The sequence below is a fragment of the Nuphar pumila genome, chromosome 10, assembly GCF_984573655.1.
Source record: "Nuphar pumila chromosome 10, dmNupPumi1.hap1.1, whole genome shotgun sequence".
Taxonomy (NCBI): domain Eukaryota; kingdom Viridiplantae; phylum Streptophyta; class Magnoliopsida; order Nymphaeales; family Nymphaeaceae; genus Nuphar; species Nuphar pumila.
In genome coordinates, this window is record NC_143258.1 from 85,708,278 (window position 1) to 85,780,366 (window position 72,089).

The following is a 72,089-nucleotide window of genomic DNA, read 5'->3' on the forward strand; positions in this document are numbered from 1 at the left end:
AATGGGCAGATAATGTGTACAGGTTTAACTCGGTCATAATTTATGAAGCAAAAACCATACAAGGCCCAATATGGGAACTGCCATGCAAACCAAGACCATACAAGGCCCAATATGGTTGACCCTGAGGTCCCATTAAATTGGATCCAAAATATCTGCTAATTTTTGGGTCGTGAAAGCTTCTTCTAAGAAAATTATTTTTTGTTCATATCTAAGTAAGGATTGAAACTTCTGTCCGTTGGGTCGCTGGTCCGACAAACGCATCGCCTTTCCTGAATGGCGATGGCCCTGCATAAAGACAAAAAACACAGAACACTACTCTGTTAAACACAACAAAAATACAAGGGCGGACTACGTACCTGAGGCAGCCATTGACGGGCAGCTGCGCTTGCCAAAAAACAAAGGTCAGCTGAAACAGAGGAAGATATGGCAGTTGAAGACGAACGGGGTTCTCTGCTCAGTCGGGCTACAGTCACCACAAGCACAGGCTTTCTTAGGCAGCCGGTGAATAGACCTATTCCCTTTGCTGAATCCAGGATGCTTATTTTATCTTACTCTTTTTCACCATATTGGGGTTGCTCATGAAACCCTCTTTTATAGGCACAAAATGAGAACAGTTGTGTAACTTTGCTTCTTGATTTTATGCTGGTTTAACAGAAGGAATACCTCTCATTGGGAAAGCGTTATCCACATCGTGGGTAACCACCACCAACGTAGTGGTTTATCCCAACATTCTCCCACTTGTCTCGACGATAAACCCTTTAACCAGAAAACCTTATGAGAATAACTTGATGAATAGTTGGACTTTATAATCTATTTTATAGGTTCTTAGTTGAATCTCTAATCCTTATGAGATTAACAATAACCATAATGAGAATCAAGAACTAAAAGTGATCGCTTTATTTATATGCATATATCAAAGAGAGTTTAACAATCTCATCCTCATTACATGTTCAAAATATAATCTCAGTGCTAGCCCTTTAGTAAGAGGATCAACGATCATCTCTTTAGTACCAACATTAACAATATGCACTAAATGATTCTTTGTCCTTTCTTTAACAACAAAATACTTCAATTTCATATGCTTACATGACGTAGTACTTTTATTGTTATTTGAAAAGGACACTACAACTTCATTATCACAGTAGACTCTCAGTGGCTTCTTAATAGAATCGACCACCTTTAACTGTGATATGAAGTTCTTTAACCATATAGCCTGCGAAGTAGTCTCGTATAATACTATGAATTCTGTCAAGTACCTCTATTGCAAAAGAAATATCTGGTCGAGAACATGTTTGCACGTACTGCAAGCAGCCAACAACTTATGCATATGGATAAGCACTCATCTATGTTTTGTCAATATCATCCTGTGGACAATCCTTTAGGCTCAGCTTGTCACCTTTTGAAATGGGTGTTGAACTAGAAAAATAATTCTCCATCCCATATCGCTTTAATACCTTATCTATATAGGATTTCTGAGAGAGGCCTAGAAAACCTTTTGCTTTGTCTCGACGGATCTTAATGCCAAAAATATAAGTAGCCTCACTCATATCTTTCTTATCAAAAAGTGATGCAAGAAAATATTTTGTCTCTGAAAGTAACTTTATATTGTTGGTTGCAAGTAAAATGTCATCCACATACAACATCAATATAATGAACTTACTCCCACTTTCTTTAAGGTATATACATTGATCAACAATGTTTTCTGTAAACCCGAAAGTCACAATGACTTAGAAAATTTAATATATTACTGTCGAGAGGCCTATTTAAGTCCATATATTGATTTGTTGAGCTTGCAAACTAAATGATCATTTTCAGAGAAACCAAGAGGTTGGTCCATGTATACCTCTTCATTCAGATCCCCGTTGAGGAACGTTGTTTTCACATCCATCTGATGTAGCTCTAAGTCATAATGAGCTACTAATTAAAAACAAAATTATCATCATTGACTCTTTAGTTAAGACAGGAGAAAACATTTCATTATAGTTAATGCCCTCCATCTAGGTGAATCCTTTAGCAACCAATCATGCTTTATGTCTCTCTATGTTACCTTTGGAGTCCTTCTTAGTCTTAAAGACTCATTTATACCCTACGGACTTTACTCTCTTAAGTAACTTGATAAGATCTCACATTTGATTTTTAGCCATAGAGTCTAATTCTTCTTTCATGGCTTTTATCCAGTATGTAGATTGTTTGCTTTCCACAACTTTTATAAAAGTCAACGGGTCATCATCCATATCTATGAAATCACCAGGCTCCTGAAGGTACACCACATAATCAGGATGTATGGCAAATCTCCCAATCCTTATGGATCTCCAAACATGTCGTTCTTCAGGCTTAGATTGAACTTGATCATTCTATTCGTGCTCTTCCGCATTATCCACAATAGGTTCATTTTGAATTTATGCATTAACAACTGAATGATCAACCACATCATCATTAGAAATAATAATGTGATATCTTTCGGTGTTTTCCTTAACAGGTGACAAAACTGGATCCTGTACTTCCTTAAAACCAAGGTTTTGAAGTGCACTTAATCATATTGAATCATCTTCTAGGAATTTTTTCTTATCCATTTCAACAATCTGTGGGGAGTGAGATAGGCAATAAAATTGGTACCCTTTTGATCTTTCTGGATAACCAATGAAATATCCACTGGTTGTTCTTGGATCAAAGCCTTTAATATGGGGGTTATACAGCTTAGTCTTAGTAGGACATCCCTATATGTGTATATAAGACAGTGATGGTTTCCTACATATCCACAACTCATAAGGAGTTTTAGGCACAAATTTTGTAGGAACCTTATTCAAAATATGCACATCAGTCCTTAAGGCTTCACCCCACAACTTTATGGAAAGTGTTGAATAATTCAGCATGGCCCTGACCATTTCTTTAAGCGTATGATTTCTCCTTTCAGCTACACCATTCTGATAGACACTATCAGGCATGGTATATTAAGGCCCAGTGCCTTCCTCTTTGAGAAATTGTGCTAATGGTCCTTCCCTTTGCCCCATCTCAATAAACCTACCATAATATTCGCCACTTATATCATACTTGACTATTTTAATAACTTTATTGGTTTGTTTCTCTACTTCTTTCTTAAATTTCTTAAACATCTAAAAAACATCAAATTTTTCAAAAATCAAGTAGAGATACATATACCGTGAATAGTCCTCAATAAAGGTGACAATATTTCTCGCTTGTGTAACAGGGGGTAAACGGTTCATATACATCCGTATGAACTATCTTCAATATCTCATTACTGCGTTTGATACCCTCTTTATATGTGTTTGTATGCTTAACCTTTATGCAATCAACACATGAGTCATTGTTGGTAAAATCTGGATATTTCAATATCCTTTCATTTACAAGTCTCTTTATTCTCTTTTCAGAGATATGACCTAACCTTCGATGCCAAAGCATGTAAGATTTATCATTTATCAAGCTACATTTATTTTCAACCAATGTGTATTCAGAAGTCAATGACTCCTGAGTTTGAATCTTTACATTCAATCTATACAAACCATCATAAACAGATGCAGAACCAATTTCAATTAAATTTTTATAAATAAACAATTTGGAATTTTCAAACTTAAAACAATATCTAAATTTATACAATTTCGAAATAAAAATTATGTTTTTACTATATGATGGAATATAAAAGACATCATGAAGATCCAAAACTATGCCTGTATCTAAAGTAATCATGCAGGTTCCAACACCCTTCACATATGAACGCATATTGTTTTTCAAATAGATGCTCTTTTCATGCATTGTTGGTTCCCTTCTACTCAGGAACAACTATAAACAGTTGAAAATATGAATAGTAACACCAGAATCAATCCACCAGCTATTTTCAAGAATTTATAATAAATTACATTCATAAGAAACAAATGACAAATTACCTCTCTTTTTCAACCACTTCTTGTACTTTATGCAATCTGCCTTCATGTGTCCCTTCTTCTTGTAAAAGAAGCACTTTATGGTAGTAAAGACGGATTGTTTGCCTTGGGATGACTTATCTCTAGTTGGTTTCTTCCGAGCATTTATCTTAAATGCATTCTTTCTTGGTCCTACCTTGGATGCATGAGAAGCCATATGTGCACTCTGCACCTTCTCCCTTATCAACGTCTCTTCTTTTTCAACATACTTGGACATAAGTTCATTAAATGTCCATTCATCATTATGTGTATTGTACGAGATTTTGAAAGGTCTGTATTCTAAGGGTAAGGACGCTAGAACTAAATATACTAGGAAAAAATCAGAGATGGTAAGTTTCATGTCCTTCAGCTAAGACACTATGTTCCACATCTCCAAATGTGTTGTCGAATGTTTCTCCCTCCAGAATATTTCATAGTTATAAGCTTTAACATTGAGGTACTGGCTCTGACCTTGTTTGAATTCACAAATTGTGCCTCAATGGCATTCAGGAATTCTCTAACTGTTCTACATTTTGGGATAGTACTACGAATATTCTTAGCTACTTTAGATTATAAAAGCAACAAGCTAAACCTATTTGAACGCTCCCACTTCTCAAAAGCAATCTTTTGATCAGTAGTGCTTTGATCGGTGAGGGCAATGGGTTCATCTATCCGTATGGTCAGATTTAAATTCATATACCCTAATGTAAAAAGAATAATTTCTTTTCAATCACTAAAGTTAGATTCATCAAGAAAAGGTATAGAGGTAGAGTCATCTAAAATCACAGAACTAGAAACTGCATGACAAAAGACATGTATCAAGAAGCATTTGTACGAGACTAAAACTTTAATAGAAAAAACAAAAGAATAAAGACCCTTAATATGCTTATTTCTAGGCGAGTGAAGGGGTCATGAGACTCCTACTTTGGTAAGAGCTCCGACGTACGAAACCACTTCGCCTACCGACCATATTTGGTAAAACTAAGGTTCTTGTGAAGTTGGACCATCGACATAAGGTACCTTTGGATACGCATGTGTGATGTATCTCGACACATTTACCTTATTTTACCATACTTAAATTTCAAACACAATAAAACTACCTTTGGGTTGTTTATCGTTTCATGAATCTAAGTACAAAAATAATATTGGCTAAAATCATATGATAGTATAAAATTTTGGCAACAATCATGAATTCAGTCACTTTAGTGATATGAATTCACTAAGTCATCTAGCTATCCTTGATGCCAATATTTAAACAATCATTTATGCATGCATAATTACAAATAAATGCATGAACAATAACCCAAGCCAAGCTTAAATGGGTAAAACCCTGGGTGTTCAAACAGGAACCAATTTGAAAATACTCTGAACCAGTCTGAAACAACCCTGAACCGGTTATTCAAGGGTCCAAACCGGTTCTAAACCTTATGGACCGGTGTCAAGTATGAACAAAAGTTCATAAAAACCCTATAATTGTATTCCAAATTCCCTGTATTTTCTTATATTTAAGAAAACAGGATCTTAGCATCTCGAAACCGGTGAGAAACTAAAAGGAACCAGTAAAAAATGACTCAGAAGTGGTCTCGAAAGGGGTTGAATCAGTCTCTGATCCGGTTCAGGCCAAATAGTGCCTGAACCCTACTGGATCTGGGTCAGAAGCAGTTCAAACTAGATTCGGGTCGGACCCGGTATGAACTGAATCTGGGCTGGACCTGGTTTGTAACTGGATCCATGTCAGACCCGGTTTGTAACCGGATCTGGGTCAGACCCAATGTGTAATTGGATCTGGGTCAGACTCGGGGTGTAACCAGATCCGGGTCAAACTCGGTACAAACCAGATCTGGGTCAGACTTGGTTTGACTTAATCTGGGTCAGACCCGGTATGAACCGGAATCAGGTTCAAACCGATATTGGACCTGATTCGGTTCCACCTGATTAAAGTCAGAAAAAGAATAGAAAACTCAAGGGTTTTTTGTTTTTTTAAGAAGAAGAGGGTTTACCCTCTTGGCTTGCCGGCAACCAACATCGGGGCCCCACCAATGACGCATCTTCGACAAACCACACTGGAGCCCCGCCGCACACGAAGCTCTGACAGCGACGCACCACTGGCAAAACCTGCTGCCCTGAAATAAAACGGTGGAGTGCCCCGGATGTCATACGTCGTCGGATGGTCCTTGACACCGACGAATCGGGGATCGAAAGTCGTTGTTTCCCGGCGATACATGGGAAAAATGAAAAGGGGGTTTCTTCCACCCTGGATGCCACGTGACATCGGATGGTCGGCGATGGTGAAAGCAGCCGACAAAGGTTGCCTCCTCTCAACGACGCATCCATGGCGTCCTACAGGCGATCGGTGAGAAGAAAACCCCACAGCTCGATGACCACAGGTAAAGGACCCGAGCAGTTTTTTTTTTACTCTATCGCCCTACAACGACAGTCGTTGGCTGTCGGTGACACCATGTCGCTCCACGACGACCTGTTATCGTCAGCCTGTAACGTCACCCCACGGTGACTCCGCTTTGTTGAAAAAGCTCTATCGCCTCATGGTGACAGTCGCCAAAAAACAGTCGCCCAATGACGACATTTGCCAAAAAAATCCATTGAGCCTGCAGCGGAAGCGTGGTGTGGGCCCATAACCAAATGTTGGGTCGTTGGTTCGGCAAATGCATCACCAACTTTGAATGGCGGTGGCCCTGCGTAAAGACAAAAAATACAATGCACCACTCTGTTAAACAAAACAAAAATATTGTAAAACCTACAAAATTTCGATAATTATCAAAATAAATAAAGGGTAAAATTCTTCAAAACAAATACGATGACGTGATGCATTCAAGGCGAGGCCCTTTTCCTGATGTTACGCTCTTGAGGATATTTTGGTAAATATGATATAAAGTTTCTTCAAAAGTATCTCTTTTGCTTAAACTCTGGATTACTAAAATTGTATTACCAAAACATTGTTCTTTTCATTTCAATAAAATATATATTCGAGGGGCAAATCGGTTTGTAAGGAAAAGTTTGCGTTTGTGTTGTAATGCGCCCAAAGTCTAGGGACTTGCTGTTTCAAACATGATTTCTGCTGAACTCCTGTTTCAAACTCTAATAAATAATCGATTTCAAAGCTTTCAACCTTTTTTGTAAAAGGTTTCAAGTCCACGATTTTGGGGCATTACAATTATGGTATCAGAGCAGGACAAGAATCTATGGTTCATGGACCTTCCAGCGACCCTGTAAGAGCTCTGTAAGTATATAGTATTTGAATTATGTTTTTATATCCTGAAAAAATTATTTTATTGTGTGAAAATCGAGAACCTAGATATATTGCTAGGAACATTATTTGATATGTGTTGTGATCAAGATAAGCGGGAGACATATGTTTGTTTGTTGTTCGATTAGATGGCTTGGGAAACTAGGTGTGATGATCTCTTGGATTCACTGAACGACTTATCCAGGGTTGTGTCACGACAAACATTCACAATACCAAGTTAGGATGAATGATGAAGAATTTCCATATAGAAAACTAGAATGAATAAATAATATGAGAATTTTTTCACTTATATTCTTTGAGAATAGAGATAAATGCTTTGGATTTGAATCTCGATTGAATGGTTATAAGTCTTAACATTTAGATTTGACTAATTTAAACTCTCATAATCTTATGCATTGATATCTAAGATTTGTGAAAGGTAGAATTCACTCATAAAAAAAAAGTGATCATGAATTCATCACCAGACTTTAATCAAATCCTATCAGGAATATAGGATTTGACGAATTGAGATTAGATACGTGTTGAACCCTGAATCAAATATGAGTCGTTTGATATCTATAGGTCATATATCACTTTTTATTAAATAAAGACTATGCCACTATGGATTCAGAAAAGGATTTTATATATATCTTAAATAGGACTCTACATACTCTAAAGGAGACACAAGGTTCAAACTTCAAATTGTTTTGAAGTTTTCATTTGGAATAACACACATAGTAAGATACTCCAATCTATTTGTTTGGTCTTTGTAACAAATTTCGAGGACGAAATTCTTTTTAGGGGAAAACTATGTAAAACCTACAAAATTTTGATAATTATCAAAATTAATAGAGGGTAAAATTTTTCAAAATAAATACAATGATGTGATGCGTTCAAGGCAAGGTCCTTTCCCTGACGTTACGCTCCTAAGGACATTTTGGAAAATGTGATATAAAGTTTCTTTGAAAGTATCTCTTCTGATTAAACTCTGGATTACTAAAACTGTATTACCAAAATGTTGTTCTTTTCATTTTAATAAAATATATATTAGAGTTGCAAATCAGTTTGTAAGGAAAAGTTTGAGTTTGCGTTGTAATGCGCCCAAAGTCTAGGGACTTGCTGTTTCAAACATGATTTTCACTGAACTCCTTTTTCAAACTCTGATAAATAATCGATTTCAAAGCTTTCAACCTTTTTTGTAAAAGGTTTCAAGTCCACGATTTTGGGGCATTACAAATAGAGTGGAGGACTGTGTACCTGAGGCAACCATTGATGGGCTATTGCGCTTGCCGGAAAACAGAGGTCGACTGGAGCAGAGGAAGAGATGGCAGTTAAGGACGAAGGGGGTTCTCTGCTCAGCCGAGCTACAGCCACCACAAGCACAGGATTCTTTAGGCAGCCGGTGAGTAGACCTATTCCCTCTGCTGAATCCTGGATGCTTGTTTTATCTCACTCTTTTTCACCTTATTAGGGTTGCTCATGAAACCCCCTTTTATAGGCCCAAAATGAGAACAGTTGTGTAACCGTTCTTTCTGATTTTGTGCGAGTTTAACGGAAGAAATACCTCTTGTTGGGAGAACGTTATCCACATCGTGGGTAACCACCACCAACGTGGTGGTTTATCCCAACACAGTCCTCTTTTGATTTTTAAAGATTTACGAGGAATGATACTTTTTGTTTTGTTTGGTTCAGTTACACCATGGTGACAAATATCACAATATTTATGAAAATCTCACAAAAAAACTGCAACATAAACTATAAAAATTTTAAACGGTTAAATCTTGCACGATTTACAAAATCTCACGAGTTTTTTTTTCTAACAATTTGTCATGATATTATCATGAGATTTACTAAATTTTGTGATAATATAGCAATATGTTTGTCTCACCTTTTTTTCACTATTCTTTCAAAACCCTTGAAACCCTAGGTTCTCATTGGTTTACAAAAAACACAAAAAACCTTTGCTCTACGAGGGGCGACTGCAACCAACCGACAACTGCAATTGGTTCATCTCTCTCTCTCTCTCTCTCTCTCTCTCTCTCTCTATCTCTCTCTTTCTCTCTCTCCCTCCTCAGTCCTCTTTTCTATACTATAGGTGCATTTTTTCTGTCGATGGGTGAAAGGTGCATGTAACAAAGGATTGTTTCTCTGTTCTCTGTTTTAGGCATCACTGTGCATCTTTTTGTTTTTGGGCATCATTGTGCATTTGTTTTTGTTGGTAGCTAAATCAGTACAACATCAAACCAAGAGCCTTTACACATTACGAGTAAACTACAAGAAAGTCTCTCAGGCTCAGTTGCAAAAAAGTTGTCGAACTTCCAAGAGCAGTTCACCTATGGGCAAAATGAGTAGTGACCCAGTATTGAATGCAGAACAGAGCAGGAACACAAAAAAAATTAAATTCTTGGGCCCAAAGATTAATCTATTTTATGCTAATATCTTAATCAAGATTAGGTCTACAACCCTCAGATACTCAAACTAATATAGGTCTAGTTTACCCAGAAAAGTGAGCTTCAAATATCCCATTTAGAAAGGTCTATTGATAGAACTGAAGTTTCACTCATATTCTTTGAATAATATGGATCTATTTCTAAGTGCAGATGAATCTATCTTGATATTAGACTGTTGGATGTCCTTTTTCTTTCTTTCTACTTCAATATTACTCTACCTTTAACTTACAAATAAATACATTCCATTATCACAACATTTACAGTCAGGTTGCAACTACAACCATCATCAGATAACCATGTAGCAACCATCAAAACTATTTTCGCATGTCAGCTTCTACATATGACACAAGACAGCTAAAAGTATGAACTTTAAAAGCTACTTTATATATTATCACAAGCCACCACTGCCACCAATACTTTTAACATAAAATGTAGAAACTAAACAATGCTTTGAGACTTTTTAAGTGTCACAAAAAGCATCATGTGCTTGCTTCACATTAGTATCATGGTAGGCATTGCAGTCTAGGCTCATAGCATGTATTAAGATCATAAGAGCCATTGCATATGGAGAGATAGTCTCCTTTCTTGGGCTGCAAATACAACTCCCAATCAATATCTATGAGAGGTAACTGTAAACGCCCCCCCCCCCCACCAAAAAAAAAAATGGCAGATCTTGATATTTTAAAAGCTGCTACAAGACTAGTCTTACTTGCTCACCCAAGCTCCCCTTGTGCCAAACAACAAATCCATTGTCAATGCAAACCAATTGTGTACAGACCTGGTGCTCTGTAAATAGTTTGCAAAACACTTTATGTTGGATCCTTGTCATTATCACAGCTTATTTCAGATCAATCAAAATTGGTAGAAGCGATATGAAATCAGCTATAGATAGCCCCGTTCCAATATAATTGCTGCCTAATTCTGTTTTGCCAGCACTTATTTCTTGCGACAGAATATATAATGGACATGTACAACACTAGAAAGAAGCTGCCACCAAGCATCCTTTAACAGAGAGTGCTCTAATAATCTTGCTATCCATGTTAGTTTTAATCCGCAAAAATATCCATCATTCTTGTAATATATATTTGGTGCTGCGATAAAAAAAATTTTCGCCAACAAATGAAATTATTTTTTAAGTTAATTATATGCTTATCAAAAATTAGAAAAATAGTTCTTCCCTTGTTTGAGCGTGCAAATGCAAATCACTACTCTTGACATTGTTCATGTGCAGCGATACAACATGATTTTAAATCCTACTATAGACAAGAGATGTCTGCAAATTCCGTCAACTCTTTGTATGCTTCAGGATTATAACTCTATTGTTAGGTAAGAACAATACGCAAATAAAATACTATTACTCATTATCATAGAAGTGAAAATAAGTGTAACCAAATCTTCCATTCAGACTAAAAAAAATATGCAGAGAGAAAGATGTAATATTTAAATAATAGCAAACAGTACTAATCTTAAAATGTCTTTGTAACATAATATAACACTTATATAGGATGACTTGTACAAGTTAGCTTTTCAAAAAAATAATTATCATCCAAAGAGTGGTGATCATAAATTATACAATTTTAAATTTTAACCACCTATCTGGAACATTTGAGAACTTATACGCATCTATGGTAAGTCAAAATATGTTGGTCGTGCATAATGCTCAGATAATGTCAATCAGGAAAGAACATAATCTTAAATGCCTTCTTCCAAAACCAAACAAACCAAAAGAGAAAATATAAAGGGTCAAACATACTTTTTGAGTGAAGCAAATGTTTCTATTTTGCAAAATATAGCAATTAAAATACTTAATCAATCATGCAGTGCATGTGAAATAAATTAGAGTGCATTTGAAAAGGCATATACCAAAAAAAGAAACTGTTTTGAGCCAATAACTCTTACTGATTTAGTTTATGTGCGCATAAACATGCACATGACTTTAGTTGAAAAATAAATAAAAGATTTTTGACCTATCATATATAACGACATTGATTCATTTGCATATCGCTCAATTGAAGAAAGGAATGAAAAAGAAGAAACAGAAGATGAGAAAGAGGAGGATGAAAGCATTGACGGACAAGAAATTGATGAATACACTTTTTATTCTACTTTTTGATTTCTTAATTAATAGCAAGTAAATGCCTTTTTTATAAACTTGAATCATTATGATTTTTGTTTTCTCGTGAACTTGTTGTCATTTTGTTTTTGTTTTTTATACTTGATTATTAATACTTAAACGTAGGATGATTTCATTAGTTGATGCTTGGTACTTATTTGAATGAAAGTACAATTGATGCACATGATTGATAATTATTTTATGTTGGATACTTTTTAGATATGGGTAGTGGGATTGAAAATAGACTTTATATTTTTTTTCATGTAAAATTAAATTAGTTTATTAAAATGTTGGTTTTTTTTATTTTTAAGATTTTTTAAAAATTTATTTAATTTTTTCCTGAGATTTTGCCAAAAAAAAAAACTCGAGAAATATTCAAAAAGTTGAAAATCTCCCAAGAAATCGTTGTTTTAAACTTTTGTCACTATGGCTACACGTAGGGATGTAAACAGTACGGTTTTGGATCAAATATCTGACTGATCCGAATCCGTTTCATCGGGTTTGACTAAAATTTTTGCATCCGAATATAAATCGGGTGGGACTTTGGAACTTGGCGGTCAGCTTAAGTTTCGGGTTCAATTTTATGAACAATCCCGATAAAACCCTTGCAAAGTTAAAAATAACGGACATTCATCCATTGTTAAACCTCTGATTCAGAAAATACCATGTTGGTCAACGTGCGGCTTGCATTAACGTACCCAAAAGTTTTGTAATAAATGCCCTCCCCCCCCCCCCCCCCCCCCCCCCCGAAAAAAAAGGAAGCTTACGTAAAAAATCCAAAGCAAGTGTAAACCCCACGCATTCCCATGTAATAAACGGTCATTCAAGTCTTTAAAATTTAATAACAAAGAGCTCAAGTTTCGATTTGTCGAAATTCAGACATTTGGGTTCGGATTTTAATCTCAATTCGGATACGGATTCGGTTTGAGTTTTTTTTTGCATCCGACTCCAAATCCGAATCCGATTAGTCGGATTTGGTATAAGCAGCATCAGACCCGAATACGACCCATTCACGTCCCTAGTTACAGAAAGAAACCTAGAGCCTGATAGGAAGTAGATTATAGTTCAACTCCTCGAGGGGGGATGGGGTTGGAAACTCCATAGCTAAAGCCTAAAACCCTTGCCTCAAGGGCTTATGCTGGGCATGGCTGTCAAAAGATCAGGTGCAATAGGATTGCATAAATAGTTGTGCATTAAGCACCTGATCGCCCTCCATCCTGAGGACAGCCCTGTCAGTTGTGGGGGCCCAAGGGCTGATGGAGGGTGATCAAGTGAATAATGCACAAAATTTGCGCCATGTGATTGCACTCGATTGAGACTCGGCGTGGCTTGGGCAAGTGGGTGACAACCAGAGAAATAGAAACTTAACTACCCACATGATACCCAACAAGACCCAACCCCAATCTGCCAACCAGCATTGCCGCAGAAATGGCACGTATTAAATAGAGTTTTTCTAGCTACGATTCAGACTGACGTACGTTATCAATGAAATTGGAGCTTCCCCATAAGACCCATTCCTGGTCCACTGCAAAACAGAGATGCATGCAACTGGTTGGATTTGCCCTCAGATTTGGTTCAGATATACTTATTACTGAATCTGACCTAATCAGATTTGCCTAACTGAATCTGGAATTGGATGTGAAAATGCAATACCAAATCCTGCTCCGACAAACTAATCACCATATTGACAAATATCGTTTAAGTCGTGGTATTTATGTTTTTTTCATAAATCTCACCATATTTTGAGAATCTGGCAAGAAATTACTGTTTTAAACTTTCAGGCAATTTCTCGCAATATTATAGCGAGATTTCAATCATTCTCAGGATATTTATTTAAAATTCAGCATCAAAATGTCATTCCAAACATGGAGATGATTACAAGTGGTAAATTCCATGTGGAGCTATGCCAGTGCTGCTCGCAAACAAGCAGATGAATTTGCCAAAGCCATGACCTATGAGGATTTCATTAATTTTTGCTTTTTTTTTTTTAATATTTATCAAGGAGAATCCCCTGTTCTGGTTCTTGAGCCCAAGAGAGATTAATGCCTTGCCGTATGGCTAACTCTAAGCGGTTAAAACCCTTATGCCACCTCCCTTGCCCCAATAGGGAGACTACTATTTTGGTCATAAAACAAGGAACGTACTTTGGGTTACTGAATTTATGACGTCCTTCAACTTGAATGCCTTAAGCTGACCCACCTAGCAAGATGTCAGAGTTTGCTTTGGCGAGTTAGCGCCTATTGAACTGTTCATGAGCTTACACCATGGTACCACAGGGCTGCCCCCATGTTCAAAAGTCGATCAAAATAGAAATATACAATCCAATAGATATAAAAAAGCACAAAAGAAATAAAGAGTAACAAGAAGAGCAGAAAACCCTGTCCAAAAGAAGTAAAAACATCTTAAAATACCAAGTACAAACAAAATAAGAAGATTCTTTCACGCCCATCTTAAAATAACAAGTGCAGCGTGTCCCATCTAAATATAAGAGTTTATTTCACACAAAGAAGCAACAAGATTTCAGCTGAAACGTAAGTCCATAAGACAAAAATTAAAAGCCTTAAGACGTGGATATGGCCCCCGCGAAACACGATTCTCTCTATACTTTAAAGAAAACAAACCAATCAAAGAAAACAACAGATCTCCAGCTGAAACGTAAGTCCAGATATCACCAATCAATCAATCAAGGAGCAACAAGATTTCAGCTGCAGTATAAAGCCCTTGTTCAGCGAAAATATGCAGAAACTCTGAACCTGATTTTTTCCTGCCGACCACCAAAAATCACTGTTAGAATATGTACAATCACCTTTTCAAAAGCTTCGACATCTAACAGTTGCCTCGTCCTTTTTCTTGACGTTCGATGGAACACGGGCGTTACCTCCCAACCAAAATGCTATCATGTGTTTGGTTGTGGGGCATAAGGGATCACTTAAGAGGTCCCTAGATCCACTCTAAAGAAGGACGTGTCAATTTCAGCATCAGCTATGCGCAGAACCTTCAAACTTGTGAGGTCTTCAATTTTTTTGGGGGATTTCGTTGATTCCAGTTCTCAACAGCTCCAAATCATGCAGGCTTTTCATTTTTTTTTCATTTTTTTCAACGTGGCAAATGGAAGGTCTGTTATTCTTAGTGTCTTCGTTGAGTTTCATCGCAACTGTCGTTTGCCGATTCACTATCACCTGACCATTGTTTCTCTTATTTAGGTGATTCGAACGTATAGAAAGAACGTGAATAAATGTGAAAATGTATGATATCCTATATCATGCTGGAAAATGACGTGTGTGCAGGTTGTGTGCTCTGACTTATATTTTAGCAACCTTACAATACAAGTAAACACTTTAGGTGATTCGAAGATGGATTCAATACTATCTATGCAACAAAAGAGCATGCCACACTTTAGTAACAGAATCTGACTATCTACCTCACAATTTCTAAGTTTTTATTTGAGAGAATGTTTAGAAAGTTCATGCAACATTTCAATATTCCTCCTAATACACATGGCAATATCGACGATACACTCTCTTTCAGATTAACTACCCAAAATCAGCTTATGTAGAAAAGAGAATGCAGACCCTTAGGAAACGAAACCTCATGGTGGCATGTGTTTCTTTTATTTCTTTTTTTTTTTTGTAACAACACACCAGATCACATGTTTACTTGTAACCGCATCAAGCGATCCCTGCAGCCATCAAGTCGAGGCTGTTGGCTGCACTTCCATGGTTTGTCATTCAAGCGAATGGAAGGTTCGGCCCATGCCCAATCATGCCTCATGACGCTAACCACCACCCGTGTCGACGGTGCTGTCCATACTTGACTCGATGGCACTGCAACATATTTGTGTTGCAGAGCATCTAACACGTACATATAAAATAAAATACCCCTTACCACTTGTTGGAGCTTCAAGCAAGTGAGGCAACGTTTCTTCTTCGCGAAGGAGCTCCACGTCGTTGCGAGGAGAAGTAGCTACACCTTCCAACAATGGCAGCTGATCACCAAAGAGAGAGAGAGAGATCCCAATTGTGGCTCACGATTTCTCTCAATCTCCCTATCTTATCTCCCCCACCAAAGTGGGTTTTCAAAACTCAAACTCCAAAGAACCACCCTCAACCCACGATTTTTTTTGGTGGGTGTTCTCATTTCCAAAAACACCCCCATTACCTTTTAACAAAAATCTATCTAACTTCTTATAATTTATTGCTTTAATGGTACCCTTCTCCCTCTTTGGTGGGATTCCCGTATCTTTTTGGAAAAAGAAAAAAAAATAGCCAACTCCCACACATTTTTTGTGGGAGATGGGCTATAAAGTAGGGATTTTAAAAGCTCCACTACTTTACCTTTTTACCAAATTAAAAATCATGGTCTTTTTATGCAAAAAGATATTCTATGCACAGGGGTTTTTGAACTGTGGTCTTCCACCAAAAGGGAAACAAACCCCACCACTTGTGTTATCATTGATTTCATTGCAAAGGGTGTCAACTTAATTATATTTATTCATTTCTATGCCATTCCAGATTCCATGTAAAAAGAAAACGTTTTTCCTTTCTATATAGGCACACCATGGGTTTTGAACTAGGGATATGACTCCACACAACTGTGCACCTTACCACAACACTACATCACCCCTTAATGTTTATTTTTGCATGGAAATTTTCTATATGTCTTTTTGGGACATTTTTCTAGTTGGTGGATTTTTCGCATTTCCATGTGGGTTTTTCTCTCGTCTTCCGCTCTCCGCACTACCCTCTATTTAATGTGCTTCGGATCTCACACTATTATCTGGAATAATCGAATTCCTCCACTTGGCCTTGTGAACCAGGTTAGATCATCGGATCTTGCTAAAGTCCAGATCAAAGTATTCTTTCTAATATTCGTTACCGAGTTCGCTCTACTAGCCCGCAAGCATCAAAATCTTATTGAATATTACATAAACCATATTATTTCACACAAACATACATTTTTATTTCATTGAAAATTTTTTAAAATTCATGGATTTTAATCATACCCTCCTTAAAAAGGATTTCGTTTGTGAAATCACAAACATCAATCGACAAAAAGGTTAGGGTATTTCTCGATTATTGGCACGTCTTTTCTTTCGATGGAGTCTAATCAGCCTAAAGTAAGTTTCTAATAAACTTTTTCGGACAAAACTTAGCGATATGCTCTGGCTGCTCACACTTGAAACACTTGCCAGTATAGAGAGGAAAAACTCCGAAGGGATGATCCTCATTGCACTATCGACAAATGTGTTGTACCTTTGGTTGTTGCGATTTCCTTTATTGTTGAAGGTTCTGGTAGCCTTTCTGTCACTTTTGCTTTTTTGTAAGTGGTGTGAACTCCTTTTCACTAGGATTCTTCTCACTCGTACTCACATGAATCCTGATCGGTGGTCCAGTTTTATTCCTCTAATTTTTCTATTCCTCAACCAAGTCTTCTTCCAACATTATCGCTACCTCGATGGCCTCATCAAGTGATTTTGGACCTCGAGTGAACACCTTGGTTCTCAAAGCTGGCTTCAACCCACGAGCGAACTTCATTGCTCGATCTTTCTCCATGATGTATACATTTGGACAATATCGCTCCAGACAATGAAACTTAGTGATGTAGTCTACCAGGGTTGTTGTCCCCTGTTGTAGGTCTAAAAATTCTTGCATCTTCTTACTTCGTTAATGCTTAGGAAAATATGCAGAGTTAAAAACCTTTATAAACTCATCCCACGTAACATTTCCATTTTGGAACTTAACCGTAGAGATCGTGTCCCACCACTTCTCAGCGTGGTCGTTCAAACGATAGGTACCGAAGTTCACCTTGTGCTCCTCTAAAATATTCAGAACACAAAAAATATGTTTTATCTCGCGTATCCATATCTTCGCAGCTTCAAAGTCCATCTTACCCTTAAAAGCAGAAGGATCCATTTCTATAAAGCGCTTGTAAGTGACTGCACCTATGTCTTTCCTATCTTAGGCCACCTGTTGGAGGTTCACTCCCACTTGTTGCATCGCAACCACGTGTTGTTGCACAACCTCTGCAAGGTTGTTCACAATGTTCATGATATCGTTGCACCTAGCCTCCCAAGCCATCTATCAAGACAAAAACATAATAATAGTTAATCTTTAGGTTACACAATCATGCTTGCTAAGTAATATCCTTAGCAATTTTTCATAGTTCTCAAATGCACGATGCACACTTCAAACAGTGCCTCAATAAAATTTTACGTGTGCAATATCTCAATACATATTTTTCAACTGACCTCAGACACACCACTTAAGGCCACTATCGTCAGAAGATCACCATTCAAGACGACCATCGCTAGAGAATCACCACTCTAACACAACATACGAAGAATCACCACTCTGTAGCGCATGCTGCAATGGCTGAAATAGCCGATAGCGCCGGCATTGCACCAAGGAAGACATACAATTTGTTTGCCCACATAGACGATGGTCGCGATAATGTGCCATTCACACCTTTGGATCTAAGAAACCACTTGAGAAGGAAGAGGACAGATAACATGAAGAATAGAGAAATATGTTCTTTGGTTGATTACTTACAGAAGAAATCGAACAATGACCCTCGTTTCTTTAATGCAATGCAACTAGATGAAGATGGATATGCTGTGAATATGTTTTGGGCCGATTCAAAGTCAAGAGTAGATTATGAATGCTTCAATGATGTTCTTGTATTTGATACTACAATAAAGATTAATACTGAACAGTGGTCATTTGCACAGTTTGTCGGAGTGAACCATCACTCACAGAGTTGTATATTAGGCGGCACGTTTTTATATGACCAGACCAAGGAAAGCTTTGAGTGGTTGTTCAGAGTATTTACACAGGCAATGAAATGGAAGCAACCTGGAGATATACTTATAGATGATGATCACGCAATTGCGGCTGCAGTGCTTCATGTGTGGCCAGATGCACATCATCGGCTATGTTTGTGGCATATCTTTCAAAATGCAACAAAGAACATAGGACACATATTTAATCAGAATACAAGGTTTGATAAAAAGTTTACTAGGTGTGTGCTTGAGAGCGTAGACGAGATCACCTTTATGTCTGATTGGGAGGAAATGATTCAGACATACGACCTTGAAGATTGTCTGTGGTTATAAAATTTATATGCAGAAAAGGAGAAGTGGGCATTGGCATGTGGAAGATAATACTTTTGTGTTGGTATGATAAGCACACAAAGAGCTGAATCTATGCATGCCACTTTGAAGAAAAGCCTGTATTCATGTTTAACAATGTTTCACTTCATGGAACAATATGAATTATTTATAGACGGTCTAAGACAGAATGAGCTTGAACAAGACGTGAAATGCTTTAATACACGACCTTCAACTTTTGGCATGAAAATATTAATACGACCTGCAGATCTGTATACACTAACTGTATTTGAATGGATCAAGAAAGAGGTGTTTAATGTCATGATATGCAATATTGAAGGACTCGTGCAAACCGAGAATATGCACAAATAATGTATTTTATGGGAGGGCGAAAAGCATCACAAAAGGCAAGAAGCACATGTCACGTACAGTGTGAACAATGGAAGAGTTGAATGTTCGTGCAAAATGTATGAATTCAAAGGTATTTTATGTTGTCATGCATTAAAGGCACTTAATCAAGAGAAGATACAAGAAATACCGAAGTCTTATGTAACGCGAAGATGGAAAAGACAAGCAAAGATTGAAATGCTTGATATGAACAATGTGAGTAAATCTGGTGTCGACGAGAAGTGCCACATAGCCTTCCGTTACCAACAACTGTGTAGGTCATTTATGCATGTTGTTGATTTGGCATCAAGAAGTGAAGAAGGCTATGTATGCATGAGAAAAGCGCCAAGGGAGTTAATTGAAAACGTGTAGTTAATTAACTTTCAGTCCGTTGCAGCGAATGAATACCAGTCGAAGATAATGGGATCGAACAACGTAGGTGAAAATCATGCTTCGCTTGACACTCCTGAGAAGTTGCGACGTAGCCTAAACATCATCTTCAACAAGTCGGTAGTGAACGTTGTTGATTATGATGGATATATTCATGAAGCGAAGGGTATCAAAAGAAAACCTTCCTCTGATCGCAGTCATCGGAGGACAAAGGGTGCACTAGAATTGGTTGGCAAGAAAAGGTCTAAGAAACAACCAACCTCTAATCAAAAGCAACAAATCCCTTCTCATGAACAGGTATGTAAGACATTATATTGCTTCCCATTACATGAAGCTTGTCAATATCTAACTCGTGTAATGTCCAACATGCAGCAATACCCTAAAGATGTAATACGCAATGTGCTAACCTTCATTCCTTCCGACCAGATTTTCGGCAACGATAGCTTCAGTTTTACAAGTCTTTTGGTATGTAATCAATGTTGGGATGAGGTTTGCATTTCTTGTGAAACTTAAGGCAGTGTTTTATATTTTGTGTTTCATGACAGGCTCTGATGAATTCGCAAGAGAAAACTTGTACACATGAATCTCGTTTGGGCTATTAATTAGGTTGTCATCCCTTTTTGCATGACCTGATTACCACATTGTCGGATTTGTTAAGAGTTTAGGGTTTCCAGCAGAGCTCGTTTACTGAGAAATTGTTGGGTTTCCCTTATTATTCGGACCGTAGCAGAACTCCTAGGACGTCCACTGATCTTGCCGAGGAAATCTTTCGTAATCGTTGGATTTTGATTTGTCGGTGACAATTTGTGGTCCGTGGTTGGTGGTGCGTGAATCGATTTCGTATTCGCTGTATAGCAATTTACGCAGTCATCCGGCTGCAATTTGTATGAGTAATCTATAACAGTCATTCATATACGCTTAATACATATTTATAATGATTCGTAGTTCAAATCATGTGCATCAATTTTATGAGAAATTTATAGCAAAGTAACAATTTCAACACAGAAATCGATGTACGTACAACATAATACCGTACAAATCGAGACAAAAATTGAACATAAAGCCTCAACATGAAGCCTATAACATAAACCCTATACCCTAAACTGAGTGAACAACATAGAACACATTTGCAATTTATGCGGTCAATACAGGCATGTAATCAACATTCAGAAATGATAAAAGTAAAGATCTATAAGAAATGATTGACGTTCACAAATCACTGTAATTCTCTACCTCCTGTACTGAAAATCACAAAATAAATTTGCGTTGTATGCTGTAAAAAAAATATGATAATGTTCCCCGTTGAATGATAATAGTCAATAGCGATAAGGTACCAAAACCGTTCAGAAATCACAATTTTCCTCGTCGTCATTAAATGTAAATCGTAGGACACATATGCGATTCGTACGGACAACAAAGGATGTATTGAAAATTTTTTCATTGATCGTACATTATTCATTGATCATGGTGGTTGAGCAGTAGATCTTTTGGCTTATAAATAGTCGCACAAGTACTGGACGGTATGATTATCTTCTACTTCATGAACCAGCAACAGTCAAACCGACAGTTCCTTTATAAACCTGGAGTTCCTCACTCAAACATGTAACCAGCTACATAGCAAATTGTGGTCGATGAGGCAAACGAAGATAGCTACACGACCAACAATGGCGAATCATGTGTATATTGTTTACACATTGTCTCTATTTTCATTAAAATCCGTCTCTTTCATGTCGTTTTTGTGAATTGTGTTGTGTACTGTATAATGTAATTTCAATATCGTTCATTGCAAATTCCTTATTCATTTCAGTAGAACAGCCACCGATGAAGTTGGGCGAAAACTTAGTCAATCACTCCTGGAGGACATCAAACGAATGCACGATGAATTCGCACAATACAACATGATCAGTAATTTTGTTCGTATGAAACTAGTAGGAGTTGTCTATATACGTAAGTCATGTGTGTAACGCCCCAACTTTTTATAGTGAAAATTTTAGAGTAAATTTTTTTTTTTTAATAGCGGAAGTGCGAAAAACACAAGTCGGGTGCATTACAAGGTAAAACAGAGAAGTACCAAAAACCATACCATTCATTAATTTAAAGCATTAATGTCATTGAAAATCTGAGATCTCTTGACTTTATCCAAAACGACACCCCGATGCTCCAATTAGTTGCTACCTGAAAAACATTTAAAGCAGAAGGGTCAGACTCCTCTGTCTGCGTAAGAAGTATTATATTTATATGTGGTGCTCAGTGACCTGTGTACAAATATATGCAATAACTGCAGATATAACTAGCATGGAAGTTTATACCATTCTAAGAAGATGATTATGCTTTCTAATTCATGATACAGTGCAAAAGATGACTGAACTAAAGGTATATTTATCCACATTAGTACAAGCTATAGATTTCACAAGTTTTACTAAAGTCAAATCAACAGTATATAATTCTTCAGAGATAAGTTTCCAGTCAACTTAAATTATTTATTGCTCATCTTACTTTTACCCTGTGAGTACGCACAGGCATAGACCTCGTAGCGGACCAAGACCATATGGTGAGATGCCTACCTCTCACGAAAACACGGACGTCCACGAAGTTTGTACCACCTACCCTCTCCACGGTAGACCATGGGTCCAGTAACATACACCATCTTTCAGGTGTACCCAGAGCCCGAAGAATCTGGTAACATATACCGTCTTTCAGGTATACCCAGAGTCTCAAAAGTTTTACATTTCATTTTACATTTTCTTTATAACCAAGTGCGAGCTATCGCACTACAAGGGGTCCGGTAACATACACCTTCTTCTACATGTACCAAGAGCCATAGGAAACCAGTAACATATACCGTTGTCAGGTATACCCAGTATCCCGGGAAACCAGTAACATATACCGTCTTTTAGGTATACCCAGAATCCCATATTTAGATTATGCGTGCATATTTTGTATTTTGTTAAATTCTTAGTGTGATTCATTGCACCATAGGAACTTTCTGAAATCCCAACCCACATTCGGGGTGATCTTAGTATATGCACATTACCCATCGAATGCCTCAAAGGCACCAACCACAATTTCTCATGATTCTGGTTCAACTTTATGTCGAGTACTTAAACATTCGGCATTTCCAGTTTTGTTTATGAGCTCGAGTGTACGTTTCGTACCTCCACTGGTTATGCCGCAACATGGCATTATCCAACTCTCTCATTTCTTAAGTGCTTGTTTGGCACTCCCAACATTTAGCGAAACCACATGTTCATTCTTGAGCTCTTGTATTATCCTGAACAAGACATGATCTTCATTGTGCAAATATATGTATCATGTGTGTTCCATCTATTGGACATAAACCTAAAGTCCATATGTGAGTCACATATTTAGTTTACCATCGTACTATTTCCTTCATAGATATTTCAATTGCATTTCACCTAAAAAGTCATTAGAAAAACTTTTCTAAAAGAACCCTTCATGAAAATCATTTTAGAAAACCCTTTACTTAATTTTTCACGTTTATTAGTCGACCAATAGACTCACCGGTCGACCAACCTTTTTGCTTCAAATCTTCTAAACAGAAACATTACTTTTTTATAAAATTAGTCGACCAAAAGTTTTATCAGTCGACCGGATAGAATGTTTGTTTTCTGAAAAATTTAGCAGCAGTCGACTGAAGGGTTTATCAGTCAACTGATCATAAAATTAGTCGACCGAAAGTTTTATCAGTCGACCGGACAGAATGTCCAATTTCTGGAAAAATTTAGCAGCAGTCGACTGAAGGGTTTATCAGTCAACTGGTCATAAAATAAGTCAACCGAAAGTTTTATCAGTCAACCGGACAAAATGTCAGTTTTTTGAAAAAATTTAGCAGCAGTCGACTGAAGGGTTTATCAGTCGACTGATCATAAAATTAGTCGACCGAAAGTTTTATCAGTCGACCGGACAGAATGTCCATTTTCTGGAAAAATTTAGCAGCAATCGACTGAAGGGTTTATCAGTCGACTGATCAGAATGTCTATTTTCTGAGAATTTTAGCATCAGTCGACTGAAGGTTTTATCAGTCGACTGAACAGAATGTCTGTTTTCTAGAAAATTTAGTAGCAGTCGACTGAAGGTTTTATCAGTCGACTGAACATATTATCTGTCGACTAACTATTATTCCAGTCGACTAATTTTGCCGTTTTTCTGTAACTTTTAAAAGGTTGTATCTTTTTATTTTTCAAACATTTTGATCATTCTAAATACACTGTTTTGCCACCCCTTTCATCCTCAATGCATGGAATCTTTCAACTATAAATATGAGTGCATTTCACACTCAAAAATATTAAATCCAATCGAATTACCTAATAGGAATGATATATCTTTATTTTTCCATGATGTGAAATAGCAATCACGTATACATAACTTCAGACTTGATTAAGACAATTCAATCTACGAAGTATGAAAGGTGTATTGAACAAGAAAATACAACCAAACAATAATTTCATAAATAATAATCCGAGATACTTAAGGTTCCACCAAACAATAATTTCATAAATAATGACCCTCTCAAGAGTCGATTGCCATCATCGGCAACCCAGAAGCCATTTGCTAAGCATATAACATCATTTACGTTCTCATCACCAAGAACAACTGGGGATCTACAACATCCTCCAACGAAGAACTCAAAGGTTCAATGGGCACAGACAAGGCTTTCGCCTTCTGTCCGAAAGATTATTCGGGAAGGTACCCTTCATCAATGATAGGGTCACTAACATCTCCAATGAAGTTGGAAAAGGAAGAACATTAACTTAGAGCCTCATCCGATGACTCTTATCAACATAGTCATCATTTCCAATGCGATTGGGATAATAATTTTGAGACTCGTTACGATTCACCAATCATTTTTGAGAAGGTAAAATACACCAGCAGTCTTTGAGTTTCGGTTCAGAACTTCAACTCTTGCAGGAGTTGCCACGAAATTAGCATTAGGAAGCTACGCCCTCAAGCGCATCCATACTTCCCATCCAGAAAAAAATATATATATACCATACTTTAGGTGGCACTCATCTTCTATGTATCCTCTAATGGGTCACAAGATGTAAACTGTCACCCACCAGCTGCATTGTAGCAGCCTGTCGGCCTACCACTTCGGCCAGGTTATGTAGCATCTTCATAAATCATTGCAATGGTTTACCCAAGCCATTCGTTTGGGAAGTAAAAGGTCATTCTAACCTTAGTTATAACTCCATGAAAATATAATATGCAATTATATGTTTTTATCTCTACATAAAGAAAACCACATTTCTACATACTTACAGAGCCATCGCGGTCGCTGGAAGAGCCAAGATCTCAGATTTTTCAGTCCTGCTTTGATACCAAAGCTGTAACGCCCCAACTTTTTATAGTGAAAATTTTAGAGTAAATTTTTTTTTTTAATAGCGGAAGTGCGAAAAACACAAGTCGGGTGCATTACAGGGTAAAACAGAGAAGTACCAAAAACCATACCATTCATTAATTTAAAGCATTAATGTCATTAATTACATCCCATAACAAAATAAATCTACTAATCAGAGTTCAAACAGAAAACACTGAAAATCTGAGATCTCTTGACTTTATCCAAAACGACACCCCGATGCTCCAATTAGTTGCTACCTGAAAAACATTTAAAGCAGAAGGGTCAGACTCCCCTGTCTGCGTAAGAAGTATTATATTTATATGTGGTGCTCAGTGACCTGTGTACAAATATGTACAATAACTGCAGATATAACTAGCATGGAAGTTTATACAATTCTGAGAAGATGATTATGCTTTCTAATTCATGATACAGTGCAAAAGATGACTGAACTAAAGGTATATTTATCCACATTAGTACAAGTTGTAGATTCCACAAGTTTTACTAAAGTCAAATCAACAGTATATAATTCTTCAGAGATAAGTTTCCAGTCAACTTAAATTATTTAATGCTCATCTTACTTTTACCCTGTGGGTACGCACAGGCATAGACCTCGTAGCAGACCAAGACCACACGGTGAGATGCCTAGCTCTCACGAAAACACGAACGTCCACGAAGTTTGTACCACCTACCCTCTCCACGGTAGACCATGGGTCTAGTAACATACACCATCTTTCAGGTGTACCCAGAGCCCGAAGAATCTGGTAACATATACCGTCTTTCAGGTATACCCAGAGTCTCGAAAGTTTTACATTTCATTTTATATTTTCTTTATAACCAAGTGCGAGCTATCGCACTACAAGGGGTCTGATAACATACACCTTCTTCTACATGTACCCAGAGCCATAGGAAACCAGTAACATATACCGTTGTCAGGTATACCCAGTATCCCGGGAAACTAGTAACATATACCGTGTTTTAGGTATACCCAGAATCCCATATTTAGATTATGCGTGCATATTTTGTATTTTGTTAAATTCTTAGTGCGATTCATTGCACCATAGGAACTTTCTGAAATCCCAACCCACATTCGGGGTGATCTTAGTATATGCACATTACCCATCGAATGCCTCAAAGGCACCAACCACAATTTCTCATGATTCTGATTCAACTTTATGTCGAGTACTTAAACATTCGGCATTTTCAGTTTTGTTTATGAGCTCGAGTGTACGTTTCATACCTCCACTGGTTATGCCGCAACATGGCATTATCCAACTCTCTCATTTCTTAAGTGCTTGTTTGGCACTCCCAACATTTAGCGAAACCACATGTTCATTCTTGAACTCTTGTATTATCCTGAACAAGACATGATCTTCATTGTGCAAATATATGTATCATGTGTGTTCCATCTATTGGACATAATCCTAAAGTCCATATGTGAGTCACATATTTAGTTTACCATCGTACTATTTTCTTCATAGATATTTCAATTGCATTTCACCTAAAAAGTCTTTAGAAAAACTTTTCTAAAAGAACCCTTCATGAAAATCATTTTAGAAAACCCTTTACTTAATTTTTCATGTTTATTAGTCGACCAAGGTCGACCAACCTTTTTGCTTCAAATCTTTTAAACAGAAACATTACTTTTTTATAAAATTAGTCGACCAAAAGTTTTATCAGTCGACTGGACAGAATGTCTGTTTTCTGAAAAATTTAGCAGCAGTCGACTGAAGGGTTTATCAGTCAACTGATCATAAAATTAGTCGACCGAAAGTTTTATCAGTCGATCGGACGGAATGTCCATTTTCTGGAAAAATTTAGCAGCAGTAGACTGAAGGGTTTATCAGTCAGCTGGTCATAAAATTAGTCGACCGAAAGTTTTATCAGTCGACCGGACAGAATGTCAGTTTTCTGAAAAAATTTAGCAGCAGTCGACTGAAGGGTTTATCAGTTGACTGATCATAAAATTAGTCGACCGGACAGAATGTCCATTTTCTGGAAAAATTTAGCAGCAGTCGACTGAAGGGTTTATCAGTCGACTGATCAGAATGTCTATTTTCTGGGAATTTTACCATCAGTCGACTGAAGGTTTTATCAGTCTACTGAATAGAATGTCTATTTTCTAGAAAATTTAGCAGCAGTCGACTGAAGGTTTTATCAGTCGACTGAACATATTATCAGTCGACTAACTATTATTCCAGTCGACTAATTTTGCCGTTTTTTTGTAACTTTTAAACGGGTGTATCTTTTTATTTTTCAAACATTTTGATCATTCTAAATACACTGTTTTGCCACCCCTTTCATCCTCAATGCATGGAATCTTTCAACTATAAATATGAGTGCATTCCACACTCAAAAACATTAAATCCAATCGAATTACCCAATAGGAATGATATATCTTTATTTTTCCATGATGTGAAATAGCAATCACGTATACATAACTTCAGACTTGATTAAGACAATTCAATCTACGAAGTATGAAAGGTGTATTGAACAAGAAAATACAACCAAACAATAATTTCATAAATAATAATCCGAGATACTTAAGGTTCCATGCCATTCGCCTACTTAATATTGTTTAAAGCTTGAATCCGTCATGGCTAACGCCCATACAAAAAATATATGCATTTCCCTACATAGATTTGAACTATAGATTTTGATATGAGTACTACACATCACCAGGCATACACATAGAACATAATGCCTTACTAAGAACACCACAATGCCCCAACGTTGGCCAAGGGTGAGAACCATTGGCTGAACCACTCCATATTGACCTATTGGCTAGTAGGTGTTTTAGCTCGTGTCACCTCGGTCTCGAGGCCTTAAACGCACCCACATATAGGTGGTGTTTGTCGCATAAACTCCATGATATTGCAACATAGATGTGCAACAAGGCATCAACCACTTACATACAAATAACAATGCTCCTTACCTCTTTGGAGTCTCACGATGGCAAGGCTGCAACCCCTTCTCTTCGTTAGAGCGGCACCCCACGTCGATAATGAATGTTCACGCGTTCTGCAAGGGAGGTCCACACAGTCCAACAATGGAGGTCGACCACCACCGAGAAAGAGAGAGAGAGAGATATGTCTAATGTAACTCCTTACCAAAAATCTCTCATTTAACTCCTCTACCTAGGGGGAAGTTACTAATTTTTATAAAGCATTAAATCTTCACCCAAATCTCACGTTTTTGTTGGGTGATGTCTATTTCCAACAATGCCCCCTCCTCTCTTTGGCATGATTTCCTCTAACTTCCCTCACTATTTGTTTTATGGGTACCTCTCTTCCATGTCACATGGGATTCTCCTAAATCCTTGGTAGAGTGAGATGAAAAAGCCAAAAATTTAGGCTTAACTTAATCCCACGTTTTTACCCTTTTCACCAAGGTAGAAATCATCACTTTCTTGTGAAAAAAAATAATTTGTGCACAGGGGGTTTTGAACTTGGGTTTTCAACCTAAGGGGTAATGAGCCCCACCACTTGTGCTATGTTGTTTTTCATTGCAAAGGGTGTGAATTAAATTGTATATAACTCTTTCAATTTCGTTTCGGATTTCATAAAAAAGCAAGGTTTTTCACTTCTACGTGGGCACATCATGAGTTTTGAACTTGGGTTATGGCTCTACACAGCCATGTGTCCTACCACTACCCCACAACACCACTTGATGTTTACTTTTACAGAAAATTCTCTTTATGTCACGCTGAGACGTTTTTCCTTGTTGATGGATTCTTACGTTTTCACATTGATTTTTCACCCGTTTGTTCTAAACTTGCGTTCTCTTGCCTTAAATGTGATTTGGATCTCACGCTATCATCCCGAAACCATCGGGTTTCCTTACTTGGCCTCGTGAACCGGGTCAGATCATCGGATCTCGTCAAGGTCCGGATCCAAGTACCCTTTCCAGTATTCGTTATTGGGTTCGCTCCACTGGCCCGCAAACCTCAAAATCACATTGAATATCTCATAACCCATATTATCTCACGTAAACACACATTTTTATTTCATTGAAAATTCGTTAAAATTTATGGGTTTTACAATGTGTACGTACGTTAACATCATATTTGCTGCAAACAGACTATATCTGATTTCGTCAGTTATATTAAAAGCAACTCAACAAACAAAACTATAAGCATCGTCAACCCGTATTTCATGATATATCGGTTGTATTTTATGTTGTTTTTGGTTATTGATTTAGTCCAGTTGATTCGTATTTTAACATTGTTGTTAACAATGTTTCAGTTTGCAGACTATTTTACGTCGTTCGTCATACTCCAGTGGATTTAAAGATGACCTACCTTACTGGGTTAACGGTAATCATTGCAGAGACCTTTTGTCAAGTAAAAAAGTAAGTACACAAACCTAGAGTGCAAGGTTACAACATAACAGTGCTAACAGCATTTTTATGATCCATTTGCAGATATTGATTCCTACACTCTGGCAATCTGAAAAGCATTGGGTCTTATACGTGATGGATTTACATGAAAAACAACTATGGTGTTACAATTCATTGGAAGTTGACAGTGGTTTACAGCTTGACATTTCCCATCTCGTAAGATTTCATCTATATGAGTATCGTGTCATGTACTGGGGTCATGAATTTACTTCCGGCCGCATTATTCTCAGATCGGTTTTGTTAAAGGCATTTTGGGAGTCGACGTTAGTGAGTGGATCTATCGCACATCATACCATGCTTCTTTACAAAATAATGGTGTTGATTGCAGCGTATTTGTAATGAAGTACATTGAAGCGATATACAATGATGCAGAACCCTGTTTCGACGTTGTATGCCATTTCTTGGCCTCTGTTATTGTGGATGAAATGCATGTCTATTGGTTCCACATTATAAAATTTTTTTGCAGGTTGATATACCTGGATTCCGCGAAGAACTCTGCAAAAAATTGACGACCTTTCTAATTACGGAGGAGAAACTAACAGAGCCGCCATGAGGATCTAAAAGGCAACGAACAACGGTGCCCACCACGCCAGAGTAATTTCATGTTCGTCTATTTCAAGTAGATTTTAGAGACGATACAACCAACTTGTGTGTAATCTATCCTATTTCGACCAAATATTACAAGTTGTTGACAGAATGAATCGCAATCCTATTTCGCGGTTTGCATTTAAAGTGTCTCAACAAAAGAGTGATTTCTGATCAGCAAACAAATCTTACCGCTATTGACCTTTATCATAAGCGCATATCTTACAGCAAACATGATTTATGCATGCTCTAAAAAAATATGTATATGTTCGCCCAAAAATAATAATACTCAACAGCGATAAGAAACAATTGTTGTTCTGAAATCGCAATATTCTTCATCGTCATTGAATGCAAATCGCAAGGAAAACATGGGATTTATACGGTAAGCATGTGCAAGTAATGAAAGCTTGTAATTGATAAAAGATGTGTGCTCAACCCGCATGATTGACAGTCGCAGAATTAGATTGTGATGTATATAATCAACAAAGGCTTCTAATGTTCGAAATGATAATAGTCAACATCGATAGGAAATGCTTGATGTTTACACATCGCTTTATTGTTGACACTCACAGAATGAAAATCGCAAAAGAGATTCGCGATGAATGCGGTCAACAAGAGCCACTAATGTCGCTTTCGTAATTAGAAATAGTACACAGTGATAAGACAGGTTTGATGTTCAGAAATGGTGATCTAACGTCATCTTCACTGCTACTACCATGAAATCTTATGTAATAATTTAAAAAAATTTGGACTGTGGAACGACGTTTCCTTTAATTATGATTTTGCAGACATATGAAATAAGTCTAGATAGATACCTCAATTGCGTCGAAGTCGCCTATACACTCGATTCAAGAACAAGTCGTTTATGCAGGAATTGTCGGTTTGTTGGTTCCTTATTCACGAAGCAAAGTGGAACACATCTTTAACCTGTGTGATGTGTCATTCATATATTAATGAAACGTCCTATTACCCTCTGTCAGTTTTCAAATAAATACGATAGTTTTAATAAACACAGAGCAAATCTCAAATAAAATACACTTTGCATTAATGAAATTAAACAATCTCATTTCATACAGCTGTATACAAAACTAATCAATGCGATTGGACATAGTAGTTCAAATCACGGTAGCACGTATTGTGTGTGTTTGATTTTAGAAATATTTTTTGGTCATATATAAATCCACAACTTCGTCCATCCTCGTCCCAACAAATCGCCTTAGGTGTAGATTATGGACTTACACCTTGACAATGGGTCGGCCTGAGTCACTCTCCCAACTAATTCCTTCACAGAAAATGAGACATTGTTCAGACTGGTTAACCATTTGTGATTTTAATTCAATGACATTGAGCAATAGAACGATTTCTAAGCATCAAGCATCTGTTCTAGCTATGCATTATTTTCGTTCACGATGGGGCATATATATTACGATTTTTATTTTCGTAAGTTTAGCGATACAGCGATTTCTGAGAAACAAACCTTTCTTATCGATAATTACTTCATCATTTGTTAAAGGTGAACATTACGTGCCTTTGTAGACCACAAATTGCGAAAATCTATTTCCGCGATTTTCGTTCACGGAGTGTGAGTTATACTAAGATTTCAGAATAGCAACAAAATATCTTTCGTTGTGCAATATTTTTAATTACTGAAGAGCATCATTATTAGCATTGGTTCACCGCATACAACACAAAACTATTTCTCATTACGATTTAATTCTCGTAGATAAAGCAGTACAACGATTTACAAGCGTGTTTTGTAAACTTCAAATTATATTTCAACGGAGACAAATTTACAAAATTTGTAGTCTTACAAAATTTGCCTACGAAAATTGGTTTAGACAGTCTCCAAAATCTGTTACAAATCTATTTACATCCTTGTAAACTTTTTTGGATCGTGCCGTCCATTTCCTTTGTAAGTAGTCTTGTTGGCTGATTATTTATATCTACCGACTTTTTAAACTCAATCAAATTTCGGTATAGTTCGTCGCGTACTTTCGGTATATCTTTCTGCAATAAAATATGTAATGTGAAACCAATATATAACAGGAATCCCCAATAACAGCTGATATAAAGCTCATACAGCGTCGAAACAAGGTTCTTCTCCATTGTATATTGCTTCAATATGCTTCATTACAAATATGCCACAATCGACCCCCTTACTTTGTAAATGAGCATCGTCAGCACAGAGAAACATCAACTCGGCAATGTCGACACCCATAAGGTCGTTTAGGAATCCCGCCTGTGATAAATGAAGAATATAGTAAAATTTGATCCACCTCAAATAGCTACGATTCACCTATGTACAGAAACTTACCAAATGCATAGCATCACGTTCTACACCACTGTGGCAGTCCAATGAGTTGTAGCACTATAGTTGTTTTTCCCGTAAATTCATCTCGTATAACACCCAATGTTCAGGATTTTGCTAGAGTGTAGGAAGTAAAATCTGCGAATCGATACAATAATTTATAAATCCGTAGACATATCATGATGGAGATGTTAGGACTAAACCTTGGAGAAGAGGTTTGTTCACTTACCTTTTCAAAATTTGAAAAGTCTACGTAGTGATCATCGCTATTCCAACAAGGTAGTGCATCTACGAATTCACTAGTGTATGGCTTTCGTCAGACGTACATCTGTTGCACAAAATAGTAAGGTTTAACCACCAAGAAACGTAAGTCATAAAAGCAAATAAAATAATAGCAAAACAGACATACCATGAAATAAGGGATGATGATATGTACGGTATTGCTCGTTGCGTTGCTTTGAATATAATTGACAAAATCACACATTGTCTGGTTGCAAAAATTTACGAACTTCAAAACATACAAACCGATGACCTAGAAAATGATAGTGGTTATATACGTACAAAATTACTGATAGTGTTCCCGTCTACAAATTCATCTTGCATATGCTTGATGTTATCTTCGAACTCTTTAGGGCGTTGTCGCTCACCCATGTCTGTGGATGTTGCACTGAGTGCACCATGAGCATAGTATTCAGAATTCGACATTGAAATTATTTTTTACAGTAAACAACACAAATCGAATATACGACTTTAAAAGGCAAATGTTGCCTAAACCGGTCAGGGAGTTCAAAAAATATACGCCTTAAGCGCTAGTGCTGATCCTGTGGATGTGGTTGTCTTCTTCTTCGACGCCATGCCTGGTCGTATTGCTCCCATCATCCTCTCCTTCGGCACCATGCCTGGTCGTATTGCTCCCATCGTCCTCTTCTTCGATGCCATGCCTGGACGATGATATCCATGACACCTTTACAACGCAACTATAGAATCGACGTCGTCAATCAAATATAAAAGAAACATCGTTTCACATGCCGCCCTTTTTCAAAAACCGCCCACAAATTAAATGATTGTGTTTTAAATAAATAAAAAAACATTTATTCTAGCCCAGCGACCGATCTTTGAAAAACCACAAATCGCCGGGCCACAATGTGAACGCAATGGGATAATATGTTCCCATGCCCAAGCCTAATAAAAACAATATATTAGTAACACTACAACCTTCAATGAGCTTAGTCTATAATTACTAAGTATGTAATAAACAAATACCTGAACAAATGGCCAAAATCCTCCAACTGTTTTTGTACCCTTACTCGCACGGTAGAGTTGACTGTACAAGTGTGCGAGCATAGCGGCACCCCATGCATAGTTGTCGACTTTGTCTATGTCTTCCAAGTACTGCAACCACATGTAACTTATTCTCGAACCAGAACAATCTGAAAATAAAGTAAGACCAAAAAAATAAAGAAGAAAGCCGCACAACTCTTGGTCAACTATTTCAGATACACAAGTAGCGGAGCGACCTTCCCATTTATTACGAAAAGTTGAGACTTTCATTGATGTAGAATTGATTCCACCAGAAATACATTCACTCCATTCGTCCATCGACATTCCTAGAAGGGCCATGCATTTTTCCCTTGCATTATAGTTTGAATGCCGTAATAGGACAGCACTGCCATCGCACTTAAGGCCAGTGATCCTCGCTACATCTTCTAGAGTCATGGTGATCTCAAAAGAATCAAACTGGAATGTGTTCGTCTTATCATTCCACTTATTTACCAGGTGGGTCATGGTATTTCAGCAAGTTTCAAAATATTGTTGGTCCAAAAGGCCACTGAAGTGCATATTTCGTAATCGGTCATTCTGATATGCACTCAGCTGACCATACCACGATAGAACTACAGACCATTGACACCGACCTCCGAGCTTTTCACTTGGTGCTCTACTTCTCCTATGACCTCCCTGTAACACATAATAACATATTATTCCTATCAATTTTAAATTAGTACCATTTGTACTTATAAATAATATTCTACTAATCACTATAAATAATATTGGTTGCACACACACTATCACAATAATCATTATACATATTAATACCTAACACAATAATCGCTATACCAAAATCGCTAAACATATTATTAAATCTTCACAGACAGGACAAATTTATTTACCTTGGTCGATCTTTTCGCTTGTTCAACCAATCCCTCCAACCTAGGCCTTTTTGGTTGGTCCACTGCCTTTCCCTTTCCTTCTCTTCCGCCTCCACCTTCTCCATCCTTTCTCTCTCCTTCTTTTTCTTGTCCTCATTTTCCTTTCGCTGTCTTTCTTTCTCTTCCTCATGTTGTTTCCTTCTTGATTACAAATCGTCACAATATTTGGGTTCATAAGTACACATCGTTGTAAGATTTATCAAACTTATGTACAAATCGAGGTATCTTAATAAACAACATCACTATTGCTTTGAATATATAAATCGTCGTCGATTCAAACTTACAAATCATTGTATAAGTAGCAACCTTCAGATTGAATAACGAAACCTTACACGAAACTCACCGAAACGATAAGATTTTGGATATTTCAACTGTGGAGTAAGAACGTATACGCAACAGATGGTGACAACGATGCTGCGACTGCGCGTAAGACGAAAATGGATGCTGTGGCAGTAGAAGAGCAAACGAATGGATGCTCCAGCGGCAATAGAAGAAGGCAACGGATGATCCAGCGACAACAGATGAAGGCAAAGTATGCTCCGGTAGAGTTTTCTGCTTAGGGCGAGAATGAATTGTTTTGAACTATTTAAATCCTACAACATACAGCTTGCTACATACGCAAACTTTGCTGAAAATTTTGACGCGATAACGATAAAGGGCAGTTTTGTTCTTTTCACGAACCGTCGACTTAGTTTTCTAGATGGAGGGCATTTATGTCCGTTCCAGAAAGAGGAAGAGAATGGCGGCAAAGGGTACTTAAGTCTTTGTGACAACACCAAATTACGATGCAATGTGATGCGGACACACATGGGGATACATGCCGGTCTGTATCTTATAAGTGGCGTTCTTTGAGAACACCCAAACATGAGATGGAGCTACCGGCCCTGTTCGTGTGTGTGTGTGTGGTGGGGGGGGGGGGGGGGTAAACATATAACCTGCTTTGCACTAAAAGCGTTAAAATTCCAAGGCCTGACCTATTGCCTGCTAGGGAGCCTACTATTTTTGGCCATAAGACAACGACATATACCGTCGAACTTATGACATCCTTCAACTTGAATGCCTTACGCTGACCCACCTAGGCAGATGTTAGAGCCCTTGTGGGTTCATGTTGCTTTGGTGGGTTAGCCTGCTGTGCAGATCATGGTAACTTGAGCTCGAGTAATTCAGTTCAATTGTCTCAAATCATTCATAATTTGTTGTTGAAAGAAAAAACAAAGAACGTTCACAACTAAGTTGCTCATTCATGGTTGGGAGTTGCTGCACCTTTTTATTCCTTCGTAGAGAAATTCTCTACTGTAAATAGCTTCAATCTGTAAAGATAATTTTTCGATTTCACTGGTTGGTTGTGCTTCTTTTTCGTTTTCTTCTCCTTTTTAGATTTATACAGGGATCAGGAAAGCCTGGAAATGGAGTTAATTATTAGGAGTTAATAATTCTAAGCTGCATTTCTTGGGACATCTGTGTTATCAGTTATGCTTAGAGCACTTTAAGGCTCATTGTGAGTTCATTTTAAAACATTCACATGCCCTGCATGAGGAACGTGAACCACATTGTGAAAAAAAAGTGGGGCACATCCACGTCATGGGCATCTCATGCTTACAGTTTGGATGCCGTTTATTTTGAGATCAATGGCATCCAAAGGAGCTCTGACGGTATATCGTCGTAGCACACTCTGACCTGATCCCAGCTCAACTTGCCACCTGTCAGCTTGTATTTTGTGTTTTTTTTCCTGATTAAGAAAGTTATATATTCCCACAGAAACGGAACATAAAAATCATTGAGGTGCCCCTTTATTACAATGATTATTATTTATTACAAATTAAGCTACATATGAACAATCCGACTCTCCAAGCCAATAGCGCAGAAATGGAAGAAGGTTCATTATTAAGCACGCCTTATATGTGGCCACATCATAGAAGGTAGAGCCACAGAGAAGGATAGTGGTTTTATACCGGTGGTGGTGGACTGGGCATATCTGCTGGAAGTAGCGGTGGGGGAGGTTGGTAATTATCGCACATTGGTGGCGGCGGCGGTGGTGGTGGTGGCATTGGAGGAGGTTGGTAATCGCACAATGGTGGCAGCGGTGGTGGTAGTGGTGATGGAGGAGGACTGGTAGGAGGCAGCCATGGCGGAGGATAGCCATGGTGGTTCGGTGGTGGAGGAGTAGGCACACTAACCGCGTAAACTCGGTTTCGCTTAGGCGCGGGTGGTCCGCTGTTTGTACTTCTCATTGAGACTGCACCGTCAATCAGACTAAACTTGATTAGCTAGGCATCAGTATCACCATGCAATTTGACACTATTTAAACAAAAACCGGGAAGAGAATCTCAATAAAAGGTACTACATATACATAGAAAGAAATAGAATGGATTTCTCGGGCTGCAATTTTCATGCTCTACAGTTGCACAACTCGGTTTTCTAAAGTAATCCAAAATCTAGAGCGAGGAAAAACCAACATAAGAAAAACCAGGCATAGGAGACAGCAAAACATCAAAGCGTACCTACGTATGCGGATGCTGCCACTGGGGAACTTATGGAAGAGATAATGATGATAAAAATGACGACGGTGATCGACATGTTCATTTTGGTCAAGACAAAACCTCTCGCTGTGCAGAGCGAGAGGTTTCTCCCTTCTGAATGATTTCAAAATTGGCTCATGCTTGGGTCATATAAAGGAACGAAACCGAACAAGCACGGGTAAAAGGAGTGAGTAACAGTAAGAAAAAAAAGAAAGAAAATGACGATATCCAAACAAGCAAATGACAAGTTGAAGCCTTGAAGGTTATTAATTATTTGAAGCTGTCTTGGTGGCACATCATTAAACTGTAGTTTCAATACAACCAGTCTGGTTCTTGCTTCAAACGATGAATGTACTATTTTAGTTGAAACTCATTTAAGCGCACTCTTTTCGCCATTATGGCCTTGCCTGTCCTCATTAATAGGCATTATTAATACTTTCGTACAATACTACAATTGTCACCAGTTTCGGTAGCAAGCATTGATGCTTACACATATCTCATTTTGACGAAAATCTTGGTGACTGAAAATCTAGTGATATTTCCAAAATCTACTTAGCCCCAGTAAAATCTTTTACTGGCGCTGCGACAGTAAATGTATCGCAGTAGGTCTTGCGATAAACAGTGATGTTAAAGAGAAAAAAAAATGTCATAGATAAAAAAATGCTACGCATAGAAAAAATTTAGGAGAAAAATAAATAGGATCTCACACGTTTCCTCAATTTATTATGTAAAATGGATATTGAGAGAGAGAGAGAGAGAGAGAGGTTCTCATCCATTTCAAAATTATAAACGGTAACTATTTAATTTTTGAAAAAATTACAATGTGCCATGTAACACTTTTTTGTTTTGAAAACCATACACAAATAACCATACAAATTTTTAATTATTTTCCTAAACAACATTACATGATATGTAATGTCGATTAAGAAAAAGTGATAAAGCATCTAAATTTTGACACCTATTGGCCTCACTTTTGCTTTCATAAGATTTAGGATAGATGAGCTAAGGCCATTTTGATACAAAAATGACAACAATACGAAGAAAAACAAAAAAAAAACACATTCAAATTCATCAAAAGGTGCCCCTCGATTCACCTTTTTTAATAAAAAATGAAAAATAGTAATAACAAGCCCATTTCAAGCATGAGGGAAAAGGGGAAAATGACAAGTCGCCATACATGAACACAGGTTTCCTTGTGAGCCTATTTCAAATAAGAAACAATGAAAAGAAAATGACAAAAAATCACATAAGACAACATTTCAAAGAGCGAAGGTTTACAAGAAATTTGTGCAACTGTCAAGAGGTCCGTACAAATATCATGCAAATTTTTTAATTTGATTTTAACATTTCGAAGGCTTACAAGAGATTTGAGTGAATGTCAAAACGTTTGCACAAATTATACGTGAATCAACTTAAATTGGAAGTTCACTAGAAATTTATACAAATATCAGGCGCTTGGTGCAAATTATATATATGTGAATCTCCTTGCATTGCTCTTAATCACTCAAAAAATTTCCGCAAATGTTAGAAAGCTCTCTACAAATATATGTGTATCTCCTTAAATTGATTTTAATCATTTGAAAGTTCACAAAACATTTGAAATGTTGGGAGGCTTGTGCAAATTTTATGAAAAGGGTAAAATAACAACTGAAAGATTATTGATAAGGAGATCAGAGCAGTTACCGGTGTGGAAACTGGTATAGTATTTGGTAAGTACCGTTTCCATGATTTCTTAAAATTGAATTCATCCCAACCACCTGGGCTCGGTTCGAGTTGATTTTGAGCAAAGCTTGGCTCGAACTGAACACATTTATAATTTTCTTTAAAGTTGTTTTTGAAAGAAATGTAAATGGTGAGATTTGAACAGACTAAAGACTCACCCACTACGGTAAAACCATTTTTTGTGTTCAAAGTAAAAAAAATATAATATACATAATATAAACTCTAACCGACTACCTGTTCATGATTGATTTGTTTACGTGTACCAGGAGCAAAGCTCATTTATTTTTAGAACAAGCTCCAAACGAACGATGGGATATATTATTGCTTATATAATGATGGTGGAAAGCGACCTGCACCGGCTGTTTCATTTCATTAGGCTGTACATGATGTTTGATAAGAATCATAAATGAAATCAACAAAATACTTCCTTTTCGGTCGTACCATACATGATGGGTTGGATCCACTCCCATGGTTTCAAATCCATGGCGTCCCATCAACTTGTTAAAAAAATGAGCAGATAATGTGTGCAGGTTTAACTCGGTCATAATTTACAAAGTAAAAAACAAGAAAAAATAAGTTTGCAGAAATATGGGAACTGCCTTGCAAACCAAGTTAGACCATACAAGGCCCAATATGGTTGAACCTGAGGTCACATTAAATTGGATCCAAAATATCTGCTAATTTTTGCGTCGTGAAAGCTTCTTCTAAGAAAATTATTTTGTGTTCATATTTCTGAAAAGAATGGAATTTCAGTGCTCTTTTGATTTTTAAAGATTTAGGAGGAATGACACTTTTTGTTTTGTTTGGTTTAGTTGCACGCATGGTGACAAACACCACAATTTATGAAAATCTCACAAAAAAAATGCAACATAGTCTTTAAAAATTTTAAATCTTGCACGATTGACAAAATCTCACGAGTTTTTTTTTTCTAACAATTTGTCATGATATTATCACGAGATTTACTAAATCTTGCGATAATATGTTTGTCGCACCTTTTTTTTTACTATTCTTACAAAACCCTTGAAACCCTAGGTTCTCATTGGTTTGCAAAAAACACAAAAAACCTTTGCTCTACGAGGGGCGACTGCAACCAACCGACGACTGCAACATAGTCGACTGCAATTGGTTCATCTCTCTCTCTCTCTCTCTTGTTGGATTAACCACCATGATTAACGTGGTGGTTATCCACAATGTGGATACATCCCCATTGAGGGATGATCATGCCGATAAATCAGCATGAGATAAAGAGGAACGGTGCGTAACCGTTCCCACCTTATGCATATATAAGTATAGGGTATCATGAGCGACCCGGTATGCGGAAAAGGAGATCGAAGGTCTACTCACCGACTGCATCTGGTAGCCTGGGCTCGTGAAGGGCTGCAGTCCGACTGAACAGAAATTCCGGCGACCAACTCCGGCGACCTCCGACCTCTGTAAATGGCAGCATCAGGTACGCTGTCTACTGTTTTTCTTCTGTTTTGTTTTTGCAGGGTCACTGCCATACAGTGACGTCGTCTGGTATGCCGCGTCGCCGGAAAACCCCCGCCGGACCCAACATTGGGTTATGGGCCCACACCCCGCCGCTTCTACTGCGCGGGGTGTGCTCCGGTTTTGACCAGAAACGCAGGTCACCGTGGGGTGACCCTGCTGCTGGTCACCGGCGCCTGTCGCCGGCACCGGCGACTGTCGCCGTTGGGCGACAGTATAATAATAATAATAAAAAAAAATATACATACCTCTGTTTTTTGAGGGGGGTTTTCCTGTCGGCGTGGATCCCGCCGGCGTCTTCTTCTTCATCCGCCATTAGGAGGCAGCGGGAGCCGTCGACAGGAAAACCCCCCTCAAAAAACAGAGGTATGTATATTTTTTTTTTATTATTATTATTATACTGTCGCCCAACGGCGACAGTCGCCGGTGTCGGCGACAGGCGTCGGTGACCAGCAGTAGGGTCACCCCACGGTGACCTGCATTTCTGGTCAAAACCGAAGCACACCCCGCGCAGCGGAAGCGGGGTGTGGGCCCATAACCCAATGTTGGGTCGGACCCGAAACCGATCCATAAAGTGATTCGGATCGGATCAGGGATTCGGGTGGGGACCCGCTCGGGTCCGACCCGGATAAGGTAAACCCTGGGTCAGACCCGGATCCAGTGGTTATCGGGTCCGACCCGGATCCGGTTATTACCGGGTCCGACCCGGATCCGGTTATTACCGGTTAAGACCCGGATCCGTTTTGTACCAGGTCTGACCCGGATCCGGTCCTTACCGGGTCTGACCCGGATCCAGTAATACCGGGTTCGACCCGGATCCGGCCCTTACCGGGTCTGACCCGGATCCAGTAATATTGGGTCCGACCCAGATCTGGTCTTAACCGAGTCCGACCCGAATCCAGTTGTAACCAGGTCCGACCCGGATCCGGTCTTAACTGGGTCCGACCCGGATCCGGTCTTAACCGGGTCCGACCCGGATCCAGTTGTAACCGGGTCCGACCTGGATCCAGTTGTAACCGGGTCCGACCCGGATCAGGACAGTACCGGGTCCGACCCGGATCCGGATAACCCCGGTTCTGACCCGGATCCAGTTAGCAGTCGGGTCTGACCCGGATCCAGAAGGGTCCAAGCACTATTTGGCCTGAACCGGATCAAGGGACTGACTCAGTCCTCTTCCGGGACCGGTTCAGAGCCATTTTTAGCCGGTTCCTTCCAGTTTTTCACCGGTTCCGAGATGCTAAGACCCTGTTTTCTTAAATATGAGAAAATATAGGGGTTTTGGCGTACGGTTATAGGGTTTTAATGAACTTTTGTTCAGATTTGACCCGGTTCATAAGGTTCTGAACCGGTTCGGACCCTTGGATGACCAGTTCGGGGTTGTTTCAGACCGGTTCAGAGTGCTTTAAGACCGGTTCGTGATACATATGACTGGTTCATTCAGTTTTAGAATCATTTTGTGGGTCATATGTGTAGTCCATTCGGTTTACGGACTATTTTAAGATATTATTTTATATTGGCATTAAGGATAGTTAGATAACTTAGTGTATTCATGTCACCAAAGTGACTGAATACATGTATGTTGTCAAAATGTTATACTATCATATGGTTTTAGTCAATATTAATGTTGTACTTATATTCAGTAAACGATAGACGACCCAAAGGTAGTTTTATCATGTTTGAAATTTAAGTAGGGTAGAATAAGGTAAATGTGTCGAGATACATCACACATGTGTATCCAAAGATACCTTGTGTTGATGGTCTATCTTCACAAGAACCTTAGTTTTACCGAATATGGTCGGTAGGCGAAGTGGTTTCGCGTGTCGGAGCTCTTACCAAAGTAGGACTCCGATGACCCCCTTCACTCGCTTGGAAAAAAGCATATCAAGGGCCTTTATTATTTTGTTTTTTCCACTAAAATTTTTAGTCTCTTATGAATGCTTCCTAATACGTGTCTTTTGTCATGCAGTTTCTAGTTCTGTGATTTTAGATGGCTCTAGCTCTATACCTTTTCTAGATGGATCCAATTTTAGTGATTGGAAAGAAACTGTTTTATTTGCATTAGGGTATATGGATCTAGATCTGGCCCTAAGGATAGATGAACCCGCTGCCCTCACTGATCAGAGTACTGCTGATCAAAAGATTGCTTTTGAGAAGTGGGAGCGCTCGAATAGACTTAGCTTGTTGCTTTTACAATCTAAAGTAGCTAAGAACATTCGAAGTGCTATTCCACAATGCAGAACAGTGAGGGAATTCATGAATGCCATTGAGGCACAGTTTGTGAGTTTAAACAAGGCCAGAGCCAGTACCCTGATGTCAAAACTGATATCTATGAAATATACTGGATGAGGAAACATTCGCCAGCACATTTTGGAGATGAGAAACATAGCGTCTCAGCTGAATGACATGAAGCTCACCATCTCTGATTCTTTCCTAGTACATTTAGTTTTAACGTCCTTACCCTTGGAATACGGACCTTTCAAAATCTCGTACAACACACATAATGATGAATGGACATTTAATAAACTTATGTCCAAGTGTGTTGAAGAAGAAGAGAGGATGAAAGGTGAGAAGGTGCAAAGTGCACATATGGCTTCTCATACGTCCAAGGTAGGACCAAGGAAGAATGCATTTAAGAGAAATGCTAGGAAGAAGCCAACTGGGGATAAGTCATCCCAAGACAAGCAATCTAACTCTGCTCCCATAAAGTGCTTCTTTTGCAAGAAGAAGGGACACATAAAGGCAGATTGCATAAAGTACAAGAAGTGGTTGGAAAAGAGAGGTAATTTGTCATTTGTTTCTCATGAATGTAATTTATTATGAATTCCTGAAAATAACTGGTGGATTGATTCTGGTGCTACCGTTCATATTTCCAACTGTCTACAGTTGTTCCTGAGCAGAAGGGAACCAACAATACATGAGAAAAACATCTATTCGGGAAACAAGATGCGTTCACATGTGAAGGGTGTTGGAACCTGCAGGATTACCCCATTGTAAGGCTGCCAAGAAAGTCTTGCGATACTTGCAAGGGACAAAAAACTATATGTTAACGTATCATAAAGTTGATCACCTCGAGGTCATTGGCTACTCAGATGCGGATTTAGGAGGATGCCTTGATAGTAGAAAGTCTACTACTGGGTACGTCTTCTTACTTGCTGGGGGAGCGATCTCTTGGAGGAGTGGAAAGCAGACGACCACTGCTGCCCACACCATGGAGGCAGAATTCATTGCATTGTACGAGACTACTTCACAGGCTATATGGTTAAAGAACTTCATATCACAGTTAATGGTGGTCGATTCCATTGGGAAGCCACTGAAGGTCTACTGTGATAATGAAGCTGCGCTGTCCTTTTCAAACAACAACAAAAGTACTACGTCATGCAAGCATATGGAATTGAAGTATTTTGTTGTTAAAGAAAGGACGGAGAATCATTTAGTGCATATTGTCAATATTGGTATCAAAGAGATGATCGTTGATCCTCTTACTAAAGGGCTAGCACCGGGATTATATTCCGAACATGTAATGAGGATGGGATTGTTAAACTCTTTTTGACATATGCATATAAATAAAGTGATCACTTTCAGTTTTTGATTCTCATTATGGTTGTTGTCAATCTCCTAAGGATTAGAGATTCAACTAAGGACCCTTTAGAATAGATTATAAAGGCCAATCTATTCATCAAGTTATTTTCATAAGATTTTCTGGTTAAAAAGATTTATCGTCGGATCAAGTGGGAGAATGTTGGATTAACCACCACGATTAACGTGGTGGTTATCCACAATGTGGATACATCCCCATTGAGGGGTGATCCTGCCGATAAATCAGCATGAGATAAAGGGGAACGGTGCGTAACCATTCCCACCTCATGTATATAAGTATAGGGTATCATGAGCGACCCTGTGTGTGTGGAAAAGGAGATCGAAGGTCTACTCACCGACTGCATCTGGTAGCCTGGGCTCGTGAAGGGCTGTAGTCTGGCTGAGCAGAAATTCCGGCGACCAACTCCTGCGACCTCCGTAAATGGCAGCATCAGGTACGCTGTCTATATTTCTTGTTTTTCTGTTTTGTTGCAGGGCCACTGCCATACAGTGACGCCGTCTGGTATGCCGCCTAGCCGGAAAACCCCGCCAGACACAACACTCTAAGCTCTGGAGTTTTCCAATGGATTCATGAATTTCAGTTAGTTGTTCACACGATTCGAGATGAAGGTGTTTAAGAGAGGTTAATTGGCCAATGGCTTCGGGCAAATTCTGTAGCTTCTTGCACTTGCTCATATCCAAGTTCTCTAAGCTCTTGAGTTTTCTAATGGATTCATGAATTTCAGTTAGTTGTTCACACGATTCGAGATGAAGGTGTTTAAGAGAGGTTAATTGGCCAATGGCTTCGGGCAATTTCTGTAGCTTCTTGCACTTGCTCATATCCAAGTTCTCTAAGCTCTTGAGTTTTCCAATGGTGCCCGGCAATTCCTTTAGCTTCATGCACGTTCCCATGTCCAAGTACTTTAATCTCTTGAGTTTTCCGATGGAATCGTGAACTTCTTTTAACTTTACACACGCGCTGAGTATCAATTTCACCAAGGGGAAGTCATCGGAGAAATTAGTCGTCTTAGTTATGTTTGTATAACTGAGATCGAGGATTTTCAATCTGAGCAGGTCCTGCAAATTTTTTTCTTAGTTAAATTTCAGGTTTGGGAAAACAACGAGATCTAAGATGTCACAAAACACAGAAAGAATTCGCTCGTAATACTAACCACGCCATTAGGAAAGGATCGAGTAACGAGAGCTTGAGCCGCTGCATTGCTTTTTGATAGATCAATTATTACGGCCCCCTCAAGGTTAAGATCACGTGGTGATGACATAAAGTCATCGGGCTCCTCAACAAAGTCACACTGCGGCAATCCCAACAAAGCAGGTTATATGTTCTCCCCCCCCGAACAGGGTAGTTAGCTACATCTCATGTTCAGGGGTCCCAAAGAGCACCACGTATGTAAGCATGTGCGTCTCGTATCCCCATGTTTGTCAGCATTAATTAGCGTTGGAGTTTGATGCGATTGCAAAGACTTAAGTACCCTCTCCTCCATTGATGCAAAAAAAATGACGATTCTTGAAAAGGAGTGGTTGTAAAGACTTAAGTGCCCCGAAGATGATTATTTAAGACCTAGTCTCTGCACTGCAGGATTATCCGAGAAAGAAATCTCCCCTAGAGGAGGTCATGAACATCAACCCTCTCACTCTCTCTCTCCCTTCTATTTCTTCTTCTGTGCACATCCATTAGAAGATCATACATTGCTCCATCAAGCACCGACTGACCTGCACATTGACTGTTGTGGAGCCTGATTCAAAGTTTTTACCCTTATAGGAGGAGGGTTTGGGGGCTCATCCCAGCGTGGGTAGCATCATTCAACTCTCACTCTCTCTCTCTCCCTTCTATTTCTGCTTCTGTGCACATCCATTAGAAGATCATACATTGCTCCATCAAGCACCGACTGACCTGCACATTGACTATTGTGGAGCCTGATTCAAAGTTTTTACCCTTACAGGAGGAGGGTTTGGGGGCTCATCCCAGCGTGGGTAGCATCATTCAACTCTCACTCTCTCTCTCTCCCTTCTATTTCTGCTTCTGTGCACATCCATTAGAAGATCATACATTGCTCCATCAAGCACCGACTGACCTGCACATTGACTGTTGTGGAGCCTGATTCAGAGTTTTTACCCTTACAAGAGGAGGGTTTGGGGGCTCATCCCAGCGTGGGTAGCACCATTCAACTAAATAAGTTGTAAATCCTGATTCAGAGTTTTTACCCTTACAGGAGAGGGGTCTGGGGGCTCCTCCCAGTGTGGGTAGCATCATTCAACTTGAAGAGTTGTGGAGTCTGATTTAGAGTTTTTACCCTTACAGAAAAGGGGGGTCTGAGAGCTCCTCCCAATGTAGGTAGCATCATTCAACTTGAAGAGTTATGAAGTCTGATTCAGAGCTTTTACCCTTACAGAAGAGGGGTCTGAGGGCTCCTCCCAGCGTATTCATGGCCTTTTTCCCTTACAGGACTGGGGTCCGGGGGCTCATCAACCCTCTCGCTCTCTCTCTCCCTTCTATTTCTGCTTCTGTGCACATCCATCAGAAGATCCTACATTGCTCCATCAAGCACCGACTGACCTGCACATTGACTGTTGTGGGTCCTTACTGATGAGTTGCCTCTAAATTTATTCGACTCTGGGTCCTTACTGCACTTGAAGTTGAGTCATTGTATTTTTTGTTGTTTGGTGGGTGGCGAGGCTCTCTTTTACTCTCTCAAGACTCTTAGATTGGGCAATCTTTCTTTTGATGATTGTGGTTGTAATATATCGTTGAAGTTAAAATGGGGAATGAAATGACAATAAAAATCGCTAAAAATTTACAGAAATAAACTAGACTCAATAACGAAGACACCACTTTTTACGGATTTGGAATATGACCTTCGGTTAGGGAGATATGGCCCTGACAAGTTGGTCCTAATTCGGGTAGCGATTTACAGCGATTTGCGGAAGACACTACAAATCGCTATAGCGATTTGCGGAAGAATCTACAAATCGCTATAGCGATTTGCGAAAGAATCTACAAATCGCTATAGCGATTTACGGAAGACACTACAAATCGCTATAGCAATTTGCGATTTGTAGTGTCTTCCGCAAATCGCTATAGCGATTTGTAGTGTCTTCTGCAAATCACTATAGCGTTTCGTTGGAGACCCGAAAATACTACAAATTGCTGTAGGAAAGCTCGATAATACTACAAATCATTGTTGGAAGGCCCAAAAAAAATTTGGTCCGGAGGGCGCTGCCCCCCGCCAGGGGCGGCCCCCCCTGGACCCCCGCTCGCTGACCGCGCAGCGGGATCCGCGCCGGGGGGAGCCCCCGGACCCCCCTCCTGTAAGGGCAAAAACTCTAAATCAGGCACATAAGTAGAGAGAGAAGGAAGAAAGAGTGAGAGGGTTGGTGTTCATGGTCTTCTCCAGGAGGAACCCTTTACCTCCCTTGATTTTTTCTCTAGAGAGAGAGAGAGGGTTTTATAGTGTTTTACGAAGAATGAAGAAGAAAAAGATGGCGATGGAGCAATGCAGGATCGTCTGTTGGATGTGCACAGAAGTAGAGAGAGAAGGGAGAGAGAGTGAGAGGGTTGATGTTCATGGCCTTCTCCAGGAAGAACTCTTTGTTTCCCTTGATTTCTTCTCTAGAGATAGAGAGAGAGAGTTTTACAGTGTTTTACGGAGAAAGAAGAAGAAGACTTTGAAGAGTCAACATCATCCTCGACTTTCTGGATAAAGGACATGTTTGTCCTTTTTTTGAACAGAAAAAGAAGAAGACTTTGAAGAGTCAACATCATCCTCGACTTTTTGGATGGAGGACATGTTTGTCCTTTTTTTGAACTGTTTGTTTTTTCTTTTTTGAATGAAGGGCATTTTTGTCATTTTTTCAAACCATTACTTTATGAGAAGAATAGCAAGAAAGGGTACTTTAAGTCTTTGCAACAACACTAGAGTCCGATGCAAAGTTATGTCAACATACACGGGAATACGAGCCCCATGTGCTTGTATACGTGGTGCTCATTCAAAGCCCCGAACACAGACGTGGGATTCGGTGAATCATCGGGGGCGAACATACACCACCCTCTCCAATCCCAACCATCTTAGCTCTGTAGGAAAATGCTGGAACTTATTTTTGAATATATTTCACACCCTCAATGTGAAGAAACGTGAGATGGTGCATTTTTTGAAAGCATTGAGCGTTATTACGCAGTTCTTTTCCTTGTTCCGTGCCTTGGTTGAGCCTGACTGCTTCTACTTTAGTTGGTACCTGGAGAAAAGAAGCAACATTAACTCAGTTACAGTGCTAGAGAAAACAAGCAATATTAATTCAGTCTGGTGACCCCCACGTATGTACAAAGATTTCAGGCAACAGTCCAAACACATCATAAATCGAGTCGTGTTGCCAATTCAAATCTATTTTGATGACGTTGGAGCTGGGACTCGGTTGCATTATGAAGATTGATTCGGATCAGGCTTCTCTCAATGAGGTAACAAAACACAAAAGCGTGTGTTGTCAGACCCGATATCTCTTGAAAAATAAAAGAAAAGAAAAATAAAGAATCAAGTCACATAATGGTATAAATCTCCATTTAGTATCCTTTTAGTGTCAATGGGTAAAGTGGAAGAACGTTGGACATTTGTGACCCGGTTTGACACTAATGAGAGGGCTAGTGCGGCTGTTAGCGGGCACTTAATGAGAGGGCTAGTGCGGCTGTAACCACCTTCTATCTTCTATTAAAAATAGAGGGCTTGACTGTATGATGAAAATAGCTAAAAACTATAGCCACTAGTCTATTGCCCGTACTCATCATCGACATGAAGGCTTGGGCTCATCGTGGGTGCCGATAGGCTGAGGAGAACGCACCGAGCACCCACACATCACATTGACTATGGTGCCTACGGGTATGTGCATATTTTGCATTTTACTTTTAATTTTGCTAATACACCAACAAGACTGTAGGAGGAATGTGTGCACGCTAGAAAACAACTCTGAAATAATTTAGAATTCTGAGTTTGAAATGTTTGTCATGTCCTTACACAATTGGACGCTACTTTGGAGTCATAACACCACCCAACTGAATCTTGTGAGACTGACAAAGTCCAATTAAGATGAAACCAGAGACCAGAAACCAGCCCACTTAAGCATGCCTTTAAAGGATGAGACCGGGTCCCGCTGAACTATAGCTGCCAACCTACACTCTTTTCTTTGGTGGTGTAAACCGTGGCTTACCGCTTGACTCCATGGAGTTGGCTTACTTTGGCTTGTTCAAAAGAGGTGAAGCCAGTGAGACTGAACCTAGACTGTCCGTAGGCCCATACCCACTATGCAAAACCCGATGGGGCAAGCCTTTCAAGGATTTGGTAAGACATAGCAAGAAAAGTATAAATCCAGTTCTATTTGGGCCAATAAGGTGGCCTAACCCTAGACTCGGGCTTCACAGTGTGATGAGTCGTCAGCATATCCAATGAAAAGAAGAGAACCATGTCCAAACCGAGATGATCCAAGACATACAGATGACTCATCTTAGCGCATATTAATTAACTACCTCTCTTTGTGAGGGATTTAACCTTTCCTATACTCCCTACTCTATCCAAGTGAACAGGTTGTAGTCCATAAATCCATAATTGAATAAAGTGCAAAGGAGCTGGAGAGAGAGAGAGTAGTACCTCCCGTCGCAACAGATAAAGTATGTCGTCCGAATTGCATAGCCTCCTCCTCTTCGAAACTTCTCTTGTTTTGTCTTGGCTAACTATGTCTCTCCCCATATCTCGGAGAAGATCATGCATGATGAAACGTCTCTTTTCAAGGTCACGGTCAAACTTAATGAGAGACTTACGCTCAAGGGCTTGAATTGCATTTTCAGGACACCAGCCACGATCATCCCACAAATAAGTTGCCCTTTCTGTATACTCACCGATAAAAAAGCACGATATGTCTAGAAACACTTGTTTTTCTATTTCCCCAAGTTGATCGTAACTTATCATCAACCTTTTTTGAATATCTTTGTTTGGAATTTTTTGCAACGTTTCCAATCTATATCTCCATACTTTTTCATTTGTCTCTCCAGACAAATCTGACCCAAACACTACAAGGGTTAAGGGTAGCCCTCCAATAGCTTTAACAAACTCTTCTGATAACTCAGTTAGGTCTTCTTTTGGTTTCTCACGGCCCATAAATGCATGTTTTGTGAACAGAAGGAACGCTTCCTCATTCGTCAATTCTTCCGGCTTATAAATTTGAGCTTGTTTCACATCTTGTTGCAGCAATATATCCTCATCTCTTGACGTGATGATGATCACACTCTCTTTAAGAAACCAGTCTCTCCCACCAGCAAGTGCATTTAATTGATCTCTATCGTCAACATCATCTAAAACAATTAGAACCTTTTTAGACTTCATTCTTTCTTTAATCATGCTTATTCCTTGATCAATGCTACTTATAGATGGGTTTTGAACTTTTAAGATGTCACGAATGAGTTGCTTCTGCAACTCCACCCCTTCGCCTTGTTGAAACTTTTCCCTGATATCTGAAATGAAAGAACCGCCATCAAACAACACATGATCGCCATCTAATACATGATAAAATTTGTTGTAGACAGCCTTGGCTATTGTGGTCTTTCCAATGCCCCCCATCCCTTGGATTCCGATCATGTTCACAACCCCTTCTCCAGTCCTCCAAAGCTCCCTCACTTTCTCAACACGAGAATCAATTCCAATTGGGTACTTTGCAACATCCAAGTGAAACTTACCTAGTACAGACAACACCCTCTCAACAATTTTGATCTTTAGGTCTGCCTCATTCCTGACACATGCAAACAAAGAGCTTATATATGATCTAACCGTTGGAGAACAAATCTAAGAAAATTATTATTTTGAAAGTGGATAACATCTATGCAAAGATTAGTCATTGTGGAGGACAACTGAGTATGGACCAGAGAGAGAGAGAGAGAGAGAGTCAATTCTAAATGGGAGATTATAAAAACTTTGGGATTGAAGTCGCTCTTAAGTATTTGAAATTAAATAGGTAAAAAATTCATTTTTCTTACATGCATTGGGCTATTCAGCTTGATGAAAAGACTAAAGTACTAAAAGGTTAAAATTAAAATTAGGTGCTAACTTTTGGCACCTTTATGCATGATACATTTAAGAAAAATTACAAAGACATACCTAACTTTTGATCTATTTACAAACAAATGCATAACTTTTGAAATATTGTAATACACACCTAACTTTTGAGAATTGCTTTGTTACCTAGCTATTATTTGTAATATTTTAAAAGTTAGACATGAGTTAGACAAAAAGTTTGGAATGTTTTTGTAAGTTTTTCTAAATTTTAAAAATACTTAGCATAACCACGCAACCAAAGAAGGGGGGACAATACCAACAGTCTTGCAAGCAACGGCATTTCCATACATTATAAACTGCCCTTATAGAAGTCGCTAGGGGTGTCAACGGGTTGGCTTTACCTGGACCTGACCCGTACCAAACCCTACAAGGTTCAGGTATGGTGATAAATAAGAAGACCCGGGTCCGGACCGAAAGGTCCGATTAATACATGAATCCGGGTATATTTTGTGAAATTTTATACCAGACCTAGGCCAGACCCAAGTTCCGATTAAGGCCTGCAAAATTTCAATGTAAAAATGAAAAAAAATATTAACACACACACACACACACACACACACACATATATATATATATATATATATATATATATATATATATATATATGTTAATTTTCTTATTTTCTAGACTCCAATTTGGAAATCTAACTTTGATGATGTGATGTACATGGTTTGTTTAATAGAAATCAGCTATTGAATCATCTGATTATGACAATTAAGCTGGATTTTATAAGGCTCCAAAATTCAATAGTCTAAAAATTTTGTAAAATTCAAGGCTGATGAAATCTTATTTTTTCATCAGAAAAAAAAAACTTGATCCAACACCTGATTCCTAGCAAATGAATCATGTTTAACACATCTATCGGGTCAGATTTTCATAAATAAACATGGAACATTGAATATCAGAACTGTCCACATCATATGGAAGGTAGGAGGAAGCAATTTTCCTATATGTATATATAACATGTCTTTTAAGCAATTCAACCCTACGGATGTGTTAAGCACATTTTTTTTAGGAATCATACCTTATATTGTGTTTATTGGAAATAAAATTGTGATTTTTTAAGTCATGAAATTTTAGCATATTGTGGGCTGTTAGTCGATTCCTACTAAATCGAGCATGTTGAACACATCCGTGAGGTTTGATTGTGTCAAAACAACTTGTGTCATGAGATTCAAACTATTGTTGGTACAATCGTTTGCATGAAACATATAAATATATAAGGTGATTCTATGGTCACACTTTTTAATTATAACTTATGGTGGTACACACTTGATTTATAGATATCTGAGCTTCAAAAGCAAAATCCAAAATTTGGATCATATTTAGCATATTCTATTTGCTATTTTCACGAGTTAAAGTTGACTGAAATATGATATTTTATATTATTTTTAAACCACCCTTATTTTTATGAATTATGAGTTGTCGATTTTCACTACTTAAAAAATGAATCTTATGATATATTAGACATGATAAAATCATCTATGAAAAGAAATAAAGCATACTAAATATATCTGTACGGTTAGATCTACTATTTGATGGCTACATCCACGCAAAGAAAGTGAACCACAGTATGATGGTACAAAAGAATATATATATATATAGAAAAAGTGGTAGTTGTACAGCTACCAGCACAAACAACAGGGCCGTCCAGCGCGGCCTTGATGGACAACCTACGGAAAAATAGGCAAAATTGTTGTTTTTGCAAGTTTTTTTGCTTTTAGCGGGGAAATTGGGAGCTTTAGTGGTGGTAAAAAATCTATCGTTAAAGGCCCCCAGCCCCAACCTTTAATGACAGACTTTTGACCGCCTCTAAAGGTCCTAATTTTTGCTGGGACATTTACAGTGGTTAGAAGCTGCTACTAATTGTTAAAAAGTGGAAAAGTGCATGGTTTTACATGTTTTTCTACTAATTGTAAAAAAGTAAAAACACACATTTTTACTCATTTTTTCTTTTTTTTGTGGTCGTCCATCATGCCTGCAATGGACGGCCAAACGAGTTCCACTCGTAGCTGCGCACCTAAGGGTTGCACAACTACGCATCATTAAATACACATATATATGAGTAATGCATTCCTTAGGCCCCCTTTTGGTTAGGTCCAGTGTTATAAAAAACACACCTTGAGGCGCAAAAGGCATGCTTCGCCTTGAGGTGCGGTCCTCTGTGCCTCCAGACGCAAAAAAAAAATTTGTTTTTTTTATAACATGATTTCTGAGACATAATCAACAAAGTTTTTGTAGGTTAATCTCATATATTTTTCAGTTATTTCAGTTATGTAATAAGTTTATTAGTATATTACTATATTTTAACTTTTATTGGTTAATCTTGTATATTTTTTAGTTATTTTAGTCATACAATTAGTTTCTTAATATATTTTAACTTTTGTTGGTTAATCTCATATATTTTTCAATTATGTAATCAATTTTTAGTTAGTTTTATATGTTAATCTCATATTTTTTAGAATAATCTCATATATTTTAACTTTTGTAGGTTAATCTCATATATTTTTCAGTTATTTTTGTTACGTAATCAGTTTCTTAGTATATTTTAACTTTTGTTGGTTAATCTCATATATTCTCTAGTTATGTAATCGGTTTTTAGTTACTTTTATATGTTAATCTCACATTTTTTAAGAATAATCTCATATATTTTAACTTTTGTAGGTTAATCTTATATATTTTCCAGTTATTTCAGTTATGTAATATGTTTCTTAGTATATTTTAACTTTTTTTTGGTTAATCTCATATATTTTCCAATTATGCAATCAGTTTTTAGTTACTTTTATATGTTAATCTCATATGTTTTAGAATAATCTCATATATTTTATTTTTTGTAGGTTAATCTCATATATTTTCTAGTTATTTCAATTATGTAATCAGTTTCTCAGTAAATTTTAACTTTTTTTGGTTAATCTCATATATTTTCCAGTTATATAATCAATTTTTAGTTACTTTTATATGTTAATCTCATATTTTTTAGTACTTATTTGAGATTTTCTATTTCTTATTGGTCGTTATTTCATCAATAAAGCATTTCTTTATTTTTTTTATAATTTTTTAAAGTTTTTTTTTTTAAATTAAGCCTTACGCTTTACGCCTCACCTCAGTTTTTGGTGGAGCGCCTCGCTACGCCTCAACTCTTTTCACAACACTGATTAGGTCTCATTAGGTCCCCTTAAAAATCATAGTTTTGAGTATTTTTTGTCATGTCTAACACCCTAAATGTGATCTATAAGTTTTGTTTAGTGGGAACCAACTTTTGGATGGCCGAACTTTGGCCTATATAAAAGTTTTTTCGGTGACCCGAAATCAATGGTTATGAAGGTACCAGTTTTTGAGTCGATTCTCACTAAATTGCTCATGCTAAACACATCTAATGGTTTGGATCTATCATAAAACACTTAAAACCTATAGGGCAGAATGGGGCAAAAGGAAAAATGAGGCTTAAAATGTTCAGTTTCTTCTCTCTCTTTATATATATATATATATATATATATATATATATATATATATATATATATATAAGAACGGGGATTGTACTGCCCATGTTTTTTGTTTTAGGACCTCCCAAAATTCATAGTTTTAGATGTTTTATGCATTTATCATTGGTTATTCAATAAAAAACATATTTTTTATAAAGCTTGTTTACACATAAATGTGTATTCTAAAGAGGTAAAAAAAAAAAATCAATGGCTGATATTGTAATGACAAAATATTTACATTTTTACATGGAATCAGTTTGTAAGGAAGCTTGCTTCTTAATAAATAAGCAATGATAAACGATTCCTATCTAACGTAAAACACCTAAAATTATGGTTTTTGGAAAGTCCTAACGCCACCTTTTGATTAGGAGATCATTGTATCTCGTACTTAAAAAGCATCCGATCTGCATATGGCAGTGATTGGGCCAAGTACCTTGGCATGGTACTCATCCGAGCACTTGATATACTTTCCAGTGAGATGATGGTTTTCACACTAAAAAATTCAAGAGAGAGAGAGAGAGAGAGATGTTATGTACCCATTTGCATCCTTTTGGAGGTCGAATCCAGAGATATTTGCAACTGCTTTTAAGGCCTCCTCCCACTTGTTTACCTCATTTTTGTCAAGTTTCTTCTGATGCTCCTTAAACGCAGTCTCAAATGGCCCGGTCTGGTGACGAATATCGGAAGGTTCTACATCAAAGAACACGGGAACAATCCTCTTCTTGCGATCATCCATCGTGGTTACCTCCACGATCTTGGTTATCTCCTTTAGGCACCACTTTGATTCCGCGTAGTGCTTGGAGAAGATGGGCACAAAGATCTTAGATTTCTGGATGTAACTGAGCAGCTCCTCGATCTTATGACCCTTCCCCAAATCCCTGTTGTCAATGAAGGCGCGAATGCCCTTGTCTTCTAAGTCATGATGGAGATGGCTTGTGAAACCCTTTCGAGTGTCCTGACCACTAAAGCTTAAAAACACATCGTACTCGAATCCGCTTTCCGTTGGTGACTCTGGTCGCGGTGGCAATGGCTTTGGCGATGTAGATGGCCCCAAAGACCAACTGAGTACTCGGAAGATGGCTTTGGCGATCGAGAATATGACTACGACCCTGTAAATCCGTTCGAGTACTGGAAAGATGGCTTTGGCGACGTAGTTGATGAAAACGATCAGCCTGAAAATCCATCTGAGCAATCGGAAGATGACTTTGAGGGTGGTGATAATGATGGAAAACACAGAGATTACACCCATTTCTTGATGCCAAGAAGCGCCGTGCGGTGTGCTAAGTTGGATCTCCTCTCATCTTTCTTTCCATTTATATAAGGAAAGACAAAGAAACGCCATAGAAGAATTGGGTCAAAAAATCGGCAGATAACATATGCATGTTTAGCTCGGTCTTAATTTTAGAAAAAACAGGTCAAAAAGAAAAAAGAAGGGCACGAGTATGAGAACCAACGTCACAAGGGCACGGTATTTTGAGTGTGTCCCTGGTAACACGACCGGACACGTGTTAATATTCTTAAAAAATTTCTTAAATATTTTTAATATTATTTCAAGAAAATTATATCTTTTTCTTTTAAAATATGAAAGAATAGTTTTTGGTCAAAAGACTGATGTATGCATTACTGAATCCGATTACCTAATTGAATTCCGGAATTGAATGGGAGAATGCAATACCAACTAATTTCAGACATAATTGATATGTAATTATCCATTTGGAATTCAAATTTGGGTTCAGATGTAATCCATTATTTATTAATTGGATGCTACTTTGTCTACCAAATCTGACAAGACAAATTCGGATCGGATGGACGTTTGGCGCCGATGAGATCATTTGTCAAGCCTACCACCAAAGCAGGCTAGGTTGAAAAGCGTATCTGTATGGATCTCTGTTACTTCTTGTAGGATCTGGACTTGGGTATGGACCCGGACTCTGATACTGTTATCCTACACAAACCGGATCTTGAGCTGGAGCTGTTGTACACCTTACTTGGATCGAGCTGTTAGCCCATGGCAGAGCAATTCATTGCCCATCTGTGCCGTCAGATGTCAAGTTAAGGAGGCGTGGTCCAGTGGTTGGGGGCAAAACATGTTTAGTGTATTAATTATGAAATCTATTTGTGAATAAATCATTTTCTTAGGCAAACTCTCAACGTTGTAAGTTTCACCTCGGCAAAGTTATAGTAAGCAACAAAGCAAAAATCGGCAAAATATCTGAAGCTGAAAGATTCTAAGAAAAAGAAAATTTTCCAAACAAACTCTCTCTCTCTCACACACACACACACACACACACACACACACATATATATATATATAGATAGATAGATAGATAGATAATTTGAACAAATATGTATTTTATGAAGGAAAAAAATAAAAATATTTGCCAAAAAAAACACGTGATCTTTACATGATAAATAAAAGTTTAAAATGTAGAATTTATGTTTTTGATAAAATCACAATATATATTTTAAAAATATCGCAAGAACTTGCCACTGTTTTCTTATTTATTGCATTCAAGTTGAAGACCTGCTATGTTGAAAATCCTGCCGAGCTATGATCGATCTCCGCGCTCGAAGGCATAAAACCGCACTGCCATGCACCGCCAAGGTGAAGTTAGCTTAGGCCCACCCTCATTCTTGACAAGGTTATCAACCGTCTGACCTGTCAAACTTGGCTGCCACCTTATTGGACTTTTCATACCCATTTTTATGAGTCAGCTTCATTTGTGATGCACAAAATATTAATTTTTCAACGGATGGGATTTTGGTGGGATATACGATATATATCCAACCCAATCTGAATTCATTTAGTCTCATTCGCTAGCTAGAACATATCAAATATGATTAACAATCAAATTCAATCCAAATTTGAACCGAATCTCCAATGAGTAAGCTGAATATGTTGAATTGTCTGGCTTGAAGGGTCATTGAGTGAGACCCCATTGCAACATTAGAAAGTCACCTTCTTGAGATCATCTTTTGATAACTCATAAAAATGGGTTTGGAAAGAAAAAATAAGAAAGTTTGTTGGGTAACAAGGAAAAGAAAAAAAGAAAAGTGGTTGAAGGAGTTAGCATTAAATGAAGAGTAAGATACTATTTTGGGGAAGATGAGACTCTTGGAGAGAGGTTGGTTCTTTCTTGGGTGTTTTGAGAAAGAAAGAGAGAATAGGTCTCTTGGGTTTAAGAATAGTCATCTTCCTCAAAAAAGTTTGAGAATAGTCAGCTTCCTCAAAAAAGTTTGAGAAAAGTCAGAGGGTGGAATACCTTTCTTTTTTTTTCCCTAAATAAGTGTGGGCCTTAAACCAAACTACTAACTTGTTGGTGCATAGTTAGAGCATTAATTTTCTAGGCGTTCAATTCAGGCTCAAATCGGTCAATTTATATTTTGAGTTCAACAATTATAAATAAGAATTTTAAAAATACAAAAAAAGAGAGGCTGATACGGGTGGTTTTTGAGTGGGGCTGGGTTCAGCTCTGAAGTGAATCGATTTAGGGCCAATTCAAACCGATTATGACAACATTGTTTAATTTAACTTTTGTAGGTCCCTACTGATTTCACGTTGTTTGAACTTGATGGATGTGTTGAGTTACCGCTTTGCCAATGGTGATTCCTTACCTGATAGCCGGGTTTCTAGTTAAGGCCTCCTTTCAGTTGCATTATTAACCTATGTTACCCGAAAACTACTGAAACAATGAAGCGATTGGGATAAAATTTAAACATTTTACAATTTTAACGGGAAAATTATTGCATAACAATGGCCGCCTTAAATGATTGCTACCATGCATGTGGCACACGGTTTCAACTAAATAACCCCTAATGAAGTCATCCATATCAGAAATATTTTATCAGATTTTAGTGTTTTTTTTTCAAATTCTGACCTTACGGATGTTATCTATGTGCTTGTTTTTTAAAATCAATCATGTTCAACACGCCTGTGAGGTCTGAATTTCGAAAAAACATGAAAATTTGATAAAATATATCTTATTGGGTAGGTTTTCATTTTCCGGAAGAGATATACTTAAAAAATGTACATGTAGATGAGATTCTTCTCAATGGCTTGGCACGTAGTGCAGAGTAGCAAAAGTCAGACTGCATTTCTCTAGTACGTTTGGTTATTCGTGTTGACCCCAAAACTTTTATTGCCTCCAACTTTTTTAGCAACTTGTTTTCCTAAAAAAAAAAAAAATTTTTTTGTTGACTTAGTAGTTTAAGTAAGTCTTTCGATGTGCCTGCCATTAAATTTTGCTGGTCCGTTATTTATTCAAGTCTTTTATATTCTTTTACAGTGCACTTCTTTTAAATTGGTAAAAAAATATTTTTAACACTAAAAGATCATGAAATTTAAAAAGAATCTTTTTTATTTTATGGTATGTTTGCAATACTGATTCTTGGATTTTTTTTAAGATCATGTGATTGTAAATCACAATCACAACACTTTCTCAAGGTTCGTCAAACATGAGAAATGTACATGCGTGATTGAGATTTCATTGTTTATGCCTTGAATGTTATGAAAGTTGGTCACAAGATTTATACTCCTTTTGTTGGTTCCATATCGTTCAAAAATTGGATTATAGACACGAGTGTGACCGACCACATTACAAACTCCTTGTCAAACTTAATGCTTTTAACACCCGCTGTTTTTTTCCCTATTGGATTACCAAACGGATCCTTTGCACATGCAACTCACATGGGTAGTGTCTGATTAACACCAAACTTTTTATTTTTTTTATGTCTTTTTTGTTATAGATTTTAGATGCGATCTTATTTTTGTGAGTAAATTAATTCATGATCTAAAATATGATGTTTTCTTTTATAATGATCATTGTGTTTTTCATGAACATCTCTCAAACAAGAAGATTGGGGTGGGTAAGCGACTCTATGTAACGCCCCAGATATTTAACTTGAAAATTTTGGATTCTTTTTTTAACAACGGAAAACTTTATTAAATCCTTAGTCAAATTATTTGAGCGGGTTACAAGTAATAGCACAGACTCAAAGCATTTAAGTAAAATAAATTCTTGCATTGAAATACTACAAGTTATCATTTACAACTTGAAGATTTATTACAAGTCAGAAATCCTCAGGACATCCGAAGAAGATATGGTCACATGGCACTGTCTGCAGCGATGACCGCAATTGCTTGCCATACATTTCTTGAAAATATTAAATCAGAAGGAGTCAGACTACCACGTCTGAGTAAGAAGTATAATATTCATATGAGTGTGCACAGTGTCATGTGTACAAGTATATGTGCAACAAGTTTAGATAAAACTAATAACCATTTCTCAATTGATAATGTACATGTCACTAAAGTCAAGCATTTCATGATATATTCCATCAACATCAAAGCACAATCCATCATATGCCTAACCCATATTCATATAAGTAATAACAACTTTGAAACTAATGTGGATGTACACCTGACTTAACTAAAGCATTTCATGTAAAGTGTGCATAAAGCACAAACATCAATATTCAACACATCATTCATAAGTTATCACAATTTCCATGTAACTGAAAACTAATTTGAATCATGCACTACGGGAGTCACAGCTTACTCCAACAGTTTCAACATCAAGTAGTATGCAATTACTTGAAGATTTTTCTTTATGCACTAACTTTATATTTCATCTTGTTAATTACCCTGTGGGTACGCACAAACATTCAACATCGTAGCGGACCGAGACCACACGGGGGTTTATTATTTTATTTCATAACCCGTATGACTAGCCGTACGAATATCCAAAGGGGACGGTTCACGATCGAGAGAGTACTCCCCAATGGCTAGAACTAAAATTAGGATGCACCCTGTACTTCTGCAGAAGACTTGGATCTACCACCTAGGACGAATTGGTAGTCCTGGTCCCCTAACTCCGAGGACTGGGGACCCGGTGAGACGCCTCGTTCTCACAAAACAAGAATGTCCCACGAAGGTTGTACCATCTACCCTCTCTAAGGTAGACCATGGGTCCGGTAACATACACCGTCTTCAGGTGTACCCAGAGCCCTGGGAAACCAGTAACATATACCGTTGTCAGGTATACCCAGTATCCTGGGGAAACCAGTAACATATACCATCTCAGGTATACCCAGAATCCCCCAATTTTATTTTATGTGTGCATATCTTTTCATTCTTATTTGTTAGGGTCTAGTAACATACACCGTCTTTCAGGTGTACCCAGAACCCCACACTTATTTTATATGCATATTTTGTATTTTGTTTATTTCTCGGTGCGAGTCATTGCACCACAGAGGATTTCCAAAATCCCAACCCATACTCTGGGTGATCTCAGTGTATGCACATTACCCATCGAATGCCCAATAGGCACCAACCAAAATTTCTTAGTTTTTTGGCTCAACTCTGTGTCGGGTACTTAATTATACTTTCAACATCTTAAGGTTTGATTTCTAAGCTCGGGTGTACATTTCGTACCCCACCGATCATGCATTCATAAGGCATATCTCAAGTATAACTTTTCATAAGTGCTTGTACGACACTGTAATGGTCTCGCAAGACCGCAAGCTCAGTCTTAGGCCTTCAGATGATCATGACATAACGAATGCTTTTTATTAAGCGAATATTTGCAGAACAAGCATATATCAATCAACACAAAATATGTCTTAACATTTACATGGAATCATAATTCAATTATATGCAATTCACTTAGCATCTTATGTGCCCATCTGACACCATAAAGATTTTTCATGCTCAGTTCAATTTGTATTATCGTGACTTTGTAGTATATCTCTTATTTGTGCAGTTATAGTGAACATATGCCTTTAGCAACAAGCAATTCATGCATTGAAATATTGGTCGCAACACTCGTATATCAACTTCATATAAAACCATGTGCAACATGAATACGTCATGAATACCTTATTCGTTTGCCATATTCATCGATACATAACATTACTTTCGTAAGCATATACTAGAATCATCAAGCTATTTAAACATGTGCACTAAAGCGAGCTTTTGCTCTAATCAATGTATGGGTGCATCAGTGCATTTCAGGCCTACTCTAAGCATGTACATAATAGTGAATCCCAAATGCAACACATATTTCATAAACTAATCTTATGACAACTTCAGGTTCATAGTAAATTTACAATATGATCGTCCTAATTTAGATAGTAGATTTGTCTTCATTGTATATCCCCATAAGCTTTAGTGTGACTGTCATGATTTCTAGGACAGATTCATGTCGTAATAGATTTGCATCTGTTGCCATATAACAGTTATGTATATTCAATGACAGTTGCATGGTCATAGTGGATTCGCTTGTACTGCAATATAATTATCATGAATTCCATGACAAGTTTGAGTTCTTACCTTACATAAAGAAATGTGATACAAGAATTTTTGTTTCTTGTATCTAGATGCTGGATATATATATATATATATATATATATATATATATATATATATATATATATATATATATATATATATATATATATATATATATATATATTGTATTCAGCGATATGTAGCCAGATCGCGTAAGAACCAACAACACTTGCTGTCCAACCTACTCAACTGATTTTATTTGACCTCATATGCCGCACCTAAACATGAGTAGTAGCCGTTGTATGGGACATTAGCCGCACGTGACATTACATCTAGCCTAACCAGACTGCCTTCCTTCTCCTTGTTTGACCCCAGAGTATGCAGATCATGTAAGCAAGAACAATACTCGTTGTCCGCCCTGCCATGCATGTCATGTTGGATTCATGACATCCGATATTAGGTTGAACCAAACCAGCCCAAACTGGTCGGGTTTGATCACCTAAATCACAGTCATGTAAATGACTGGGTTTAATGACCCATCCAGCAGCCCGCTTTTCACCCCGGCCAAGATCGTAATAGTGGTTCATACGGATTTTAGCCTTCAACTGCAACTTGACAGATCCACCTTCCCTAGCGGTCACACTTGGGTAGTTGTTTAACACTCGCTGTAATAGGACCACAAAGAACCCTTTTTCAGTCGATGAGTAAAAATTTACAGGTTTGTTTCTGTCTCTATCGTGACCCACATGTCACGAATTTGGCTGCATATCGCGCTTTTAGGAAATTTACCTAATCTGTCTAGACGCTAATGGCATGTTTATATGCTCACGGTTAAGCACAGGTTGCCATGAATTTCTTGTCTGATTCCCATCTGTAACAAATTTGTAAATGCTCCCAAGAAATTAATAGTAGGTTACATACAACCTACCGTAGGGAAAATCTTCTAAGTTTTCATGTGTACAGTCAAAGACCAACTGATAAAAAAAATAACATGCATATAGATCATAGATGTACTGTCAACATTACTGCAATTTCAACAACTTGGTTTATTTTGCATTGTGTACATTTTGTAAGATTTCACTATATATATTATGACTATATATATGTGTGTGTTTTCACATGTACCTCATAATTAGTTCACGTCACCATCTACATGATACTATTTTTCATTGATGATGATCTAAAACTAGTGAAATATGTAATGTTTGATCTTGTGGGATCTATGAGAAAATCTGGGCCAACTGGATGAATATCAAGGTTCAATAAGAAAGTAACCTGTTAAATGCAGTTTTGATGAGCAATAATTTTTTTTTCCACCAATGTTGGAATTCCATCATTTTAGTAGCATTAAAACTTATTTCAAGAGCTACCTGTAGCACGCTAAAGAGTTGTTCACCATTAGCTTGAAGGCCATCCAAGCTTGTTTATGGGGTCAAACGAGCCGGTCGTAGCCTTACATATATAGATAATATAGTATGACAAAAACTTATCTCCTCATCCAATATGAGTTTGGAGATGGTTTAAAAACAAAAATCTGTGTAGTTGATATGTTCTATGTGTCTTAAGATTCAGGTATATATGTATATCATGTGAACAATCTAACACCAACTGAACAAAACGTTATGTACATATCTAAATGAAACTAAAACTCAATATATATCATGATTCATGCTAATACATAGATCCAACCGAGAGTGTGGATTTCTTTTTTTTTCTTGTTGCCTGGGCAAAGTGTAGACATTGAAATACATATGCTTGTACAGTCATACCCAGTTTTATACCCCATGGCACTATGCACAAACATAGGAGAGGATACCCTTACCTCTTGATGAGTTAGAAACAAAAAAAGAAACTGGAATCGTCCGGTCAGATGGTGGATCGATTTTGTGCCCACCATCATCAAAACTATTGCTGCTACACCTTGAGCAGTCCCCTCATGAGAATATGACCCCGAAGGTAAGGTATCTATCTTCTTCGTGAACTTTTGACAGCCTCGCAACACTTTTTCGCTGGAATCAATGGAGTGCCCGACCAAGGTGGATCACGCGGCTGGCTGGACAGGGTAGGCGTGAGAGATGAAGAGTTTGAAAAAGACGAGTAGAGGCTGAAACTGGAAAAAGCGAGAAATAATGGTGGAGGCAACCATGTATGCCTCACGACTGGGCTGAGAGAGGGTGGGCATTTTTTTTTTCATTACAGCCTGCCCAAAACGGCAGACCATCTTCCTTTCTTGATGCTGCCTCTTCACCTTCCTCATTAAGGGATTTTCCAACCGTTCCTTCCCCCTCCCAAGTTCATCATTGAATGAAAATTTTATTATTATTAATATATTGGGTTGGGGCTTTCCCCTTTGGGAAAAACGCCCAGTCCACTTCGTGTGCCACCCATTCCACATTTAAAACCGTCTTAAATGGGAATTCAAATTCCAAAAATATATTTTATTTTTATAAAAACAACCCTCTTTGTTGGCGCACAGGAGGAATCAAACTTAGGTCTCCACCTTAAGGGGAAAGGTTTCCCACCAGTGCACCATGATGTTTTTTGTTGCAATACCTTGCAACATTAATGTATTTAATCTCATTGTGGCTGAACGATATTACCAACCAAAAACGTTTTCTATATAAAAAGTGTTATGTTACCTGGGGGATTTGAACTCAGGTTGCCTCATCACTAGCAATACACTTCACCACCACACTGCTTCTCATCTTGTTGCACTATTGGCCATGTTTATTTCTTTTATATACAAATTGATTTTTCGACGAATTTCCAATTACGAATTGTATTTTAGATATTCTGAATCTTCTAACTAGATTTTTGTCTCTTGATCGAAATTCGACCATATTTGGATCCATTAAAATCAAATTGGATTCTAATTGGGTTTTGGATCCGTCCAAGATCCGAATCTGTTTGTCTTACCTGAAACCATATACTGGATCCATTCTATCCAGTTTGGATTCAAGATCCATTTTGATCGACTCCATATCATTTTAGTATATTTATTTCAAAGGATTTTATCCTTTATTTAGTTTGATAATTATTGAAATTTTGCGGGTTTTACACTCTATGTATTTGAGATCGGTGACAACTTTTTTTGAATAACTCATCCTTTGATTATAATATTTGGCACTTGAGGCTTGGACACCTTTCAAAATCTAGATTGCAAACTCTTATAAATTATAACAAATTATGTGGTTGTGTTCCTCATAACCATTGTGATATTTGCCATATGGCCAAACAAACTCGCATTCATTTTCTTAGCAGGTTGATTTCTTCGTCAAAACCTTTTCAACTTATTCATTGTGATATATGGGACGGATATCAAACCACTGCATTATCCGAAGCACAATATTGCTTGACCATAGTGGATGACTATTCTAGAACTACATGGGTTTATCTCATGCGACATAAGTCAGAAACTATATCCTAGATCAAAAAAAAAATCTGGCTAGTTGAAAATAAATTCAATAGCAAAATTATGAGTTTTGGATTTGACAATGGAACAATTTTTTTTCAAATGACATGCAAAAGTTTTTTAAGGAAAAGGAGTTTAAATACCAACATAGTTGTGTTGTGATCCCTTAACAAAACAAAGTAGTTGAATGCAAGCATAGAGATTTACTCAATGTTACGAGAGCCTTGAGATTTCAAACCTCTTTACTAGGGGTGGCAAAACCTGACACGACCCGCCAACCCGACTCTTAGGCGGGTTCGGGTTTGGCAAAAACGAACCCGTTTAATAAACGGGTCGACCCGCCTAACTTGTTTATTAAACGGGTCAGGTTTGTGTTAGGGGTATGCCAACCCGGCTGACCTGTTTAATAAACGGGTTAGGCGGGCGGGTCAACCTGCCAACCCATCCACCAACCCGCCAACCCGTTTACCCGACCCAACCCGTTTATTAAACGGGTTGGCGGGTCGTGTCGGGTTACCCGTTTAATAAACGGGTCGGGTTCGTGTTTGCCACAACCGACCCGCTTAATAAACGGGTCGGGTTCGGGTTCAGGTATGCTGACCCGCCAACCCGCCGGGTCGACCCGCCAACGTTGCCCGACCCGATTGCCACCCCTACTCTTTACCCATTAAGTTTTTGGAGATAATGAGTTCTTACAAATGCATATATCATTAATCGCATTCCTTCCAAACCTTTAATAAGAAAAACACCATATGAGTAAATTCATGAAAAGAACCCCGTTTATAATCACCTTCATGTTTTTGGATGTCTATGCTATGCTCACAACATACATTATCCTCATAAATTTGATAATCGAGCATGCAAAGGAGTTTTCATAGGAAAAAAATCTTTGTTAGTCGAGATGTAAAGTTTTATGAAAATGTCTTTTTGTTTGAGATCATAACATTTCGGCTAAATAAGATGGGTGCGACTTACCCATATCCATATTTCTGCCTCAACCTTATGAGAATCAAGGACTCATTGCTGTTCACGACAATGAGATCAATAATCCTAGTCACCATGATCCAAACCCTGAATCTATCAATCATGGAGTCTTTGAACCCACTCAAGTTCATATCCGAAGATCTGAAAGAATCTGTCAACCACCACTACATCTCAAAGACTATAGATGTTACACGGTTGCCCTCATAGTACAATCAACCGACACAAGAGAGAAGGTTCATAACACAGATCATGAGTTATCCCAAGTCCTATGTTTGGACAATTTTTCAAGGTAAGAACATTTTTTTCTAAATGCCATTTTCCAACACTCAGAATTTAAAATATTTTTCATGCCATGAAGTCTCAATGTTGGCGTGATACTATGACTTAAGAAATTAGGGCATTGGATGATAACCGTACTTGATCGAATATGGATCTACTTGTAGATAAACAACTCTTTGGATGCAAATGAGTGTACAAAATTAAACATCACTCCTATGGATCTATCGAAAGGTATAAAGCTCGCCTCATGGCAAAGGGTTACACTCAGATTGAAGCGCTACATTATAATGAGACATTTGCCCCCGTTGCCAAGTTGGTAATTGTGCATTGCTTGATAGTCATTGCAGTAATAATGAATTGGCATATATATCAAATCAATGTCAACAATATTTTTCTTCATGGAGACGTGAGTGAAGAGGTATATATGGACTTATCACTAGGGTTTTATATTCAGGGGGAGCGTAAAGTTTGTAAGTTATGCAAGTTATTATATGACCTCAAACAATCCTCTAGAAACCGGTTTGCCAAGTTGTCAACTCACCTTCTTTAAGAAATATTCTCACAATCTAAAGTTCATTATTCATTTTTTTTAAAGGCCACTAATAGGGCACATATTTTTGTTCTAGTTTACCTGGATGACATTATTATTACAAGAGATGGCGTTGCATACATCGAGTAACTTAAGTCCCACATTAATCAACAATTTTGGTTGAAGGATCTTGGACCACTCAAATATTTTTTCGAGATTGAAGTTGTAAGATCCCAAAATAGTATTTTCTTATCCCAACAAAAATATGCTCGCGATATTCTATAGGATATGTTTACCTAAATGAGATCCTCCTTCATACCTAAATGATTATTATGTTTGTTAATCCTTACCTACTATAGATATGATTGTTAATCCTTCAATAAAAAGCATATCTGAAGAATTATTTTTAAAACATGTATCTAATATGGATTTAAGAAATATCTAATTGAGATATCTAGCTTGATAAGTAAAACTTGAATATAAAAGCAAAAGTAATTCATTGCTAGACTTTTTGATGAAGTGCAAGAACCTAATAATAGGAGGGAAAACATTGCATCATGATTCTACTCTCATGGCCAAGTGGGAGATGTTGGCCTAAAATGGCAACTAGGTGGCCATGTCACCTCATTCATTGGGACATGAGCGAAGTATGGTGCTTGGGAGTTGGCTCCTACGTGTGAGCGGTTGTAAATTGAAGAGAACGCCCTTCGCCTCCTCGACTATTGCAGTTAAAAAAAATGGTAGCTATTCCTCTCTTTTTCGATATCTTCCTCTTCAAATTTCATTTCCATTACTTTGATTGAGTTTATGAAATTTTCTTCTTTTTCTTTTCATGTTGATTTTATCAATGTGTGCTTTTCATTTTCTCTATTTTCTGGAGTGCAATTGCTCAAGTTCTGGATTTTCTTTGATGCTTTTCTTTGCCTATTCTCTGTATTGAGAGATGAGGGGTGGATAATTTTCTTTTTACTTTTTTGTTTTAGTATGCTTTCTAGGTTGAATTTGAGAGTCGTGTGCATGCTTGTTTGATATGATTGCCTTTATAGAAGGAGACCAGTTGGGCTTTCTTTTTTGCATAGTTAAAACCCTAGGGAACCATTTTGGGTTTTTGGGTCATCTTTTTTGTAGCTTTTTTTTGTTTAGTAGCTATTTTTGTGGAGCTTTGAATCCTGTGCATGGATCCTTTGCGTTCTTGTAATGTGATGTCATACTCATATTTTAGGGGGGCTTTTGAGCTTCAAACGTATCTAATAATGAAATGAAAACCCTTAATTCAATGATTATGCATTGTGGCCGACCACATATGATCTTCTCATTTTTTGTTCAGTTCTGTAGTTGGCAGGGTTGCTTGATAGTGGCAATTCTTTCTAGAAGTGTTGCCTTATGTGAAACTTTGTTTTAATCTTCACTTTTTCTTTCTTTCTGGTTTAAGCCCCATTTGTGCCGAAAATTGGATAAGCTTAGGTGTTATACATAGTGATGGCAATGAACCAAGGGAAAACAGGGCTCCGCCCCGCTCTACTCTACCTTTCCCCGTTTGGACCAGGGATGAAGAGCATGAAACAAGGATGGAGGCGGGGATGAAGGTTAAAATCCATCCCCGTGAGGGGATGGAGGCGAGGATGAACTTACACTTTCCCCCACCCCACGTCGCTCTGTCCTCATTCTGATCCCTACCTTGCCCCGCACCACCCCATCCCCAATCCTTCTAAAGGATGACAATAAACTGAGGGAAAATGGGGCCCCGCCCCATCTCGCCCACGTTTGGACCGGGGATGGAGGGCATAAAATGGGGATGGAGGTTAAAATCCATCCCAGTGCGAGGATGGATGTTCGGATTTTGAGACAGGGTAGAGGTGGAGACCATGTCCCCTACCCCTGCCACGATCCATTGCCATCCCTAGTTCTACAGTGGATCATAGTGAATTTTCCTGTCTCATTTCTTCTTTTTATAGAATAAGATAAACTACAATATGGATGCTAATTGTGAGAAAGAACTATGGGTGGGTCTACATCTCTTTAAATAGATCGGTCCCTAGGGATTGCTTTATTATTATTATTTTTAGAGAAAGAAATATGGATTACTTTATTTGAGCCATCTCATAACCATGGTGGCAAATTTTCTTTAACTTTCTTAAAATTGATGTCATATTAAGGTTTTATTATGTTTTAAACATTTTTTGGCGGTCAGGTCAAAGAACGACTCAAGGTATTTAGTGGTTTAGGTAAAAGGTGGATTCATGCACACTTTTATAAAGAATTGATGAGGTCAGACATAAACTAGGGTCAGATGTAATTTAATGAATCAAAGTTGAAAACTTTTTATTGAGGAATTGACCCATTTTAAAATGGGTCCATATTTTAGGACAAGCCCAGACCACAAGCCTATCAAGATTGGCCAAGGATTACAATCGGGTGGAATCGCTCTAGGACATCAATTATCGAGGGCGTATCCAACCTAATTACATGAGATATAAAATGTTTGAGTCAAGAAAGATACATTGATTATATACTTAAAAAAAATACAATGAGCAATTGCGAATTAGTGAGTACTCTGGTAGCTAAATTGGTCAAATTAAGTAAAAAATGATTGTTCGAGTGAAGGACAAGAAAGATTGAATGTTCCTTATGCACAAACTGATGGGAGCTTAATGCATACTAAGTTATATACGAGGCTCATATTAGCTTTATTGTTGATCTTGTTAGCTGCTACCAGAGTAATCACGGTTGACCTCATTGGCGAGCAATTAAGATCATATTTAGGTATTTTAAAGGGATACAAAAGTTATAATTATGTTATCTATAAAATAACTTAGAACTTACTAGATAATCTTATGTTGATTTTGTTGATAGCATAGATGACAATAAATTCTTGATATATTTTGCTTCTCGAAGGAGGTGCAGTTTCTTGGTCATTAAAAAAATGAGGTTGTGTGGCTCAACATACCCAAGGAACTTAGTATGTTGCCTATAATGTTGTGCCACCTTTGCCGTTTGGATAAGCCCTTTTATTAAAGATTTGAATTTGGGTGTAACCAACAGGCCTGTGCAAATTTACTTTGACAATCAAGCAACTATCATGCTTATGAAAAGTGAAGCATATAGTTCTAAAAGCAAACATATAATGGTGAAATATCATTATGTTCATGACATGATTGAGAAGAATAAGATCATAATTAGTTACTTACCTACTAAAGATATGATTATTGATCCTTCAACAAAAGGTATATCCGAAGAATTATTTTTCAAACATGCATTTTATATGGATTTAAGATATATCTAATTGAAATATCTAGCTTGATGAGTAAATCTTAAATATAGAAGAGAAAGTTCTTCATTGCTAGATTTTTCTTATCTAAGTGCAAGACCCTAATAATTAATGGTAGGGAAAACATTGTGTCATAATTCGATTCTCATGGCCAAGTGGGAGATGTTGGCCTAAAATTACAACTGAGGTTCCATGTCGCTTTATTCACTGGGACATGCGTTAAGGAGAGAGAAGGGCCATCTCTCTTATTAACGAATGATTGTTTGTATCATGAGCATATCCAAACGTATCTTTACAAATGTATTTCTAAAACATTTTTGTTTTTATGTTTTAAGTTATAAGATACCAAAAATTTGTGAATTAAAAGGCATTCAAAGTTTGTGATAAAAAATGATCACACCAAGGGAGCACTACAAAATAAAGAGGTAATAGATACAAAATATTAACTATAACTTCTGAAGGTCGTAGTTAAAAGTAGTTATTAACTATGGTTTATTAAGAACTCATAACTAATAATGGGTCCTGAAACTTTTAACAACGACGTCAACCTTTTTTAAATAGCCGCATAGAGTGTACACATTTAACTTGGAAAGTGACATAGTTAAAAGATATTTTTGAGTATTCTCTACAACTTTAGGCCGTAGTTAACACTCTTCCGTAAAAGATTTTGCAGGGCGGGTAAAAAAAGACCTACTCTCTTTCCCTCTCTATCTGAAACCCTACTCTCTCCCCCTTTTCCCCTCAAACCCTACGCAAGCCCTCCATCTATGTCTCATCTTTCCTCGAACTCCCCTCCTCTCTATTTCTTCTATTGTTCTCGTCCCTCTCCTTCTCTCTTTCTTTGTGCTCTCCCTCTCCATCAAAGAACTGAGCGAAGTGTGGAGCTTTGGTAGTTGGCTCCCATGTGTGAGCGGCTACAAATTGAAGAGATCACCCTCCACCTCCTCTACTATTGCAGATAAAAAAATTGGTTGATATTCTTCTCTCTTTTGATATCTTCTTCTTCATATTTTATTGCCATTACTTTGACTCAGTTTATGATTTTTTTTCCTTTTTCTTCATGTTGATTTTATCAATGTGTTTTTTTTTCTCTATTTTCTGGAGTGTGATTGCTCAAGTTCTCGATTTTCTTTGATGCTTTTCTTTGCATTGAGAGACGAGGGGTGGAGGATTTTACTTTTTCTTTTTTCTTTTGATATGTTTTCTAGGTTGAATTTGAGACTCAAGTGCTTGCTTGTTTGATATGATTGCATTTATAAAAGGAGACAATTGGGTTTTCTTTTTCGCATAGTTAAAATCCTAGGGAGCCATTTTGGGTTTTTGGTTTATCCTTTTTTGCAACTTTTTTTGTTTAGTAGTTGTTTTTGTGGAGCTTTGAATCCAATGAATGGATCCTTTGCGTTCTTGTAGTGTTATGTCATAGTCGTCTTTTAGGGGCTTTTTGGGGCTTCTGGCGTGTCTAATAATAAAATGAAAATCCTCAATTCTATGATTATGCATTGTGGTCTACCATATATGATCTTCTCATTTTAAGTTCAGTTCTATAGTTGGCATGGTTGCTTGATTGTGGCAATTCTTTTCAGAAGTGTTGCTTTATGTGGATCTTTGTTTTCTTCTTCACTTTTTCTTTCTTTTTAGTTTAAGCCCATTTTGGTTAAAAAATTGGATAAGATTAGGTCTACAGTCGATCATAATGAATTTTACTGTCTCATCCCTTCTTTTTGTAGAATAAGATAAACTACAATATGCATGTTAGTTGTGAGAAAGAACCATGGGTGAGACCATATCTCTTTAAATAGATGGGTCCTTGTGGATTGTTTAGTTGTTCTTTTTGAGAAAGAACTATGGATTACTTTAGTTGATCCATCTCATGTCCATGGTGGCAATTTTTTTTTAAATTTTTTAAAACTCATGTCGTATTAAGGTTTCTATTATGTTTTAAACTTTTTTGGGGTCAGGTCAAATAACGACTC

The 72,089-nt window shown here is 37.8% G+C and overlaps 1 protein-coding gene and 1 long non-coding RNA gene across 2 annotated transcripts; both read right to left on the reverse strand.

Annotated features, from left to right (window-relative positions):
* Nucleotides 1–36,219: 36,219 nt before the first annotated feature.
* Nucleotides 36,220–37,105, reverse strand: LOC149827171 (uncharacterized). Its single transcript, XR_016434857.1, has 2 exons — nucleotides 36,962–37,105; nucleotides 36,220–36,696 (listed from the first exon to the last, which is right to left on the reverse strand). It is a non-coding gene; the product is annotated as an uncharacterized LOC149827171 (long non-coding RNA).
* An 11,692-nt stretch (nucleotides 37,106–48,797) lies between these two features.
* Nucleotides 48,798–55,637, reverse strand: LOC149827172 (disease resistance protein Roq1-like). Its single transcript, XM_090018455.1, has 3 exons — nucleotides 54,893–55,637; nucleotides 49,417–50,551; nucleotides 48,798–48,839 (listed from the first exon to the last, which is right to left on the reverse strand). Exons 1-3 carry the CDS (start codon nucleotides 55,603–55,605, stop codon nucleotides 48,798–48,800), a joined length of 1,890 nt encoding a protein of 629 aa, XP_089874581.1. The 5' UTR covers nucleotides 55,606–55,637.
* Between the last annotated feature and the right edge of the window lie 16,452 nt (nucleotides 55,638–72,089).

What these genes read in the sequence shown, in the direction of transcription:
- LOC149827172 (XM_090018455.1), bottom strand. Translation starts at nt 55,605, where the DNA reads ATGGGTGTAATCTCTGTGTTTTCCATCATTATCACCACCCTCAAAGTC. An exon ending in CTCCAAAAGGATGCAAATGG is followed by an intron (nt 50,552 to 54,892) that starts GTACATAACATC and finishes TGCATGTGTCAG; the next exon opens with GAATGAGGCAGACCTAAAGA. An exon ending in TTTATCTGTTGCGACGGGAG is followed by an intron (nt 48,840 to 49,416) that starts GTACTACTCTCT and finishes GGACTTTGTCAG; the next exon opens with TCTCACAAGATTCAGTTGGG.